The following is a 60,445-nucleotide window of genomic DNA, read 5'->3' as shown; positions in this document are numbered from 1 at the left end:
AAACATTTCTTATTATTATCAATGTTGAAAAAAGTTGTAAAAATGTAAAAGACTTTACTGTCACTATTGATCAATTCAATGCATCCTTGCTGAATAAACATATTTGGAAAAAAAAAACCTTTTAAACGGTACTATACTACCGGTACTCTTCCTATTTTCAATTTTACTACTTCATTGCCAAGACAATGTAACACCTAAAACCCTGAAACGACATTAGAAATGATTTAAAAAGCTGTAATAATACACAATTTGTAACACAAGGATTAATGCAAAATGATACGCTTCACATTTCTACTTTTAAAGAAAATACTCCATTCCCATTGTAAGTGCCTCACTGTAACCTTTATCTGTACTGTTTTTTAAAGAAAACGAGGGAAGAGTCAAAAATCAACTTTGTAGTAAAAAATATCTTTGTGGTAATCAACATTACACCACAAATGCTGTGGATTGATCTTACCTTGTATTGAACCCAGAGCATTCCTTTCATTTCACTGATTGATCGGAAACAATGACACTTGGTGAATGGGAAAGGACGTGCATGATTTTAATTTGATTCTTTTGTACTCAGAAGCAGTGTTTTATTAGTCTGCTACTGACAGGGCACAGTGGAAGTGTTACGCCATGTGTCTATTGCTCTTTCCCGTGTGTAGAATGTAAACTGCTACCCGCCTAATTCCACAACTCAGTACAACCTTGCTAGTATTGCTGTAGCTTACATTTACAGTACTTCTGTATTTTGTCAAGACAAATGGAGATAACTATACTATCTAAACTTGTTCTGAATGTGACAAGCCAGTGAAGTCCTTTTACATAGGAAACTGAGCACACAAAGTCTGTAGTTCAAGTGGAATATGGCTTGGGTCTTTTTAAAACAATAATTTCTCAATAAAACAGAAAAATATTCCTTGCCGTTTGACGGTGTGATGCTTTGTGCTAGCTTGATTTGAATTGTAATTTTAGTTTTGGTGTATAATCTCAAATGTGATATTTTTCATTTCACAATAGCTTTCTGATTTCTATGGAAGCCCATTTCTGCCACATAAAAAAATGGTGCTTTGGTAAATCCTAATTATGACATTAAAAGTTGTTAATATGACACTTAGTCATAGTTATGAAATAAAAAGTCAAAATGATGACACACTAAGTCATGAGATAAATGAGTAATTGACATACTAAGTCATAATTATGAGATAAAAAGGGTTAAATTAATGACATACTAAGTCATAATTATGAGATAAAAGGGTTAAATTAATGACATGCTAAGCCATAATTATGAGATAAAAAGTTGAAAGTGACATATACTAAGTAATAAGATTAAAAGATAAACATAAGACTATTACTAAGCCATTATTATGAGATAAAAAGTCTATACTAATCAATAATTATGTGATAAAAAGTCAAAATTATGACATACCAAGTCATGAGATAAAAGAAAGTTGAAATTTGAAGTTGACATTCTAGATCATAATCATAATAATTATTAGTTCATAATTTGGACATTACATCCATTACGTCTTTTTAATGTCATAATTTTAATTTAGCAAGTTATCATTTTGATTTAGGGTATCATAATGTGTACCTTTTATGCCATATTTACGACTTTTCATCATGATTATGACATTAAAAAGTCAAAATTGTGACTTTCTATATCATAATTGATTATGACTTTTTATGTCATAATATCAAATTAGTATGTGATCATTTCGACTTTTTTTATTATGACTCTTCATATCTTAGTATGTCATTGACTGTTTGTCATAATTATGAATTTTCATCATATAATTATGACTTAGTATATCATAATTTCGACGTTTATGTCATAATTTCAACTTTTTATGTCATGATTATATACAAACGCATGATTTTTCCTTATGTGGCAGGAATGGCCTTCTGTACTGTCGATTCCTTTCATTCAGCACAATGTGTCATTTGGACAAATAAAATCTGCTTTGTAACGAGTGGCATCATTCATATTTTTGATAAGAGAATTCTTGTCTCCCCCGTCACACAGGCTTGTTAATTAAAGATCCGGGTGTGTACTGTGTGTCTATGTAACACAGGCACATGATATAATTCAGTGTAAACCCAACAGCACACTGTCTCTCAAAGGTCAGGCTGTCATTATATAGAGTGAACATGGTCTAGCGCACAAAACAGACGCAAGTCACTTCAAACATTGGACTTCTTCCTTTCTGGTCAATCATATTTCAGCTCAAAATAATACATTTACAAGAACAAGAAACTTGTTTAAGATGATTTTGGCATTGTCATTCTTTTCAGGACAATTCCCTTCAACAGTCCTGAGGCTGAAGTACCATCACCATTTTTTATGAAAATTTAAATAAATTGAATTCAATACTTTGACAATGTATGAATACTTTTCTACACTAAAGTTATAAGAAGAGAGAAAGCAGGAATGTGATTAACTGGATTGAAAATAATGTCTGCTTTTCATGCTATAATTGTAACATTCAGTTAAATGATAATATTATTTTTCTTTTAGGTTTAGGGCAGTGTTATTTTAGTATAATATGCTAATATAGTTTTTGTTAATATTTTGTTAGATTACATTTTTTCAAATTTCTAGTTCTAGTCAAAGTTCTAGTAATTTTGATGGTTGTTTTGTCTCTTTTTGAAAAATATCTATGTTTATGTGTATTTTTAATTAAGTTTTAGTATTTAGTTAATTTTAGTACTTCGACAAAGTTAATGAAAATTAGTAATGTTGCTTTGGCAGTTTTTATATTGTATTTTATTTTAGTTGATGTTTTAGTTGGTTTTAGTTTTAGTTAACAATAATAACGTTGGTTTGGGGTGAAAAAATCTGGTATGCCAAATTTTATTTAAAATTGTATTTTATTTATTTAAAAAAAAATTTATTTAAAAGTGCGACAATTTTTTAAATAATAACATTAACAACACGATTAAAAGTACGTCAAAGGTAAAATTTAGGAATTCACAATTTATAGACAACTAAAATTAGCAAATTTGACCATGTGAACTCCTTTAAACAAAAGGTCAGATTTTCAGTTCAGTTTTTTGCCTTAACATTATGCTGACTATATTATATTATATATTTTAAGAAAAAAAAATAATTATATATATATATATATATATATATATATATATATATATATATATATATATATATATATATATGTATACACTCACCTAAAGGATTATTAGGAACACCTGTTCAATTTCTCATTAATGCAATTATCTAATCAACCAATCACATGGCAGTTGCTTCAATGCATTTAGGGGTGTGGTCCTGGTCAAGACAATCTCCTGAACTCCAAACTGAATGTCAGAATGGGAAAGAAAGGTGATTTAAGCAATTTTGAGCGTGGCATGGTTGTTGGTGCCAGACGGGCCGGTCTGAGTATTTCACAATCTGCTCAGTTACTGGGATTTTCACGCACAGCCATTTCTAGGGTTTACAAAGAATGGTGTGAAAAGGGAAAAACATCCAGTATGCGGCAGTCCTGTGGGCGAAAATGCCTTGTTGATGCTAGAGGTCAGAGGAGAATGGGCCGACTGATTCAAGCTGATAGAAGAGCAACTTTGACTGAAATAACCACTCGTTACAACCGAACCGAGGTATGCAGCAAAGCATTTGTGAAGCCACAACACGCACAACCTTGAGGCGGATGGGCTACAACAGCAGAAGACCCCACCGGGTACCACTCATCTCCACTACAAATAGGAAAAAGAGGCTACAATTTGCACGAGCTCACCAAAATTGGACAGTTGAAGACTGGAAAAATGTTGCCTGGTCTGATGAGTCCTGAATTCTGTTGAGACATTCAGATGGTAGAGTCAAAATTTGGCGTAAACAGAATGAGAACATGGATCCATCATGCCTTGTTACCACTGTGCAGGCTGGTGGTGGTGGTGTAATGGTGTGGGGGATGTTTTTTCTTGGCACACTTTAGGCCCCTTAGTGCCAATTGGGCATCGTTTAAATGCCACGGCCTACCTGAGCATTGTTTCTGACCATGTCCATCCCTTTATGACCACCATGTACCCATCCTCCGAATTGCTACTTCCAGCAGGATAATGCACCATGTCACAAAGCTCGAATCATTTCAAATTGGTTTCTTGAACATGACAATGAGTTCACTGTACTAAAATGGCCCCCACAGTCACCAGATCTCAACCCAATAGAGCATCTTTGGGATGTGGTGGAACGGGAGCTTCGTGCCCTGGATGTGCATCCCACAAATCTCCATCAACTGCAAGATGCTATCCTATCAATATGGGCCAACATTTCTAAAGAATGCTTTCAGCACCTTGTTGAATCAATGCCACGTAGAATTAAGGCAGTTCTGAAGGCGAAAGGGGGTCAAACACAGTATTAGTATGGTGTTCCTAATAATCCTTTAGGTGAGTGTATATTGTAAGCGTTTTGAATAGGGGTCTCAGACTATTGGACCACACTGTTTTTTTTTTTAGTTTTTTTTTTTTTATTGCTTGTCAATACAAAATGACCAATTTTGGAGCACAAGATCATGAAATCCTGAGCCTTTCCATCCACTGGATGGCAGTGTTGACTCTTAAGAGATGGATGCAATGAGTCATAAAAGGACTCAATGAGTCATCTGGCTCTGGGAAATAGTCTAGCACAATCAGTGCTCTCTCTCTCTCTCAGAGGACCAAAAAGAGCTTTCATACGCTGCCGCTATCTGGAAGCTCCATATGATTACATGTAGAAAAATCCCAAGAACGATTAAATAAAATACAAACCAGTGCATCAGCTTAGAAACTTTATTAACCACTTGATACTACCTTCACTTGGCAAAACTTAAGACGAAAATTGTGGTTGATCACATTGATTTCATATTTTTATTCAAAGCTGACAAACTACATAAGAACCGTCCGTGTCAGAGAGTCCGTGTGTTCATGAACAGTGACATCACTACGTGAGGAGACGGACAGACTGACAGCACACATCACTGTACTGTCACGCCACAGATGAAAACACAGCTTATGCAACTCTGATGGGATTGGAGTGCTATCATAAATACAAAGATCTCATTGCTTTATTTGATATCTACAGTTTACAGTACACTACTCATATAGAGCTAATAATGTAACAACATGGAAAGCAAGTGCTAGTCACTATGACTATACAGCAAATATGAATGCAAGTGCTCACTTCCTGATGACAGTCTTGGCAAGTCAAACTAATCTTAGTTGTTGTTGAGGACCCACCATGACGCTGTAAAAAAAAAAAAAAAAAAAAAATTGTATTATATTATATTTTATATGATATTATATTATATTAAGAGATCATTTGTATGTAATTCACCTGGAACCAGCATAGTCGTCATCATTTCTGGCGTCTCTAAGAAATCCACATTGCCTCTCTGAAAGGTTTTACTGTAATTGGTTTGCAGATGACTATAAATAGAAAACAAAAACACTGTTGAATATTTTTTACTATTGATTGCATTAAGGACTTTTTAGGATTGTATTATGAAAAGTGGCTTGAATCAGTGAAAATGAGAGAGTGACTTACTTCTTCCACACGTTGCTTTGCTCCCAGAACTCGTACAGTATGAATCGGGATTCATTGGCAAGCCGCTGAACTGCAACGCTGCCAAGAGAGCGGAGCCAGTGTAGGATTACTATCACTGGTCATTTCATAAACTTCTACTGTTTTTGAAATCTGGTTAAAGTGTACTGCCGAATGTACTGACAAGCATTTATGTACTTTTAATATGTAAATTTTCTTGGTATGTTGTGTGTTTAAATATGTTTGTCATTACATATTTGTGATCATAAAGTTGCAATTTAGTACATTTAAAATATATTAACTTTAAATGTAATATTGAATAACATACTGCAATAAAAAGTACTTTACATGTGCTTTAGTATGTTAGTCAACACATCAAAATAAGGGTACTTCTTTAAAGCAAGACAAAGATTATTCAAACATAATGATTTAAAAGTTTTTGGTAAAAATGTTACATTATTTCAAAGTGCACTTTAAATGTGTTAATAGTGTCTTTAATTACACTTAAATGGCTTTTTATTTCAAAAAACATTTCCAAGTGCAGTTTTTTTTTTTTAAATACACTATTCATATTTGAAGGACACTACAAGTGCAAATTTAATACAATTGAAATTTGATATTTTCATGATGTTTTTTTAACCTAGCCCACATTCCCTTTCACTGAATGGAAAATAGCAGCTTGAACATTCTTCAAAACATCTCATTTTGTGTTCGACAGAAGGAAAAAGTTCATACGGGTTTAGAAAAAAATTAGAGTGATTAAATGATGACAGAATTATCATTTCTGGATGAACCGTTCCCTTCATTAAAAATAATGAGAATATTGGTAAGTCATCAAATCCTTCGTTCAATGTTCTTGGCGTGAAAGCTTGTCAGTGAGTCATTTGAACTGACGAGCTTGAAGCAAGTCAATTATCTAATAAGCTAAAGTAGAACTCTTCATCCAAGCCATTCCCACTAATTAGCCAATTAGGAAAAAACTCATGATTAAACCAGACAAGGGGTTCACTTTTTTGGGGGTGAGAATGTTCCAGAGAAATCTACTGCTACCTGACGTGATCACTGACATTTAGATAAAAGTCAAACCTGGACTGAGGGCTTATAAACACACGGCCACATGCTCGCAGCAAGCTGCAATTCATTCACGGACCGTAAGCTTGCTGATGTTACACAGGCTATGACACGTGAGAAACTGGATGTTGTAGCTTAAATATTTCAATTGGATTTTAATGGAAATAAATAAATAGTTCAGTCATGAAACTCTTCCACACAGCAAATTGATTCTCCTAAACCCAGCGGCATGACTATTCAATCTTTTTGTTCAATCAATGTAACCTATTTATTCCCGTCCCGAACTGGTTTAACTATAGGTGCAGCGTGCCATAGAAATTTCCTAGCCCCCCTCCTTCCCCAGCACCACCTGCCTAGATCTGATTCTCCCTACTATCCTATTCCCTATATGTATGTGCATGTTACGGAAACAGCAGCAGCAGCAGCATAGAAGATCTAGTCCACCAAAACAAAGCCTATATACATTTTATTCTTATCAATAAAATGTTGTTTAAGTCTCTTCTGAGAGTTGTCATGGTTGAATTACAGGTATCACGGTTTTCCTAGAAACCCATCATGGAGAAAACATCTAGATCCACAGTTCTCCACAAACTCAGAAACTGTAATATCTGATTCATCGAATTTAAACACATGGATATAAATACCAATTACTTGATTTGCCTAATGTGGAGAACTTGCCTAGACTGACTCACAAAGAAAGCTGTATAAATGCAACAGACATTAACAACAGATGCAGTGGCAGTGTGTACTCACTGGAGGCAGCCGGTCTGGGCGCTGGCACTTTCAGTGTACTGCCTGAGAGCCAGCCGAAACTCCTCCACGTCCTCCTCCAGCACGGACAGCTGCCTCTGCACGATCAGGATGTGCTGGGAGGAAGGTCACAGAAGAGAGCAGCCCATCAGAGAACAGCAGTCAGAAAAGATGCCTCATATAGGATTCAGACCATGGGTTATTTATAAAAGTGTGCGAAACTGCTCCTGGATCAGTTTTCTCTTGCAGTACATAGAAACCTGATTTAAGATGTTATTCTGACTGATTATTTATGAAACATTCCCTTTCAAACATAGAGATAATATGGGGAAAGTATTAAGCAAAAAAATAGTCCAAAAAGACAAAGTGATAGGGTTGAGAAGCACTGCAGGAGAAAAAAAAATATCAGTAAGGATGGATGAAAAAAAAAAAAAGTCTCTTATGCTCACTAAGGCTGCATTTATTGGATTCAAAACACAATAAAACCAGTGAAATATTAATGCAATTTAAAATAACTGTTTTAATATATTTTAAAATGTTTGAAATTGAATTACTGTGATGGCAAAGCTGGATTTTCAGCATCATTACTCCAGCCTTCAGTGTCACATGATCCTTCAGAAATCATTCCAATATTGCTGATGCTCAAGAAACATTTCTTATTATTGTTATCAATGTTCAAAAAAGTTTTTTGTTTTTTGGGGGTAATCATGATTTACATGGCTTTCTGAGTCCCAGACAAGAGATGTCAGATCAACAATATTCCAAAATTAGGGGGTCAAAAAACAGGAAGACTAAAATGTCCACCAATGGTGCTGTGACTCATTGAGCGTCAGGTAAAGCCATGAAGTCGTGCATCATAATAGCTGCTTTTTATAAAACAGGTTGTTGACAGGTGGCTGAAGGGAACAGTAAGTGAGAGTTCGCACCCTGCAGCAAACGGTGACCTCTTCACTGGCTCTGTGCTTTTGCTATTGCCATTTCCCATCTTTCACAAACTATCTTTATACGCAGAAATGGGGGAATAAACTATTCCCATATTTATCTGCAACAAATGAATGTTATGCCAAGTACGAAGTGTGTCCTTTATAAGTATCCTCAAATCAATGAGACCTTTGACCATATGAACATAAAAACAGCTGAAGTAAGACTTGAATGCTTAATGAGCATGAGCAAAGCGATGAAATGATACAGATGCATTAGCAATGCTGAAATTGTTATTCCATGCATAGTGAATGCCAGTCTGACAAATGACAAATAGATGAGAGGCTATTTAACTTTAACCATGAAATAGAGTTTCATAGATATTAGAGAGATAAATGATTTCTCATTTGGATGTATTAGAACGTGACTACTTGAAATATCGCTCATTATAAACCGACTGCTTGAAATCCCAGAAAGATCACCCATTTGCTTGTGAAAATGTCTGCGAGTTGCTCTTAAGAGTCATGTGAAATAGGATGGGAGTGTTTTTAAAAAAAAAGAAACTACGCACTTGTGTGTAATTTTATGCTTCAGCATGTCCAAAATAATGTTGTATTGTGCCTCTATCAGCAGTCACGCATTACTGTGTTTACAGCTAGTCTCCACAGGGGTCCGGGTGCCACTCTTTCACAAACAGAATCACACACAAACCACCTATTTAATGTCTGACAACAACATCTTGTGAGGCTGAGAGAAAAGCTCTCTGAAAATACTGCGCAAAAAAAAGATGGCAGAGCCAAATGAGAGAGGAAGAGTGACAGACAGAGAAAAGCAATAACTTGGAACTAGTTTTCAGATCCTCACTGTGTGAATGATTTTCTGGGAATATGGTAATAGACAGAGTGATCATAAATTACTTACTGATTTGGTGGTGCTCTCCAACACCTCTTCTTCCACTGGCTCCAAACGCAGTTCCTATTAATTTAGAAACAAGCTAGTTTTTCCACATGTTTTAAAATCTCATGACAACATGCTAAGATGAAATTAAAATTAAAATTAAAATTAAAATTAAAAAGAAATTGCATGACAAGGAAATTTCCCCCCAAAATGCTTGTCACTTGTCACTGTAATGCAAAAAAATCTCACACTGATCAAAGTAATGCGGCATAATCTCTCAAAATTCTCATTACTATTACAATGCAAAACAAAATAACCTTTTTATTATGTGTGTGTGTGTTTATTAATGCTTTCTCTTGCATTTTGAGTGAAATATTTGAGGGATTTTTGAGATTTAGCCTCAATAGAAGAATTAGGTGAAGGAGAGATGACAGATAGAGATTTAGCATTATACTGAGAGATCATGTGTGTAGCCTGTTGCCTTTTTCTCGAGACGGTCGATCAGCTTTTGCAGTCTGTTGATCTGAGTTATCCACTGGTTGTCCTCTTCATACAGACCTGCAGAAACACACATTTCATCACACAAATACAGCTCTCTTTCTCTCTTGCTTTTGCTTTTTTTCACTCCTATATGTCTATAGGAGGCATTTGCTCTGACTGAATGTAATTGAATTGGAATCAAATGAACTTATTACAACTTATTGGAATCAAATATCTCCTTATTAATCTTTTTGAGGGATTAGCACAGTTAAAGATGCTTTTCACCTTATATATACTCTTCTAAATTGTGTATTTGATCTGTCAAAATTAAAACATAAGCCCTACTAGAGAAAAATCCATAGAATATCCATATTACTATAATAATAATAATATAATAATTTGGTTCCCTTTAAAAGGTAGACTATAATCTATATTCTTTCTCTTGGGTCTCACTGATAGTCTTTCCTCACACTCCCTCCTACCTAAACTTCCTTCCAGATCTGCTCTCAGCTGGATGCCTGCCGGGTGTGTGTATGTGCCCTTTTCTTCCTCCAGAGCACTGAGGCTGAGAATAATCACCTGAATTGACAAGGTTCAGAAGTGGGTTGTTTGGAGACAAGCTGTTATTCCTTTGAAGTCTTCGATTAGATCTCCTTCCTGACCAATGAATGGGCAGAACCTCTGGCTTCACTGGCCCCTTTCTGTGATCAAGACAGCACACACAGAGACACGTGCAAAAGCAAACACAAACACACAATGAATATGTTTAACATGTTTTTTTTCCTCACACTCAAAAAAATGATTCAAGGCCTTCTTAGATATGACACATTTAAATTGTGTTCACTTTATTTTAATATATCTAATTAGGAATAATACGTATATATATTTAATAAGTCTAACGTAAAATGTATAAATAGTGTCATCTATGAGATTTTATTTAATTTGGTTAACTCAAATTAATTTGGCTTCGGAGCGCGCCATTTGCGCATGTGCAAGACAAGCTTAGAGAAGAACATGCTCAGAGTGTGGCCGCCATTTTATCGTCTGCCGCCGCAAGAAGGACTGCAACGTCGTATTCGTTATTGGTAAGTATTATCTTGTTTGAGTATTTGTAACAAAGAATTTTCCTCACTGTAAGAGGATGTGTAACTTATATCATAATTTTGAGTGAAATATGCATGCAACAGCAGTGAAAGTTATGCGAGGTGAATTGTTTTAAGTGTCCCTTCGATAGCTTAACTTACTCACACAACGTGCAAATTCTGTGTTAGACCAGTCTAACGATCCCGAATTTGACTGTAATTGTGCAAAATTGGTTCTTAACTTATTGGTTTGCTAGCTGGATTGATATATCCGTCATAAAATGAATTAGAGGCTTGCGATCGCCGCGATTGTTTCGGCGCCGAATCTATTTTTAGCTGCGTCACTCACTCACGCTGAATTGGCCACAGTGCGTTTTTCTTGATCAAATTTGACCTGCCTAACATGAAAAATAAGACATTTCAGCATAAAATCATGAAGTGAGGTGTTCCGTGTTTCACAATCACCATAATGACATTAAGCGCTGTGGGGGGGGGAAATACACGAAAACATCGTTTTTGTTCAAAGGCCTGTTTAAATAATTAACTAACTGTTATAAGGTAGAAGGTATATCTCAATATTAAGATTACTTTTATCATGTAAACTACCTATTTACAACATCGTAGCTGAGCTGCCCATGGTAAATCAGAGCAAGTGACAATGACATACAGGGGTTAACCTAAGTTAACGTTACATCAGAACACCTGAAAAATGTGACAGAATGGACGATATAGTCGTCTGTTTTTGCATTAAACAGACACACTATTTGATTAACGCTATAAAACGCATATTTGTTGAAATTATCAATCTATGTATTCTGTGAACTCCCATTCATTTCTCAAAAAAAATAATAATAGGCATCTAACATTATCTATCTATATACGCACTTTGATGGGGTATAATATGCACGTACCCCACACTACTAAACCTACCCAAGGGTTTACAGTGCGTAAATAGGCTATGCATGTAAAAAGTCATTTTTGCATATCAACTGCGCGATGAAACACAAAGCATGCTATAGATATGCATTTTCATGCGACTGGGTTAAATATTGCTGGTAGACAATTGTACCAAGTAAACATTTTAAATTATTTTAAAATCAATTTAATTACTTGAGAGAATTGTAAAGTGTCATATTAAGGGATTAGTTCACCTCAAAAAGCATATTTTCATATGAGTACTGGTTCCCACTCCTAATCAACATCTTCTCTTTCACAGATTTATTAATATGACCAGGTGAACAGCAACCTCCTAGTTATAGTAAGTCATATTCAAATATTCTGATTTAGGCTACTTGTGTCATTTGTTAAATATGGTATCTTATAATACTTTTTTATTCTTCTTTTTAGGATTGTGAATGTGGCAGTGCAAAGAATGTGTCCATCGAAACTACCTAGCAGGTATTTGTTGCTGCAGCATTTTATGCAGACTCATCTGTGCTTTAGGGGCAGTTTTCGCTATCCATGTCCATACACAGATTGCCCATGCACGTTTAGTATATGGAGTAAGCTTCTTAATCACACGTACAAAATACATGCTAAACAGGAAACTCCAAAGCCAGAAGAATTAACAACATTCCAGTGTCATGTGTGTTCATGCAAGGAGCTAGCAACAGAAAGATTATTTTCAACACATAAATGGACATCTCAGGCATAATGAAACAGTTCAGTGTATGTTTGTAGGATGTGCATTTGAAAGTAACATTTACAGGACATTTAACACCCACAGATACCGGAAACACAATCCACATTCCACATTCATTAATAGACTTCAAACCCATTGTCGTCAGCCAATGCCCATGATAGAGGTGTTCAAGAATCAATGGCCAGCTCTTTTTCAGCAGAGTGAAGTAAGTAAACATGTTATGTAGTGTTTTATTTTAGTCGTTATTAGGTTCTTTTCGTAGTAAGAAATTGTTTTTGTGTTGTTATTTTTTTTTCATTTTGAAGGTGAACACAGAGTTCATGCAGATCACTACGAAGCCACTGCAATCAATATGTTCCTACAGCTGGACCACTTTTCAGATAAACTGATGCAGATCTTCAAGAGCAAAGGAGGAGTGAAGGGGCAAAAGATCAAAAACGCCCTGGCGATCACAGACTCTGTTAGTATAAATGCATGCAATGTCTTCTGTTTTGTCTAGTTATTGTACAGCTTTCTGCATTTGGCTAATTTCAGTCTTGATTTCCCCCCTGCTGTAGTGTGACAACATAAACATCAGGAGAGAGTGCACCCTGAAAGGCCTGATGATCTACCCGACTGAAGATCCAGACTCTTTCTTCAAGGAGTATGTGGTAAGTGATTTTTTTTTTTATATATATAACAACAATTCTGTTAATACTTTCATGTTTTATAAAAGAAGATATGATTGATTATTATTAAATGCTCCATTTTCATTTCACAATAAAATATGTATTAGTGGAATAATAATATTTTGTTTTATTCATTTTAATAAAATAATATTTTTAATAGTAATAATTTTGCAGGGGTAATAACTTTTTTCATTTCATGTGTATGCCTTTCATTGTTCATCTGAACACAATAGAATTTTTAGAAGTTTTCAGATGTGTATGTCCATGTCCATAAAATGGAAGTAAATAGCAGCCAACAATGTAATAGTAAAAGTGAAAAGTAGCAATGCAATTTGCCGATTACTTTTAAAATATAAAGGGTCAAATTCACCTGGGCTTAACCAAAGTGTTTTGTGTTTTGTCCAGGCCACTGAGGATGCAGAAAATGAAATCCCAAACACAGTCAAGGAGATTGTACAGAAGACATCGGAGTTGTGATCGAGGGCATTAAGGTTTTGAGCGACCTAGACTGCGTGATCCTGGCATTCATCATGCTGTTCGATCTCATTTATGCTCTTGATCTTAATTTTCCTGACAACCTCAAGTACACCTTCAAGTTTATCCAGAAAATCCTAATGAACTTGGATGGACATAGGCTGAATGCAAAAATCCAGCAACTTAAAATCAAGCTGGTTGCATAAGATGTGCACTTTTTTTGAGAACACAATGAGAATTATTTGAGAAAATGTTGTATATTGAGTCATTAACATACTTATGCACGCACACACACCACACATTTTTTTTTTTTTTAAACACTCTTACATGCTTTTTCTTTCATGCTTTTTGTGTGTATTTCTACTTAGTCGTTCTTGTCTTTAGGGATAGTTCACCCAAAAATGAAAATTCTGTCATTTACTGATCCTAGGGTTGTTCCAAACCTGTATAAATGTATTTGTTCTGTTGAACACAAAGGAAGATGTGTTAAAGAATATGGGAAACTTAACAGTTCTGGGCCACCATTGACTTTCATAGCTGTTGTTTTTTCTTCCTACTATGGAAGTCAATGGTGGCCCAGAACTGTTCAGTTTCCCATATTCTTTAACATATCTTCCTTTGTGTTCAACAGAACAAAGACATTTGTACATGTTTGGATAAAGGCTTTAATGTGTACTTGCATTTTTCTAAGTACTTTTCACATTAAATAACTATTGCACTATTGAGTTTGAGTTTGTCTCTTGTCTCTATGGGGTACAAAATAAGGATTTCCTAATTGATTTTTCAATGAAATGTTCTAATTTAAGTTTAAGAAGCATAAAACTAATTGTATAAATGTATCCATTTCATCTAAACTATTTGATCAAAATTGAGTTGGACCAACTCATTTAAGTTGATCAAAATTGAGTTGGACCAACTCATTTAAGTTGGTCAAAATTGAGTTGGACCAACTCATTTAAGTTGGTCAAAATTGAGTTGGACCAACTCATTTAAGTTGCTCATAATTGAGTTGGACCAACTCATTTAAGTTGGTCAAAATTTAGTTGGACCAACTTAATTACATTTCATTGCATGAATGAGTTTTTTATAAGTTGGGGCTACACATATTTATTGGATGGAAATCCTGCCCTCAATTAAATTGAGTTTGTCCAATGAGTTATTTTTTTGAGTGCACTCGCTTGTTATCAGCTCCTCATTATTCTGCCCAGGGCATGGGAGGTCAAAAATAATTATAACATTAGTGTCACATATGCTTACCAACACGATCTCAGAGGAAAACGTAACTATTTTACTCCCTAAACATACCCGTCTCTGGGGTGTATGCAGATCGTATTAAAACATACGAATTAGCCACCAATTCGGTAAAATGGTTACAAATTGCCATAAGATTGTGTTGGGCTGACTGATAAATATACTTTGGGATTTTAACCCCTCTGAAATAATCATTTTGAACATGCAGCGGGACTTAGTCTCAGGAGGGAATTTTGAGGGGGGACAGGCTCTAATATAAAATCTGAACAGATACTGCTACTTTAACAGATCCCATAACAGAAACGTTGACATAGATAAAGCTGTTCGTACAGTATGTACATAAAATGATTCCGGTTAACTGCTAATTTCCCCTCATGCTTTGTTTAACATCGTCACCTAAGTACTGTGACAACACCTCTAAGGACCACTGAATGCCTATAGAAATACAATGTATAGCCTCTTTAGCTAGACTGGATGACTGCAGCTTTAAGCAGCATGTTCCAAATAAAGAATCTGATGAAGAGTGAGATTCCTGGGCTTCACTTCAGACATTTTCAACAGTTTTGGTGCCATGACCCGGAAAGAACTTCTCGCTTAACATCGCTTGAGTGTTCCTCTATGCAAAGAGAAGGGAAAAATGTTCTTTAGATAAAGAATGTTCTTATCAAACTCTTCGATAAACAAACTTGGTTAATGGAAAACATGGTAAAAAAAAAAAAATAGGTTTAATATGCTGAAAATATATCCAAGTCTCCTGGTCTTCACTTGAGTTTCCAATAAACCCCAGGTATCAACGTAAAATATCCTGAAGATAAAATTTGTACAAAACAATCTAATGCTTGTAGTATATGTTAATTGCTTGTAGTATACGGTATGTATATATTTATCTATTGCTTGAAGTATATGTAATATGTTGACATATTTTGAACAAAATGTGAGTGTAAAACACCCCACCATATGCTAGGGTGTTGTGGGTAGTTAGCGGGGTGTTATGCGATTCAGTTCCAAGAATATTGAGAAGGATTTTTTGTGAGTCCAAAGATGGTTTGCGTCCCTAATTAATAGTAAATCTATGGGATTATTTGACCTGTTTTATTGTCCATTATAGCACACCTCCCTTAAGCAAGTTGCATGATTTGAGGTATCATTCATGTCCATAGTATAAACTGTGTGGGATGCGTTACATGCCTAAATGTAAATGTATACGTTCCTTGAAATCCCAAACCCATAAGCAATAATAATAGTGATTCTTCCCTTTAAAAATCGTGTTATAATCCTACATTATCTAGGGCTTTTCGCTGCAGTAAAAGCTAAAATGCCTATGCTAATATCATTCATACATTGCATCTAATTGAATTGCATTAGCATAAACAGTGTATTCATATGCAAATGATGCTTCAGCGTTTTCATCCATCATCAAAACGCAGTTCTTCTTTAACATTACGACACTGATGCCTCTTTGATTGCACAAGACCTTTCTACCCTGCTCCTCATGCTACCAATTAAAATTAACAAAATAAGTCAGCTTGATTCTTCCACGCTTTCATCAAGAACAGGAAAGGGTTGCTTTGTAGATGGTTTATGCCAGTAGTATTTACAGTATCTATCTATCTATCTATCTATCTATCTATCTATCTATCTATCTATCTATCTATCTATCTATCTATCTATCTATCTATCTATCTATCTATCTATCTATCTATCTATCTATCTATCTATCTATCTATCTATCTATCTATCTATCCATCCAACCATCATCCATCCAGTAAGTATAGCCATAAGTGGAATGAGCAGTCAAAATAAACCCATATGGGTGATTCAAGACTTGATCCTGATAATCTGGTTAGAGTTTATTTTGCAGTAATGACCACCTGATTGTACATTACCCCTTAATTTATGATAAAGTAATCATGGCATATATTTTGTAACTGAATACCATTTTACTACTCGGTTGTGAGAGTGAAAAATACGAAATCTAATTATATCAGCTGTTCAGCTGTTCTCAGCAGCAGAGGAATGCTGTGCCTATTTTAACTCTGAGACAATGAAATAAATAGAGGCAGGCAGGTGTCAAAATTAAAGCTCGGTTGGCTGCTCATTATCCCTAAAGACACTGTTGCGCAACGCACATCCTGAGGGGAGCTTACCCTCCGTGGTTAAAAATGGCTCACAACTGCATCAGCACACCGAATTCAGCAGCAAATCTGCTTGAGCCACACAGGTGATTAAACTCAGCTGGAGTCACATCCACAGACCTGCATGAACCAACTGACAAACGCAAGGAATCGTTCTCTAGAGATCAGACACCTCTTATAAAGTGCATACACTCGGGGCTGTTTACACGACACCTTTTTCAACTAAAAACATAAAACTTTTTATGCGTTTTGGCGGTTCATTTACACAACAACAGTGTTTTGGGTGCCTGAAAACGCAACCTTTTGAAACCGGGTTTCAAAGTGCAAGTTTTTGAAACCGGTCTCTGTGTAAACATGTCACAGTTTTGGTTCATGTTCATGTCATTGTCATGTTTCTATGTCAGTAGCCGCGTTTCCATTACCCTTCAAATTGCACAGATTGAAATTGCGAATTGAAAATACGCCCAATGGAAACACGTCAATATCGCAAAAACTCCCATTTATCGCAAAAAAGTTTTTACGCTCGCATGGCCTCCAGGGCCAGATTAACATAAGGGCTAGGTGGGGCTGAAGCCCCAGGGCCCGCGGGATTAGGGGGCCCGTGATTGGCTGGAGGAAATGAGATTGTCAAGTCATAGGTGGTTGATTTGTGTATAATAAAATAACAAGAAGTTATTGGAAAATGTGCCTGACTGATATAATTCACCGCCCAATCAAATTAACTCTACAATTTGCGCCATGACGTTGGGAAACGCCTCTTTTCGTTATGCTTTCATGTAGAACATGGGTATAAATCGCTCGCTGGAGTTGAAAAATGATGAAAAAAAGTGATAGTGGTGCACAAAAAAAGGAAAAACAAACTCGAAAGGCAGAAAAGGGATGCAAAAATTCCTAAACTAACTAACTACTTTGGTTCACTTTCATCCGCGCCCGTGGAAGACCCCGAGTGCAGTGGCAGGCAGCAGCCCACAGCCCACAGTTAGCGTGTTTTATACGTCGAAGAAGGTAGGCAAGCAGCTGAAGTAAGTTAATGAGTTAAGCACTATTTGGATGCTAAGTTAATTGTTTCTCGTGGAGTCGTAAGGTATTTTCAATATTTATAGGGGCTATATAGTCGGTGATTTTATTGCAGTCTGAATCCAGAATGTCAGTGTTTTTTCTCCCATCACCCACCCGCGTAAAAATCCCCGGCCGAATTACTGTTTTTTTTGACGAACATCAAGGTCCAATATCCAAGGTACATGGGCATTTTTGCCCCGATAAGTTTTTGTCTTATTGTAATATTAATAGAAAATAAATATATCACACAAGTAAAAGCGCAGTTTTCCCCAAATATCAGCACAATTGCTAATGTGATATATATGTTATGCAACAATAAATGAGTTGACCAATAAGTTAACATTGAGAGTTACGTTTTGGTTTGTCGTCATTTCGCCGATGAAAATTCCAAAATGAAACCACAGCAGAAAAAATCTCTGAAACTGATAGTGGTGATTCGTTACTGAATAATCCGCGTTTTGAACGAATAGGATTTTATGAATTAATTTAATGATTCATTGACTCCTCATTTGGTTCGTCGTTGAATCAAACAGCCGTTTGAACAAATCGGTTGAATGAATGACTCGCTTATTAAGACAGTGACTTGCCGCCACCTACTGTTAGTTTTAGTTTCATAATTAAAGTACCCTTTAATTAAAAATTAAAAATTAAAAATTAAAAATAATTTTATATTTAATTATTAAATAAAATAACAATCATAGCATTTATGTAATTGTAAATTAATCATTTTTTTTACAGATATCCACATGAGAAACAATTACCATCTGAATAGGGGTTTAGAAAGCAAATGTTTTATTAATGCTTACTTTGTCCCTTTAGATAAAAATGAGAGAAATAGCCATAAATGCACTTATGGAAGAGGAGGGGGTAAAAAAATTTTATCAATAAAATGTTCCCAAAATGAACCAAGAAATTATGTGGAGTAATTTTTATCATGATGTTCCATCAAAATCTGTGCAGTAGAGGGTTAATGTGTTACAGTTTTTCTCAGTCGCTTTGGTGCATTTCTCACATCACTATTTACATTTGCACAACAGTTAGTTCAACCTCCACAACATTTAGTCATTTGTGCACATCATAGTAGCAGTTTCTCATTCCTTCCAGCAAATTACAAATGCTTTTGGACATGCATCAATTGCTTTCATACAACTCTCTGCTGTTTTATAACATTATCATTTGCTTATGTCATGTCAGTCAAAATTAACTATACTTGTGAATGCTGAATAGTCATTCCATATAAAACTAATAGTCCTCATTTCATTGCTTGAGTCATTACATACAAAAATGTTAAACTAGTTGTCAAAATCTGTCAAGCAAATTTTACCCTTTTTTTTAATATTTTTTTTTTCCTGAAAAAAGCAAGACCCTTTCTCTTTTTCTGATTGCAAGAGATGATATTCGCTGTGATGTAGATGTAAATTATGTGGCCAGACAGAGAGGAACGTCTGGATGTGCATGAATGATTACAGTACTATATATGTTGTATGTTCAGTTCCAATATGTACTGCAGTATTGTTTACAGTTGTGCACAGCTCTGCCCAAAGAGAGTTTATGTTTGTTGTAAATAAGGGGGTATTTTTTCTTTTGCACAATGCTGTGAACAAATTAGAATTGCAAGGAGCATATGCAGTAAAATGTGAAACATACATATTCAGTGTCTTGTACTCAGTTACCTCACTAAATACAGTAATGTGTAACTTTACTGTATTTTTCAGATGGCTGTGCAAATAGTATATAGTGCTGTCTTGAGCATTTTCAGGTAGTGTCACCAAGATCTGACTTTTTTGCATTGGAAAACATTTACAGAGTAAAGTGTCATAATGAAAACATGACAAAGCCATTTGACTATCTTGTTCATAACCGATGGTGTCAGGACTTTTCATCTTGATGACACTGACACTTTCACTGACATGAATACTTGCTTTTGAGGAATGAGCTATCCATTTTGAGCAAGTGACACGCTTTTGCAGGTTATCAACTAGGTTTTGCAGTTTGTACTAATTGTTTTGAGAACTGCATTAACTGTTGTGCAAATGTAAATAGTGATGTGAGAAATGCACCAAAGCGACTGAGAAAAACTGTAAATAGCCTGGACTATTTAGTGTGCAAAAATAATAATAATAAATAATGATAAAGAAAAACATTAATTAAATACATTGATTAATAACAATAAAAAAATATTTATTGCAGTAGAAGACTGTGGCGTGGCAATCAGATGAAAGGGGGCCCTTGGTGTTGCTATAGCCCCAGGGCCCAAAGTCCTCTTAATCCGGGCCTGCGCATGGGGTGCTTTTTCAGGCAATTCGAAAAAGGAATATTTCGCAAAACTGCAATGGAAACAGTTTTTGCTCATTTACAGGTCACCTGACTTAGATGACGTGGTGTGTTTGGACAGAAGTTCTTGATTAAATTCATAATAGAGAAAAGAATGACAGAAATACTGGATTCTAAACCTCAAATAAATGCCACAATCAAGACCTCGGAGCAGATATGAGGGAGAAACACCCAGAAACACCTCATAGGTGCCGCTCACAGTATAAGGGTCTTTCCTTGCCATTAATGATTGGATAACACGCCTACGTTTCCATTAATAATAATAATAATAATGTCTAGTGCGGTACGTGGCTGTGATATATATAAACTTACAACTGTGTGGGAGGAATTGTGTAGTCCACATGGGGAGGATATTGATAGTCTAACAGACTGTATTACGGACTACATTAACTTCTGTGTGGAGAATACTGTACCCACCAGGATTGTACGGTGTTTTCCCAACAATAAACCGTGGATTAACCGTGATATAAAGACTCTACTTAAAGAGAAGAAGAGGGTGTTTGGATCAGGAAACAAAGAAGAGCTGAAAACTGTCCAGAGAGAACTGAGAAAGAAGATAAGGGAGGGAAAAGCATGCTACAAGAGGAGGATGGAGGATCAGCTACAGCAGAACAATGTCATCGGTGTGTGGAAGGGGCTCAAAACCATCACGGGTCATAAGGAGTCCAGTTTCCAGGCTGAGGGTGACCAGAAGTGGGTGAATGATCTCAATCTATTTTTTAACAGATTCGATCAGCTACCCTCCCCTGCCCCCATCCAGTCCCCCCTGCTGCAATCACCACTATCTGCCTACACAGCAGGCAGCTCCAGCCCCACCTCTCTCTGCACAGCCATCAGCTCGCAGACAATACACAATACACCTAACTTCTCCCCCCTGTCGATTCCCTCCAGTCAACACTCCATCCAATACACACTGCCCCTTACAGAAGCTCAGGTGAGAATGGAGCTCAGGAAGATTAAGGCGAGGAAGGCTGCAGGCCCAGACGGTATCAGCTCCAGGCTCCTTAAGACCTGTGCAGACCAGCTGTGCGGCATATTGCTGTACATATTTGACCTTAGCCTGAAGCTGGGAAAAGTGCCACAGATATGGAAAACATCCTGTGTGGTGCCTGTTCCGAAGACGTCGCGCCCAAAAGACTTCGGAGACTATCGACCAGTAGCACTGACCTCTCATCTGATGAAAACATTGGAGAGGCTGGTGCTTACTCATCTCCGACCTCTGGTGAGTCCATCAATGGATCCACTTCAGTTTGCCTATCAGCCTGGCATTGGAGTGGAAGATGCAATTATCTTCCTTCTAAATCGGGCTATTTCACACCTGGAAAAGGCTGGGAGCACTGTGAGAGTCATGTTCTTTGACTTCTCTAGTGCTTTTAACACTATCCAACCTGCGCTCCTGAGGGATAAGATGGTGTGCATGGGAGTGGACCATCATCTGTCTGCCTGGATTCTGGACTACCTCACAGACCGACCACAGTATGTGAGGACTCGTGGCTGTGAGTCTGACATGATTGTCTGTAACACTGGAGCCCCGCAGGGTACGGTTCTTGCCCCGTTTCTCTTCACCATCTACACGGCAGACTTCATGTTCAGCTCAGCAACCTGTCATCTACAGAAGTTCTCTGATGACTCTGCCATCGTCGGTCTGATTACGGATGATGATGACAGGGAGTACAGAGGACTTGTTCAGAGCTTTGTGGACTGGTGCCAACGGAGTTGCCTCCAGATAAATGCGGGGAAAACGAAAGAACTGGTAGTGGATTTCCGTAGGCACAAACAAACTTTATCACCAGTGAACATTCAGGGAAAGGACATTGGGAGAGTGGACTCTTATAAATACCTGGGTGTTCACCTAAACAACAAATTGGACTGGACAAACAACACTGAGGCAATTTATAAAAAAGGGCAGAGCAGACTCTTTCTGTTGAGGAGATTAAGGTCTTTTGGAGTGCAAGGAGAGCTACTGAAGACTTTTTTTGACTCTGTAGTGGCCTCAGCCATATTCTATGGAGTGGTCTGCTGGGGCAGCAGCATCTCTACTGCAGACAGGAAGAGACTAGACAAGTTGATCAGGAAGGCCAGCTCAGTCCTGGGGATTCCCCTGGATACTGTACAGGAGGTGGGAGAAAGGAGGATGGTAGCAAAACTATCGTCATTGCTGCAGAATGCCTCTCACCCCCTGTATGTAACCGTTACATCACTGAGCAGCTCCTTCAGTCACAGACTGATACATCCTAAGTGTCTGAAGGAGCGGTACAGAAAGTCTTTTCTCCCTGCTGCTGTTAGATTCTACAACCAAAGCTGTTCCCAGTAGACCCACCCCCTTTTTGTATTTATACATTATACTGTGTATATACTGTATATACTGTTATTATTATAGTATGTGTATATTCTCTTTTTATTTATTTGTATTTATTTATTTTTATTTCTAAATTTTTGCTGCTGTAACACTGAAATTTCCCCACTGTGGGACGAATAAAGGATTATCTTATCTTATCTTATCTTATCTTACCAACGTCCGTTCCTATGTTTTTTGGAATGACTTATCGCGAGAGGAAAAAATGACGTTTTAGTCGCATAACATCGGTTAATGGAAACGCCGTCATTTCGCAATAGTTTTTTATCAATATTTAGAAAAATTCGCAAAAGTTTTGCGCAAATCTACTGTCATATGATTCCCTGTGTCATGTGAACCTGCCATGTGTCTTATCATTGGTTAATCGTCTGATCATTGTTCACTGGTGTTCCTTGTCTTGTAATTAGTCTGTGTATTTAAGCCCTCATGTTTGTCATGTGTGTCATGTGTCTTGGTCTTGTATTTTGTTTGTGTAACTGCTGTTGGTGAGTCTTATGTTTCATGGTTTGCCATACCACGCCTTTGTTTTGGATCTTTTGAATAAACTGCACTTGGGTTCTACAAACTTGCCTCCAGTGGATCCCTATGTCACAAAACAACAAAAACGTGAATCTCTGAAGACGATGACGTCATGCGCATGCGTGTTACGTGTTCAGTCTATAGTGTTTCATCGTCATCTAATGGCCTGGCAACAGAATACAGCTTTTTTTGTCATTTTTGCGGCTCTGTGTAAATGGTTCTTTATTGGCATCTGTGAATCAATGGAGAACCTTTTACATCCATGGAACATTTCCAATGCACAAAAGGTTATTTATAGTGGAAAAGGATTCTTAGGATTAAAAAGTTCTTTGCACTATGAAGAAAAAGTTTTTTTTAGGAACTGTTCACTAAAATTATCTTTGGGGAACCAAAATGGTGGTTCTTTATAGCACTGCTTTGAAAACCCCCTTTTGGAAATTTTATTTTTAAGAGTGTAAATCAAAATGATGCCCTGTGAAAAACAAAAATGAAGCCATATCAGCAGTACTGCTGCTTCCTAATAGCTGGTAATGGTCTTCTTTGCACACAGAATGCAGCACACCGGTGCTGTGAATGGGGTGAGTGCTCCTGTGAGGTGTGGATTCAGATTTGAGCTCATCTCCCTCGTTTCATCCCTGTGTGCGGTGCTGCTCCTCAGAGAGCCTGACTCAACGCTTCAGACAGAATAGAGAATGGACCACTCTATTTCAATTTGTTCTGGCCACTAGCCACTTTCAGCACATCTAACGCAGTGGGAATCAATCCCTCCTGACCAGCACACAATGAGAAGCCTTTAGGCTCAAAATGTGTGAACACTTCATACAAAACACCAATGTACAAAACTCAACACTGTCAACTGTGACACAAAAGCATGGTGACATAAGAGGTTACATGTGTGTTCTTTCCTTGGAAAAAAATTCCTTACGAAATTTCCTTATGAAAATGGAGTGTGCTTATTTGTATTGAATGTGCACTTGCAGTAAACTTCAAATATTAAAAGTATATTTAAAAAAAACCTGTACTTGCATGATATATAACATTAATGAAATAAAACATCACTTAAGTGTAAAGTACACTTAAGTACAAAAAGTGCACCTTGTAATAATGTCACATTAACAGGTTTACCTTAAAGCAGTGGTTCCCAATTCCAGTCCTCGTGACCCACTGCTCTGCACATTTTGTATGTCTCCCTTATTTAACACACCTGAACCAGATCATCAGCTCATTAGGAGAGACTCCATGAACTGAACTGAGTGTGTCAGATAAGAGAGACCTACAAAATGTGCAGAGCAGTGGGTCACGGGGACTGGAATTGGGAACCACTGCCTTAAAGTACCATTTAAATCATTATGTTTTAATAATATTTTGTCCTGCTTTAAAGAAGAACACTTATTTTGATGTGTAGACTAATGTAGCCTACTAAAGAACATGTACGTTTCAATACAAATGGCAAATTAATAAAGTATGTTTTAGTTTACATGTAATGCATGTCAGTACATCCGGCAGTACACTTAAACCATGTTTCAAATTACTTAATTACTAGAAATTACTGAAGTGAGCAAAATAATAAGGTAATAAGGTCTCTTTTTAAAAGTATGCTAAAGTGTACTTCTTTTTCACAAGGTTTGTACCCTTTTGGATCTTGCCAGCCCCTGGTCACTTTCATTGTATGGAAAAGAGCAGCGTGATCATTCTGCCAAACATCTCCTTTTGTGTTCTAAGGAAGAAAGATAAAAAGGATTTGTGATGACGAGGGGGAGTAAATTATGTTTTCATTCCGGTTGAACTATCCCTTTAAATGCCTAAATATGTGCTCTGTCAAAAATCATCCAACCAAGAAAAAGGTCAGAGGGGACTTGGCATGCCAGTGCAGTGGAGATATTTTGAGTGTGCCCATGGGATTGTGAGTGAGGCTGTAGACTTGGTACAGTTGTGGTATCATTTACATTTACATTTATTCATTTAGCAGACGCTTACAAATGAGAACAATAGAAGCAGTTAAACTAACAATAGGACAACAACACGCAAGTGCTATGACCCTTCCCAGTTTATTTTTTATTTTTTTAATAAAGATAATAGATATAGAATAGAAGATAAAGTGTTAGTATTAATGGATCAAGTGTTGCCGAAAAAGATGCGTCTTCAGCCGTTTCTTGAAAATGGCCACGGACTCAGCAGCTCTGGTTGAGTTGGGCAGGGCATTCCACCAGCATGGAACAGACCAGAAAAAGGTCAGAGAAAGAGATTTTGTGCCTCTTTGAGAAGGCACCACAAGACGGCGTTCACTTGCATAGCACAAGTTTCTGGATGGCACGTAAGTCTGAAGTAATGAGTTTAGGTAGGAGGGAGCAGAGCCAGTGGTTGTTCTGTAGGCAAAAGTCAGTGACTTGCTGCAACTGGCAACCAGTGCAATTTTGTGAGGAGAGGAGTGGCGTGTGCTCTCTTCGGCTCGTTAAAGACCACTCTAGCTGCAGCATTTTCGATCACTTGCAGAGGTCTGACAGTGCAAGCTGGAAGACCTGCTAAGAGAGCATTACAATAGTCCAGTCTGGATAGAACAAGTGCTTGGACAAGGAGTTGTGTAGCATGCTCTTATAGGAAGGGCCTGATCCTCCTAATGTTGTATAAGGCAAATCTGCAGGACCGGGCAGTTCTAGCAATGTGATCTGTAAAGTTCAATTGATCATCAATCACAACTCCAAGGTTCCTAGCTGACCTTGATGGAGTTATGGATGACAAACCTAGCTGAATGGAGAAGTTGTGGAGTAGTGTCGGGTTGCCCGGGACCACAAGCAACTCTGTCTTCGCAAGGTTTAGTTGAAGGTGGTGGTCCTTCATCCAGCCAGAAATGTCTGTCAGGCAGGCTGAGATGCGAGCAGCAACCGTCAGATCATCAGGCTGGAATGAGAGGTAGAGTTGTGTGTCATCAGCTTAGCAGTGATAGGAAAAGCCATGTTTCGTAATCCCAGATCCTAGTGATGTCATGTAGATGGAGAAGAGAAGTGGTCCAAGCACTGAGCCCTGAGGCACCCCAGTAGTTAGATGTTGGGTCTTGGCCACCTCACCCCTCCACGACACCCTGAAGGACCTACCTGAGAGATAAGACTTGAACCATTGTAGTGCGGTTCCCGAGATGCCCTTCGTCTTTAAACTTGACAGGAGGATCTGGTGGTTAACTGTGTCAAAGGCAGCAGACAGATCCAGCAGGATGAGAACTGAGGATTCCATGACTTGAATTATGTGCTGCTCTCATGCTGCTCAGCTATTCAGTCTCCTCCAAACAGAGCTCACCCTCTACAGTATATCAGAAAGACTATTCTGTCAACTGACTCTACCACTGTACTCTATTGGCTCATGTCTGACTCTTGCCGTTACAAAGTTATCGTTGGAACCAGGGTAGCTGAGATTCAGGAGCTCACTAAAGGCCAAGAGTGGTGTTATGTGGATTCTCAGAACAATCCAGCGGACGACCTAACTAGAGGAAAGCTCCTCCTCCCTTCAGGTGGAACCAAGGACCTCCATCCCTGACCCCAGTCAATTTGCCACCCTCCAATATCTCCTTGACTGCATGGCTGCATCCCTTCATGGGGCAGAAAAGCATCCATCAGCAGAAAACTACTGTGATTCAGAGACAGCCATCCTAAGACAAGCCCAGGTGGATTCCTTCAGGGATGATTTAGCTGCCTTCAAACCCAAAAGCTTCTACCTTCAAGCCGTTTACTCTCCCTTTCCCCAGAGTTAGACCCAGCATAAGGGCTCATTCGAGTAGGCGGAAGGTTATGGCAAAGCAGTGATCTACCCCCTGATGCCGTTCATCCAGTAGTCCTAGACCCTACCCATCCAATCACAACGCTTATAATTAAGGATTGTGATGACCACTTACAACATCCTGGGCCAGAAAGGTTTTTCGCTGAGTTAAGGAGGCGGTACTGGATCCTGAGGGGTCGTGAGGTAGTCAGAAAATATCAGCATAAGTGCCCGAAATGCCAACAGTTCAGAGCACATCCTATTATTCCCCGAATGGCAGATCTCCCTCCCGCTCGCCTTCGCCTTCACAAACCTCCGTTCTATTCCATTGGGATGTACTGTTTTGGGCCCTACACAGTAAAGATTGGTACTTACCCTGTGACCCCTAACTTGCTGCTGATGGGGCGGCATGATGCTTCCCTTCCTCTGGTTAAATATCCAGACTCTGAGCTGCACAGTCGCTGTCAATGGCGTCACAGTCAGATCCTTTCTGATCATTTTTGGGCCCATTTCCTTAGAAATTACTTTCCCTCTCTTCAGTCCAGACAGATGTGGTGCACAGACCATCCTAACCTGCAACCTAACACTGTTGTTCTGATTCTAGATCCTCAACTTCCCAGATCCCAATGGTCAGTGGGTAAGGTCATCTCCCTTCATCCCAGCAAGTATGGTCTTGTAGGGTTGCTGATGTCCAAGTCAAGGAGAGGACATATACATGGCCCGTTGCCCGCCTCATCCCTCTTCCGGCCCTACCTGATGTCCCCTGATTGATCAAATTTGCTATACAAAGAAGTTGAGAAGTTTTTGTGTCCCTAAGCTGATTTTCAGAAAAAATGGATGCTTCGTGAATTGCTGGATGCTGGAGTCTTCTCTTTTTCTACCAGTTTCTACCAGTGAGGCTTATTCAACTTCCCGTGCCTACTACCTGCGCAGATATCTAAACAGATCATTGCGCAAACATTATATATATATATTAAATAAAGAATATGGGTGAAAGGATGGATGAAAATGAATTTTTTTTTTTTTTTTTTTTTTTTTTTTACCGCCAATTTTGTCCCGCTGTCCATTTTCAAATAGACAATGCGCCATTGGAATGCGCCATTTCCCATTCCACTTCTTGCGCATGTTTTCGTGACAAAATGTGGTTTTGGGACCGGATAGAGTCGTTGGGTGACAGAGTTGTTGTCAGCTCGTGTAGTGTGTGTAACCCCCTGTTGCAGATCATTTACGTAGTGTCACATAGTGTGAACACCACAACGACTTCAAGACTCCAGAGCAAGTCATCTAGTCTAAACAGCACAGCGATCTGCCGACGTTTAAAGTTGTGTAGTGTGAACTAGGCATAAACTAAATTTTGGTGGTTTGTTCTCTTGTATGAAGCCCTGGGTGAGAAATTTGGGCATGGTGTTTGATGAATGTCTGAAATTTGATAGGCAGATACATTTAGTAGTGGAATCCTGCTTTTTCCAGCTCTGACTGCTATCAAAAGTAAAGACATTTCTTACTTTTAAAAATTTAGAAAAAGTAATCCATGCATTTATTTCTTCATGGCTGGATTACTGCAATTCTCTTTACGTTGGGATTAGTCATTAAGCTATGTCACGATTACAATTAGTCCAAAATGCAGCAGCTAGACTTCTGACAGGTGCACAAAAACGGGATCATATCACTCCTATCTTACGTTCCTTACAGTGGTTACCAGTGAGTGGATTTTAATTTAAACTTGTAAACTTACTTCTCGTGTACAAATATTTAAATGGTATGGCTCCACCCTACCTGTCTGTCCTATTGACTGATCACCATCCAATTAGATCACTCCAGTCGTCCAATCAGAGACTCTCTGATAGAGTCTATCCCTAAGTCAAGACAGAAGTGTAGGGGGACCGTGCCTTTTCTGTAGTTGCCCCCAGACTCTGGAATGACTTGCCCATTTCGATTAGACTGGCCTCATCTTTATCTGTTTTTAAATCTAAGTTAAAAACATTTTTGTTTGATAAAGCATTTAATACATGTTGAAGCACCCTTCCATTGTTCTTCATTTAAAATGTTGAAGCACTTATTTTATGGTATTTTACTTACATTTTTATTTGTACTGTGTTGTATTGTTGTTAGTTTTTGTGTTTTTAGTTATTGTAATGCACATTGGACAATGTGGGTTGTATTTAATTGTGCTATATAAATAAATTGCCATTGCCATATCAGAGCCAGAGTGTTTTTAAGAACAGACAAAAAAAAAAGAAAAGGAAGCACTTCCTTTTAAAACCCAACCTCAGCATCCATAATTTCTTTATGCCAGCTGCTCCAGCTAATTTTCGTGAGATCGTAAGGTGAGTGGAACAGCACAGCTGCTGCATACTGAGAGGGAGGGGATGTAGTGGGCACATTAACACACACACACACACACACACACACACACAGGCACGCAGCCCTGTAGCATGCAATCATCCAGGTGCTGGAACAAAACAGCTAATTTTACATTCGAAATTCTGCGCTCTACTGACCCCCACGGTGGGCCATGCAGCAGACCCTCATCTGCACGTAAACGCAGTGAGTCAGAGACACTGTGAGCTTAAAATGAGCTGCTAATCAACCGCAACACACAAACACACGCAAAGGTTCTGTTGATTCGGTGACAGTTTAAACTGGCATTTGTCCCCTTTCTGCACAAAAACAAAAGCCTGGGTCATCAGTCTGCTGCTTACCTGGTCTATTAACAATTTATGCCGTTGATGCTCGAGAAATTCAGTCCCAAGGATGACTGTGCACAGAATCCTTTTTGCTTGAGTCAGTGCACAAGGGCTGTCTACATGAATGTTGCAAAGTGAAATGGTGTGTTCAAATCTAAGGGGACTCTGCATGTCCACTGGTGCAGAAGAAATCCACTCAATACTACTAAAAATGCTAGGGTCTGATGATTTTGGAGTGTGTGATTGCTTTCAGTACATGGTCAATAAAGTCATGATATGTATGAGTACAGTCGTAAGAATGCATATCTTACATCCTGCAACAGTTTAGCCTCAATGGAAGCACTCAATTGGCATTTTAATTCTGAAAAAAATAAATACTGTAATATTGGTTTTGCATAAAGTTGAACATTTCTCAGTGTTATAATGCTTTCAGCGTGTGTTCCGCAGTGCTTGTAACGCTATCTCACACAATCCCTAGTGCAAGCATGACATTCAGCTTCCAAATAGAATGATTGAAAATATCCACTCAACTCCTTGTTTGGTACTGTCACATTCACCGTCTGTCATCGTCCTGTCTGCACTACAGTTCCCAGAATCCTCCTTGTTTCCACACCTGTTCTCACTCCCTTCATTACCCGCCTGTTCGTCATCATCATCATCTGCATCACCTGTCTTGTGTTCATCTGTCTGTGTATTTAAGTTCCTTCTGTTCACTCATCACTTGTCGGTCAATGTTTAATGTTAGGTTCCTGTTCTGAGCACACGCTCCCTGTTTTTTGTGTATCTGTTATACTTGAGAATTAAAACCTTGGAATACTTCATCTTCGAGTTCGCCTCCTACTTCATCCCACCCAAGAAGCCTGACAGATTGACCGACCTAAAAAATAAAGAGAATATGGGGAGATTGATTGCGGGGATCCTCTGGCCCCGAGCTCGTAAGCTGGTGTCGAACAGTGCAGACCTGGCTTTGAAGATGTTCGACCCAGCCTTCATGTCAGTCAGAAAAGCCATTGAACACGCCGGTCCAGCCGAGCCTGCACTTCACGCCAGTCCAGCCGAGCCTGCACTTCACGCCAGTCCAGCCGAGCCTGCACTTCACGCCAGTCCAGCCGAGCCTGCACTTCACGCCAGTCCAGCCGAGCCTGCACTTTACGCCAGTCCAGCCGAGCCTGCACTTCACGCCAGTCCAGCCGAGCCTGCACTTCACGCCAGTCCAGCCGAACCTGCACTTCACGCCAGTCCAGCCGAACCTGCACTTCACGCCAGTCCAGCCGAGCCTGCACTTCACGCCAGTCCAGCCGAGCCTGCACTTCACGCCAGATCTGCCGAAGCCAAGGCAGTATGCGTCATGCCCGCCGCCCCTGAGACTGTGAGCGTTATGCCCGCTGCACCTGTGACTGACAGCGTCGTGCCCGTCAAGCCAGAGACTTTCCGCCCAGTATCTCCTGTTCCTGTCCTCAGCCAGAGTCCGGACGAGAAGGACTTAATTGACCTTTTTTCAGAGCTTCCTTCGCCGCTGGTCCCATCCAGCTCAGAGCCCTCTTCATCGCTGGTTCCGTCCAGTTCAGAGCCCTCTTCGCCGCTGGTTCCGCCCAGCTCCGAGCCTTCTTCGCCGCTGGTCCCGCCCAGCTCAGAGCCCCCTTGTGTTCATCTGTCTGTGTATTTAAGTTCCTTCTGTTCACTCATCACTTGTCGGTCAATGTTTAATGTTAGGTTCCTGTTCTGAGCACACGCTCCCTGTTTTTTGTGTATCTGTTATACTTGAGAATTAAAACCTTGGAATACTTCATCTTCGAGTTCGCCTCCTACTTCATCCCACCCAGGAAGCCTGACAGGTACATTCTTGGCAGCAGTTGTATGTTTAATAAAATGTAAAAATGTTTTCTGTGTCACTTGCCTCTCCTGCCGGGTCTGCTCAGCAGTGGTCTCCATGGCACACTCCAGAGAGCTCTGGAGAGACTGCAGCTGACTGGTGGTCTCCTTCAACAGGAAACGGGTCACAAACTGCTCCAGATGCGTGGCTTCCTGGTAGTCCTGCAGATTAAATACACAGTTTTCATTGTCACTGCTGCTGTAGAATGGGCTTTAAACATTCACTGGCCTTTTAGGCAGAATGTTAATTTTAGTATATAATGTATAATTTATATATAACACCATTCAAATAGTAAGATTGTTTACTGTTTTTTATTATCTTATATTCACCTGCATTTTTTCAAAAGTGATATTCAGAATTATTATTACAATTTCAAATAACTGTTGTCTATATTAATATATTTTCAAATGTAATTTATTCCTATGATGGCAAAACTGAATTTTCAGCATCACTACTCTTATTATCATCAATGTTGAAAACAGTTGTGCTGCTTAATATTTTTGTGGTAACCATCAGAGATCATTCTAATATGCTGCTTTGCTGCTCAACAAACATTTCAAATTTTTATCAATGCTGAAAACCATGGAAACCATGATACGTAAATAAAAGACCATTCATTTGAAATACAAATCTTTTGTAACTTTATAAATGTCTTTACTGTCACTTTTGATCAATTTAATGCATCCTTGATTCCTTGCTGACTAAAAGTATTAACTTTGAACGGATATAATGCATAATTAATATATAAATCTTTATTATCAAAATAACATTTATTCACAGTGACAGCCCCAAAGAAATGAAAAAGGATAACAATAAAAAGCTCAGTGTAGGTTTCTGCATTTAGACAGCTGAATGAATGCATATGAGCCAAGCTCATAATACTCCCTAAACCAGAACATTTCGCTCTACCTTAAGTTCTTTGCAGATACTTGCAATCAGGTACATAAATGAAACAGTTCATGCATCATGAACGGTTTCATTTATGTGCATTATGTAACTTCAAAATTAACAAAATTTCAATAAAAGTCAATAAATCATCAACCTTCTTCCAAAACTGATTCACTATGGTGAGCTTATTATAAGTGTTTATAGTTTAGACCTGTCTGGATGGTTTTCACGCGAAATTGCGAACAGAGATGGTGTTTTTATTACTCAACAGGTGATAAATTGCAATATGTAGCTCTCTAACAGTTCACTGTAAAGCATTATATATTGTGTAGGGTTATATTAATCAGCACCGTCACGCAGAACCAAAGCACAATGTTCTTCTGCAAAATGCATGCAATTTTGTTTTTTAAGAATACCAAGAATTTGTCAATTTAAGAATTGTTTTTTACGTTTTTTAATGCACCTTTAAGAATATAACTAGGCTATCTCAAACCGAAGTGCCAGAATTTTTGAATGTGACTGTCTCACATCTGCAGACTCAAAGGCAGTGCTGCAGGGGTATGTTATTTGCGGGTGGTACATCAGTTTTTCAACGATAGGAATCAACAGCCGCCTGTATAATTATGTTGCGCGCCTGAGCAACCGTGTTCTGTCACTATAAGAAAAGCCATTATTAAAGCTGTGAACATCCCTCAGCTAACAGGACACATAATTCTTCTGAGCATCCAATAATGAAACAGGTGCTGCACATCTATTATGAACTACAACATCTATTATGATGTTGACATTCATGAGATAGGGAAATCCAACACATCAACCACCAACACACATGTATTTACAAAGCAGGATATATCGACAGACCTTCAGAATCACCAGCAGCATGATTCACAGCTCTATAACCTGTAGATGTTTAACAAGCAGCACACATAACTAATCTTTCCTTCCAGTGCCAGTGCTTGTGGCTGACATTTTCATCAGTTTACACAACAGCCAATCTTGTAACGGTATATACACAAGCAATCAATGTTAAAAAGATGTCATGCTTATGAAAACGTCTGGACATCTGGAGATAAAATCATAAAAAATAAAAGCAATTTTTTAAAAAAATATTTGAGCTATTAATCTGCCTTAACTCTACCTGCAAACTGAAGGTAAGAGAAATTGTCTGGATGATACGAGCACCCACAGTATGACATTCAGAAGTGTGGTTGCTGTTTATAGAGGTGGCCCGAGGGCAGAGACCACACGAATCACAGCAGCTGGTTTGCGCACCCACTCATGGCCCTATTCAATAAACACAACACTATCTGTTGTCATACAGCATAACTATCTGTCGATGCTCATGAATAATGGAGCTCATGCATTAGATGTACAGATTATCAAGTGGTGTGAACTGAAAGATCAAAGAAATGTGGCTCCTGATGGTTTTTTTATTCCACTATATATATATATATACAGACCCTTTCCAGTTTCCAAAAAAATAGAATATCATGGAAAAGTTTATTTATTTCCATAATTCCATTCAAAACGTTAAACTTCCATAGATTATAGATTCAGGGTCACTGAATCTGGTTTTGGTTATTTTGGCAGTGTGGGCAGGTGCAAATCCTGCTGGAAAATGAAGGAAGCATGAAGTGCTCTGAAAATGTCCTGGTAGACGGCTGCGTTGACTCTGGATTTAATAAAGCACAGTGGACCAAAGTCCTCTTTTCTGATGAGAGCAAATTTTGCATCTCATTTGGAAACCAAGGTCCCAGAGTCTGGAGGAAGAATGGAGAGGCACACAATCCAAGACGCTTGAAGTCCAGTGTGAAGTTTCCACAGTCTGTGTTGGTTTGGGGAGCCATGTCATCGGCTGGTGTTGGTCCACTGTGCTGTCCACTCAACGCAGCCGTCTACCAGGACATTTTCAGAGCACTTCATGCTTCCTTCAGCAGACAAGCTTTATGGAGATGCTGACTTCATTTTCCAGCAGGATTTGCACCTGCCCACACTGCCAAAATAACCAAAACCTGGTTCAATGACCATGGTATCACTGTGTAATTACTGTGTGATTTCATGTAATATTCAAATTTTTTTAAATCCTGTTTTCGTGGGTTTTATGAGCTGGAAGCCCAAATTATGTACAAATACACAACTAAATACTTGAAATCATTTAAGTTGTGGGCCCTGAATCTATAATCTATGGAAGTTTAACGTTTTGAATGGTATTATGGAAATAAATAAACTTTTCCATGATATTCTAATTTTTTGGAAAGGGTCTGTATATATATATATCTATATGCTTCAAAGCCATTAGACACAAACTTGAAAATCACAATTTTGATTTAACAGGATCTTCAAGTGATTTTATTGTTCATATAATGTTAGCATCTCGTATTTCACTGGACAGTAGTTCCTGTTTTAATGCTTAGAAATGCATTTTCGTTCAAGTTTTGTTCAAGTGTTTAAATATTTTAAGCACTGCAAACGGAGACATTCAAATGATCTTCTCTCACTTTTTGTTTCTCAGAGGTTTAATACTGTGAATTCAGCTTTTGCCTCTAAATGAGAAGTGTGTTATTCCTCATGCTCTCTGAACATTGCAAAACAGCACCAGACTGAAATGAAATTCTGGCAGCACAAAGCAGCACCTGTCAGTGTACCTAAACCTTTAAAATTATGCAGTGATAAAACAATCAGGCATGTTTTTACCTCTCTCTGATTGTTTTTCGCTGGTGGTTTAAAGATTTACGATAAAAAAAGTCCCGTTGAACTCATTAATCGTGTTTCACTTCCTCTGTCTGCCTCACTAATCAAAGAGGCATAATGAAATGACACAGCACTGCCCTTCATGCCGACGACACAATTTCTGAGACGCTCACGTGCATTAAGAGCCATGTCTGCTGGGCCTGGAGTCAGTGCTTGGATAATTCATTATCTGTGCGAGGCAGCAGAAAGTGTCCGTTAAATGGCTCAGCGGGAACTGAAGCACGCATCTCATACCTGTGCGTTCTTCTAACGGTCAGTGTGACTGGACTGTGCTGATAACTAATATCAGATGCTCAGACTGTTCAGACCAGAACGTCAGTGCTGATAACCACCACCAATATTGGACATCTATACAAGTAAGACAGCAGCCAATAACTCAACTAATACATTTGTGAGTGTGGACCATCATGCATGTCACATGAGAGATGCAGTGTTGTAAAATATGTGGAGTTCAGCTAAGCCTAAACTGTTTTGAAGGTAATAATTACTGTGGTGCAATAACCAAGCTCATATAGTAATTTATTGAAGTTAATGACTGTGACAATCAAGCATTAAGTAATTATTGTACATAAATCCTAGCTTAAATATACAAAAACTTTATTAAATCTTTGCATATGAACATTTGATGGAATTTGAGGCCAGTGTTGGAAAGTTACAACCCAAAACTATCAACATTACTAACTACATTTCTCAGTATGTGAGAGTATTTAGTAGCAAAATAGTGTAGTTTTTCTTATAACAAGTTACAAGTAGCAATATAGTGTGATAAAAATGGGTCACTTTGTTTCCATCCTATCTGTGGATATGGAAGTAAGATATTTCCTATGAATATACAAGAGTTCAGATTCATTAGCCGCTATGGGTAAATAACTAGAATTACAAAGTACACAAAAGTTTGTTGCACGGTTGTTCAATGACAATAAAAGTATTCTTTTCTATTCTGTTGCACTACAAACCAGCGTGTTTATGATAAAGATAATAAATTAAAATAATATGATAAGAAATACCAGTTTGCAACATCAAGCAGCATAACAGACTGTTTTTGTACAGCTAAAAATTTATTTGAGTTTTTAGTGTTTTGTTGTCTTATAATTTATTGTTGTCAATATATTTTTTTAAGTTTTAGTTTTAGTTAATTTTTTTTTTTAGTTTTTTGGACTTAATCTTTAAATAAATGAAAATAAGAAATGTTGTCTTGGCAACAGCTGAAATAAAATAAGTGTAAGTTTTTTTTTTTCAATAAATAGTTAATAGTTTTAGTTCACAATATTATACATGATTTATCCTAATTAAAATTGTTGTTTTTGTTTCAAATAGTGAAGAACAAGATCTACACCGTATTTTGTAATTTCCTCAAAGATTGATTTGATTTTGAGATTTAAGTCAGATTTTTGGTTAGATTTATTATATATTATCTTGAAAAATAAAACTCAATTTAGCTGGTACTGTACCAAAAACCAGAAAAATAATAGTGAAAAATTAATAAAGCATGTTATCTTATTGAGATCAAACACCATCATAATCATGTTGAGGACACAGAGGCTGTGAGCAGCACGGTTGTTTGTGTCAGACAAATGTGAGTCTGAGCTAGTGCAGATCCATCTTCATCAACTCTAAAAGTTCCCACAGCTTTATTACGAAAATTACACATCTAACGGCTGCATTAGGGGCCAGGGAACATGCTGTGAGTGATTATGATAAGACGCTGAAAGCCTCCAGGATACCCACATAAATACACAAAGCCTAAGTTCAAGTACACGTAACTAACACCATTTTCAATCAGAGGAAGATGAGACGAACATTAGACAAGAAAACAATTTTCCTTCTTTTCCCCTAGTAGTTTCAGTCAACTATGTAATTGAGATCATGTCCATTTGTTGAATATATGCAAAGGAGGTAAGAAGGCAACCCACCTTCTTGGTTTTGTCCATGGCTTTCAGTATGGATACGTTCAGGTCTTCCAAGGCAGCAAGGACATTTTCATATTCTCCAAGATGCTGAGAGAAGTATTCTAAGAGAAAAGAAAACCCATTTCAAATACATATGACAATGTTTTCAAAAAAGCATCAGCAAAAACATCCACAAATTCTAGAACATCAATTAAAATAATGTCATATTTTGTTATTGTTTTACATTTATGCATTAGCATTTTTTTTTTTTTTAATTTCTCTAAATATATTTTCACTGTTCAAAGCAAATTAGCATTTGAGATCTACTGTAATATTTGTGTATACATTGCATATACCCCATGCAAAATGTACATATAAACCTAATGTTTACTTCATTAGTTACTTTCTTCCCTTCACTTAATTTTAAAATTGTATTATACACTACCTTTCAAAAGTTTGGGGTAATATGTTTTTGAAAAAATACTCTTAATGTCAGATTAATGTTGAGTTTCATTGTTATTTCGTTCATGTGTCTGTTTTTTGTGTTTCCTTTCGTTTTCAGTTTTCCAAGTCATACCTGCGTCAAGCAACTTGAATTGGATTACCACTAAACGTTACAATATGTCACCATGGCTGCATTCATTCGATGAAAAATACAATAAAAACTGAAATATTGTGAAATAATCAAATTTTAAATAGCTGTATTCTATTTGAATATTTTTATTAAAATGTATAAATGTGATGGCAAAGCTGAATTTTCCGCATCATTACTCCAGTCTTCAGTCATATGATGATTCTTCAGAAATCATTCTAATATGTTGATTTGGTGCTCATCAATCTTATTATCATCAATGTTGAGCTTTTTTTTCAGGATTCTTTGAAGAATAGAAGTGTAAAACAAAAAAAATCAGCATCCACTTGAAATTGAAATCGTTTTAACATTACAAATATTACAGTAACTTTTGATCAATTTAATGCATTGCAGAATAAAAGTACTAATTTATTTTTCTTTTCGTTTTTTTTATCTTACTGACCCCAAACTTTTCATATGTAAATGATTATATACAAATGATATTAGACATTTTTATATAAAAAAGTATATTACTTTACAAGCCAAACATAATTTTAATAGAAAATATAAAAAAGAAAAGATACCTAAGACAGAACCCTCTGGATAGCCAGTCTATAAATGTGTCTCAAATATCCTATCGTTAACTTCAGTATTTGTGAGTGTCTCAAATTTCCTTTATAACAGGGTTACTGGAAGAACTGTTGACAGTCTTTTTTCGAGTTCTTGCAGGATCTTGTGGGTTCCTCAGTGGACTGCCATTTTTGAACCTGTCTTAAGAACCCCAAATGGTGCCTCAAGTATCATATCAGCTGTAATAATGTCAATAAAAGTGTTAACTCTTACCACACAGCTCATCCGTGTCCACATTCCTGTAAGCAGACCATAAACAGACATGTTAATTTCATTTCCAGTTAAAAGACATGTGACTTGCGTCTAAATGTGACCTAATGTTCTGTGCTGATTTTTAAGATGCAGACAGCATCTTGCTCAAAGGCAGGTCCTTTGGGACAGCGATGTTTGCCTAATGAGAGCGGGTCATCTTAAGACAAGACTCTAACACTACAAAACAGCCACCAGGCAAACACTGACAACTCCATGTGTCAACCCTGCTCTGATTAGAGGCTCAATGCCATGAGGTAAAGTCATCATCTTAGAGGCTGAGAATAAAAAAGTCATGTAGTTCAGACTTTGAAGCCAGTAATGTATAAGGGTCATTCACACTAAACAGTGAACATATAATATTTTTAGATTTATTAAAAAATAAAAATCACTATGTTTATATAAATCTAAATTATAGGTAACCAAAATGTAGTGATAAATGTGAACATGCAAATTGGTTGAAAGGTAAAATTTGTGTTTTATTTTACTTTCACACTAAACATCAAACAGCATTTTTATCAAGAGAAATATGCCAAATTTAAAAGCAATTTCTTTTAGCTTCACACAGTGATAGTGATTAGCACAGCACGGAGGCTGAAAGATTTTCAGCATTTGGCAGTTGTAGAAGCAATGACTGGATTCTTTGGGTTTCTGCAGTCTAGAGCAGTGCATGGTTCCCCAACCTTTTTTTCCAGGAGACCCCTAATTTAACAATCAAAATTCTTAAAATGGCTCTAGAGGATACTAGAGGAAAAAATAACTATTGCTAGACTTGGATAAAACACAGAGGGCTTGGCGTCAAAGCTGAACTGTTAACTGACTGAGCTAGACCTCATAGCGGGAGGTAAAGTCATCGATAAACATACAAAGACTACCACCAGCTGTACACTGTCAATAATTTTCATATTTCATCTCATTCTTCTCTCCCCCAAGACATTAGAGTAAAAAGCATTATGAGCTACAGGGATTGAAATGATCTTTAAAATGGGATAAAATCCCTATAATTTAGTTTCTACCTTTTGACATTTACATAAAACCCTGAGCTCTTTTCACATCTAAAGATTAGACTTTAATACTGGATAATAATGAATAATGAATTCTGCTGAGAAAATGTTTTCAAGGAATTCTCCTTCCAGGTTCCTCTGACTATGACCAATGAATTGCGATAATCCATATCCATGAGAGAATAATGCAGGACCCCTAATCTTACTCGATTTCATATAATTGTCACTTTCCTGAGAAAAAAATAATTAGGTTTATACTTTATACACTTCTGATCACTATCTTTCATAATGAATAATTGATGCTTGGCCAAAAACAATTGTGCTAAGGGGAAGAGCCAACCATAATGTTGGCACAGGAAAGTGATTTTTCCTTTGAAATACTACATCAAACCAAATCTGCCCCGGTCACACAATGAATAGAAAATAAAATCAGAAGCACATTCTCATCAAACACCTACTACAAAGGGAGCATGTACCAGCCAGGAGAGCTGCTGCTATGGAAACCAAGATGACTTTAAGTGACATGGAATCATTCCGCAAGGAGGTGAATGTAAGATAATAATCTGCTCCTTATAACATATGCTATAGACTTGCTATAGTTGCACTATATTAATCACTTCATAGACATATCTCTAAATATTGGGCTAATATACCATTTTTATTTTGGGGTGAACTATTCCTTTAAATGTAGATTTATTATTTCTCCTCTCACAAAAAAAACAAAAACAAAAAAAATTGGCATGTCATGCATTATTTCTCCACAAGTTAAAACCCTTTCATTTTCATTCAAGATAATCTGACTATGAGGAGGAAACTAAACTGCTTTATCTCTCTCAGACAAACACACACATCAACAGGGACCATTGACGTGGTTGTGTCTAACAAGCCAGAAGCACGATAAGAATCAGTCTGACAAGAGTCTGTCGTGTTTGAGAGACAGCGCACCCTTGCCCTCAGTAAATGTTACTCACAGCAGACGCTGTAATGACATCATCAGGACAGAGTTGCTGCTGGGTGGAAGTCTATATGCTTGGAGGTCTATGACTCTTGTCGGTTTGCTAATGCATAGTCATGACTGTTTTTTGTGACAAAATCACACAGCAAGAAAAATGGCAAGAATACTGTAAAAAATACTTGAAGTGCCATTTAGTGTTCTAATCTCTATATTTGCGGTTATTCAAATGTATACTGTAGCTGGGAGTTGACTCCAAAAAGATTCAATTCTTTGACTCAGGGGCATTGAGTGGACTTCAATGCTTCGAATCAGTTTCTTTCAGGTAAACTGACTCAGTTGAAGGGCATTAATCCTGAGTGTGTTCATTAATTACGATTCATTCACTGATTCGTTCATTACACCAGTAGGAGGCAATCAGTTAATTTCTTTGAATCATTCATTTACTTGAACACATTCTTTTTCTTACCAATCAATAAAATTAGTCTGGAATCAAGTCTTGAAATTGATTCTAAAAACTTGGAATTCAGAGACTGATCATACGTAAAAGTGTGGTTCTAGCTAGCGCTGTAGTACTCTTGAGTCCAAGTCTAAGACTATATTTTTGTGGTCTTGGGCTTGTCATGGACTCGGTTTTGACTCAAGACTCAATCCAGTTCAAGTTAGGGTTTCACCAGCCATTCAGAGTTAGAATAAACTAAGTTCATACTTAAATTGGAATGTAAAGTCCACACTAGAGACTTAGAAACTACTAGCTAGTTTGTCACTAACTTACTTAATTTGGTTGCACCATTAGATCTTAAGGCATATATCATAATATGACATTTATCTTCAATAATCCAATAGCAGCCTTCAAATTCATGAGCAGAAGCTATGTAAAAACAGCACAAATATGTAACGTCTGAGAGGCGAGGAAAAGTGGATCTATTTGCAGCATTTTACTATAATAAACAAATCAAAATGAAAATACAAGAAGGTGATAATCCATAGAACTCCCAAAACACCTAAAAATGTGTGCTACTAAACACAAGCAACATTGAAGAACAGAACAAACTGAGGGCAATATACAGCCAAACTGATCATCTAAACAAGGAGCAGGTAGATGTAATCAACCAAACATTGAGTAACTATAACAACAAATGAAACGAAGGAAGAAATACAAAAAAATAAAACTGAAACCAAAACTGAACTGAATGTGACATTACCCCCTCTCCTGGTAGGCACCATGAGAGGAACAACATAAGCGGAGGGAGGGTGGGTGTCTTGGTGGAGTAAGTGGCGAGGCCAGCAACAGAAGAGACCAAGGGAGAGCCGCCACTGGAAGAGACCATGGGGGAGCCGCCGGGGTACAAGACCACGGGGACCATGGGGGCACTAGTGGAGTAAGAGTACTTAGAGCTAGCCAGATAGGAGCCAGGAGGAGGATGACACATGGTGGAACCGATGGAGGGAGGAATGGCCAGAGAACAGGCGACACTGGAAGACCAGAAGGCCAAACGGAGCCGCAGTGACGAGTGGCCGTGGTGGAGCCAGGGTGCCAGAGGACTGAGGCGGAGCAAGTGCGAGTGCGGACTGAGGAGGAGCCGGAGGGAAGGAGGAGCTCGACCAAAACCAAAGGGGTGGAGGGACGAGGCACAGCCGGTGGCCCAGAAGTCCGTGGTGGAGGCTGAGCGACTGACCAAGGCGTAACCAAAGGGACGAGGGAGCCTTAGTGGAGCCGACATGCTGATGGGCCGTGGTGGAGTAATGAGCTCGGAGACCCGAGGCAGAGCCAGGGAATCTGTGCACCAAGGTGGAGCTGGGGGCCGGGATGTCCCAGGCGGAGCCATATCGCTGGGCAATCAGAGGAAGGGGAGCCGAGGAGCTGGACGATACAAGTGGAGGACTGGCAGAGACGAGGACGACTAGGGACTGGGTTGAACCAGCAGAGACAAAGGCGACTTGGGACTAAGTATCAACATCATACATGTCTAAAGAATGGAAGTTTTTAAAACAAGAGCTTATATTCATGCAATTCACTCAATTTACTGTTTTATTCCAAACATTATTTCTTGGTCAGAGGCATCTTTAAACATTTAGTTAACACGTAGAGTTACATTAAACTAAGTTTAATGGTGCGACACAAACATATTTAGTAATGCATAAGTTGTAACTTAGTGCCCCTTTACATCGTAACTAGGCTAAGTTGTTACACACAGCAGGTAAACCATGTCTTCGCCTGGACTCTGACTCAAATGAGCTGGTCTCAACTACAACACGGTCCTAGCACACATGTATTTTTATAGTCAAAACAATTAGATTCCTGCTATATGATTGTCTGAGACATGTGGCAGTACCCACACAACAGTTCCAGCAATTAGATTTATTGTCAGGTGTATGTGAATAACAAACAGCAATACTTACTCTGTGTTATGAGTGTCAATTGTATGGAAAAGCTCCTTTAATTCATCTCCTGACAGAACACCATCTGAGAAATAAGCCTTGAACTCGTCAAAGGACAGCTTCCCATCATCTTTTGAGAGGAAAATGTGGTTAAAAATGTGCCTTGAAAAACAAAGTATAACTCATAAAGCATTTCAGATTTAATAAAGACAGAGTTGAATCTATAAATTAGAAAGAAAGTAAAGTTCATCATCCTTCAGAATATGACAATTTAGCTCATGGACATCAGATCGCAGGTGTTTGGGGAAAAACATGCACACAGACGCCACAAGATAATGTTTGCGACAGAACTGAGGGGTCGTGTTAGTTGGTACAGACGCCCAGAGGTTTTTAAACAAACAGTGACAGGTGAGTCACGGCAGGCTATACTCAAAATAGAATAAATGTACTGCTGCACATGTGGTGTGTGCTATACACCTACTAGTATACACAATATAAAATGCAGTAAAGGAACCTCAAAACGAACACAGTATGAGGAAGAGGGAAAAAGATCAGCAAAAATCCTTGTGACTGACATATTGTGCATTAAAATTACATTGACTGACATGATAGAATCCAAGTATGTGTTGTAACAGAGACAGATTTCTCAAACATAATTTACAATTCTCATACATAAACTTACAATAATGGTTTCTTTTAAGAACATTTTAATATCATGCAGTTATCTTTAAATGAACAAAATATTAGTTGGATCACCAAAGTGTTTCACAAAATATTAAGGCAACCAGATTACTTACTTAAGTTAAACCAGCAAATATTTTTTTACAGTGATGCTAAAGAAAAGTAACTGAGTTGAATTATTCCAATGCTAAACTGAACTTCAGAAAAGTATCAATCTGAACTATAGGAGGGGAGGAGCACAGTGACATTTGTTTGGTATTGCTCTACTAAAATAATGACTATCATTAGGAAATGTATGGACAGTCTAGTGTTTCCATGACAACAGAGCAACAGCATAGGCTGGGAATGGACAACCACTCAAACATATGGAGGCATGGGGTAATGTAGTCTATAATAAACAGTTTATTATGCAGGTGAACAACAAAAGAAAGAAAGGGCAATGCCTTACCATTTTTGTCAGCTCTTCTCAGTATCTGAAAGTAAACAGGGCATTATCAGTTCACAGCCAGGAGAAATCATGCTGCGTTGCGTTGATCATATAAAGGGACTCTAGCACTGTAAATTATTTAGGTCGAGTCCTAAAAAGAGCAGAGATGAAAGAAAAAGTGATGATGGCTATGTTGAATTTGAACACCCAGGCGCACTGTAGCAGTCTGTTAAATAAAGTCCCAATTCACAGCAAGAATATTCACACTCTAAATATGGTCCTCTGCTATAGGCATGCCAAGACGATGCTGAATTTAGCTTCCTCCTTAGAGGAGTGATAAAACTATGCCACCAATTTGTCAGGGACCGGTGCTTCCTTATTCCAGAATGATAATTAACAAAACACACCTCACGTCCCTGGGGAAGCTCTTTAGACAGCATACTACAATTTAATTAGCAACTCAAAGTGTGCTACATGTCTTTGTGGTTAAAGAAGATCTACATTATAGAGCAGAAAAGAGACTATTTAATAACTAAATGTTCATGTGAATAAACAAATTAACAATATGCATAATAACTGTAAATATCAAAAATACAATGAGTAATGAGTGCTCTGAGCACAGTGCATCACATAAGCCTATGAATATCTATATCTATCTATGAAGGATGCCAGTCTCACATGACCTGGACACTTCAGAATCAGTTTATACTAACTCAAATCCGAAACAGTTTAGAATTGCACCTTGCTAGCCTATATATATATTGACATGAACGCATCACGCAGTTGCCGCAGATTTGTCAATTTCACATCCATGATGTGAATCTCCCCGTTCCACCGGTTCCCAAAGGTGCTCTATTGGATTGAGATCTGGTGACTGTGGAGGTCATTTGAGTGTAGTGAAGTCATTTTCATGTTCAAGAAACCAAGATGATTTGAGCTTTGTGACATGGCACATTATCCTACTGGAAGTAGCCATCAGAAGATGGGTACACTGTGGTCATATAGGGATGAGTGGTCAGCTCAGGCAGGCTGTGGTGTACTAAGGTGTGGTAAAAAGTGTGGCAAGAAAATATCCTCCATGCCATTACACCACCAGCACTAGCCTGAACCGTTGATACCAGGCAGGATGGATCCATGCTTTCATGTTGTTTACGCCAAAATCGGACCCTACCATATGATTGATGCAGCAATCGAGACTCAACACTCAAGTACTGAAGAAAATTTAACTTATCCATGTAACAATCGATTAATTTATGTTATTAACTAATATTAAGCAGATAAACAAAAACTGGGGAACCTTTAGTAGGTAAATTAAGTCTGCTAAAATGAAAGGTCAATCAATCTGCGAGTGGACTCAACACAAACCCCTGGCACTGTGGATCCATCAACAGGTTATTTTACGTCTCCGTTTTCATTTTATCGTTCAGCACATTAATTCCGTATTACAATCAGACAATATTTAAAAAAAATACTCACATCCAAAAATATTGACATTCCTTTCTTTAACTCGATGGGAGTGCTGGCTTCATCTGACAGTGACTGCACCTCTTCAGAGCAATCCATAGTGACTCCTCGTGATAAATAATTATCTAACTTTCAGCTACAATAACGCTTAATTAATCCAAACAAGTGCGCGTGCAGAGAGAAGAATCGCGCGTTCCGCAGTGTGTACTGTAATGCGCGTGAAAGGAATCTCCCGCTGTACTCCAGTGATGAGCCACAGGTCTCCTGATGCTGTGACACACGCACCAATGAATGACATTCGCTTTGTGGTGTGTTATCACGCTAGTCATTACTCTCTACCTGTCTCAGCGGGCATAAACTATTTTATTACTCTCTCACCATGCATTTTTACGATGCATTTTTTCATGTTTGTTGTGATGCAAATAGATATAATATAATGGAAAACTACGCGATCAAGTTCATACGTGTTATTAGTGTTACAGGAGAATTACATTTAAAGGCATTTAGTTTACAGCGACAATGAACATTTTGTCATCATTTATCCCCTCATGTCGTTTCAAATCTTTAAGACTTACTTTACTCAGGAATGCAAGTAGAGAAATTCTGAACAAATGTTCTTGTTCTTTTCTGTGGAATGAAATGAATAGTGTTGGAAGATTTCAAAACAAAAAAATTAATAAAAGTAAGAAACGTTATTACTTCCCCAGTTATTACATAATGTTATCATTTTATATTTGTGAACTATTCCTTTAAGTGATCGGAGCACAGTAATTTCAAATACATTTTGGCATTAAAGAGTTAGTCCACCTCAAAATGAGAATTCTGTCATTAATTACTCGCCCTCAAGTCGTTCCAAACCCATAAGTCCTTTTGGAACCTTTCTGTCCCTCCATTGACAGCTACGCATTTACTTGCTTCAAAAAGTTCATAAAGAGATCATAAAACTAATTCATATGAATTGAGCGGTTTAGTCAAAAATTTACAGAAGATACATGATTGCTGATGAACAGATTGAATTTAGGCTTTTATTCACATAAACATTCATCACCTCACACATCAGTTATGATAAACGGAAGCTCAAGCATGTTTGACGTGTGAGAACCAATGAGGTTCATTCTCGTGTTACGCAGCACGTTTGAGCTTCCGCAAGAACCAATGAGGTTTGTTCTCAAGCAGGTTCTGTTGAGCTTCTGTTTATGTTCGCTGATCAATATTTATATGTGAATAAAAGTCTAAATTCAATCTGTTGATCATCGAGTCTCTTCAAAAATTTGGACCAAACCGCTCAATTCATGGATTAGTTTTACAATCTCTTCATGAGCTTTTTGAAGCATCAAAGTAGTAGTTGCGTTCCTGTCAATGGAGGGATAGAAAGCTCTCAGATTTCATCAAAAAGATCTTCATTTGTGTTCCGAAGATGAACGAAAGTCTTACGGGTCTGGAACAACATGAGGGCAAGTAATTAAAGACAGAATTTTCATTTCTGGGTGAACTATCCCTTTAAGGATAATGTTCACACCATGCACACTATTCACTTTTAATCATTTGAGAAGTTCTCCATACCTTCCCATCTAAAAATCATGTAAAAACGATTTCTGTGAGAATACAACAGTTCAAACTTTGTAAAATTCACTTTTAGCCAAGATAACAGATGGCAGCTCCTTGCCATGAGACACACACATCTAGTGAATTTTAGTGAATTGAAGGTGAAACAGCAGCGACATCTTGTGGTAAAACATGCCAAAATCGGAAACGTCATGTTAAAAGAAGTTTAACCTATTTAGATAAAAATAAACCGATTCTTGAGACACTGGACAAAACATGTCGCAAGCTTTTAGCTGACATTGTTTTTTTTTGTTTTTGTTTTTAATAGCAACCTTTACATTTTTAAATGCATCAGAGATGATCACTGATAATACTCTTTAAAAAAAAGGTCCCAAGACTAGTCCTTTTTTTTTTTTTCATAGCGATGCCATATAATAAACATTTTGGGGTAAACCATTTTTTTCATAGTGTGAAGAACATTTTAAAAATCGAATTATCTAAAGAACCATATCTACATATCTTTAGAAACATATCTAAATAACCTTCTATTCAGTGGAAAGGATCCATGGATGTTAGAAGTTCTTCAGGGAAAATGGCAATAAATATCCTTTATTTTTAAGTGCATTAAAAATTCAATAAATGTTAAATGACATTAGTTTGGTAGCAATAACTAGTTTAAGCTCACTAATGGGACAACTGCTAAATCACACAAAAACACACCCACAAAAAAAAAACTATACCGAATTAAATAAACTCAGTGACCCATGCAGCCACATTAAAGGACAATGTGGTTTAGAACTAAGCTGCCATTAAGAAACCCCTTGACCAAGGCCATTGTATCCATGATCTGTTGTAAAGGGAACAATTCATTACCCTTGAGCAGAGTGTGCATGAATGTAGTGTGGCCGGATGAGTCAGTTTACAACATTTATCTGTTTAGTTACGGACAAAGCCAAATGTTACCTTCAATGTCTAAAATCACAAAGGATCCATGACATGGAAGACAGGTCTGATGATTCCTCAATGTGGTAATACCTGAATTAATGGCTATGATGCAAACCCTACTCTCAAGTCATTCTCATACTCCAGACCAGTCTGATAATATTCCCATAAATTCAAAATTGATTTCCTGAAAATCAGTTTAAAGTCCAATGCCTTCATAACCTTCCACTCACAAAATCTATTCGTCTTTGTACTGTCATGGTCCATACAAAAGAGGCACCACCTTTATTTGGCAGAGATCCAGACACTTATCGTCATAATTGTGAAATATACAAAGCTACGGGCTTGTGTGACAGAATTCCAAGAAGGGCAGAGTCTGTTCTAAAGGTAAAGTGTGTCAAATATCACTCATCTGCAATGATAAGACCGGAGGCCTTTAACTAGCTATTTTAGGGGCAATTATTACATTTTACCATCTTACCAAAGTCAGATTTGTCAAACTATTATTATATTGTGCTTCAGTGGATTTACAAACCACACTAGATTTGTATTTGCCGAAGGAAAAGTAGTGGTAGGCAGAATTGAAATTTAAAAAGCTTTGACTTTGATTATGCAAATGTAATGTTACATCAGAGCAGCTTTGCTGTTGTCATGAGAATCGGTTGAGCACGAGAATCAACACGTACTGCGGCTTTGTGAAGGCTGAATATTCTATCAATGAATGTCAATGGGAGATTCTCAAACTTTAATTTCTTAAAAAGTTTCTTAAAAAGTGTAACATTTATAAAAGCTAGAAACTAATTATGCCAACATACCAAAACAAATGCTGTAATTATATGCAAAATAATGTTTGAGTTAAGCCGGTTTGGACTAAATTTATGATATGATCAAATTCATCAATAAATAAAGATATATAGCCTATATAGATAGATAGATAGATAGATAGATAGATAGATAGATAGATAGATAGATAGATACACACACATATATATACACCATATAGCCTACACACAGAGAGAGAGAGAGATAGAGAGAGAGAGAGAGAGAGAGAGAGAGAGACTTAGTAATGAAATTATCTGCAAATTAAAGTTTGAATGAAATTTGTGTGTTAAGTCAAGTCAGTTTGTACTGAACTTACTCCACCACATAATAATAGATATGACATGCAAAGTCATCATTTTGAGATAAAAAGTATAAATGATGAAGTCAAAATTAGATATGTCGAAATTAGATGTCATCAAATTAGTTGAGATTATTTACATTTTTATTTTCATTATGAAAAGTAGAATTTTATAGATAAAAAATAAAAAGCAGCATGTAATAATTCTGACTTTTCATGTCAAATTGAATATCTCAGTATTTCATAATTATTATTTTTTTATGAGGCAGAAATTGGCTTCCACACAGCTGGGAAGTGAAATCGGAGGGGGATCCACCCAAAAAAAAAAAAAATTCCCGGGCTCTAAGAACAATAAAAACAGAGACATATAACAGAATAGAAACTGTGCAAGGTGTGTTTTACTCGTCAACACTCAAAAGCGGTGCTTTTACTAGACTAGTAAATTTATGTATATTGGATTTAACCATAGACAGTGGATTTAACGATCATCTGACCTATATATTCCCATTAGTTAATGTACACCAGCACTGATTTTCAGGGCAATCGGAGAGCTGTTTGTTATCGCGATACTTACAGTGACGGGCAGATAATATCACGTGACGACCTCGCACAGAATACTGGGAAACAAACAGTGGCATGAATAACGCTCGGCGTAAACATCCGTTGCTGAGGTGGGCAAGAGCTCGCAGAACACAAGTAATAAAACAACTCGTCTGGCAAACGCAACGACCGTCTATCCGCGACTTTTATAATCGGTGTTATTCGGGCCAAGAGATGTGACATGTTGAGCTGGGTGAGCGGCGGGACTTTGGACCGGAGCCTGGTTGGGAGTAACGTTGCTGCAGACTGCAGTGAGCTGTGCCTGGAGTCGGGAAAGTTGAGCGACGCGTGTGTGTGATTTATCCGTCAGACGCGATGACAGCAGCGATCTGAACACGCCTGGAGGGATTTCATTCCTCTGATGTTGGGAAGGAGAGTATGGCGTTCATAAGTGAACGACAGCATACACATTTGCATCTTGAGTCCTTGAAGTGGTACAACTCCACATCAGTTTTCCCCAGATAAATTACTATATACACTACTGGACTTTTCGGGACAATTCCTCACTATCAAGGGAATTGATTGCTGATCCCTTTGTCTGAGGATCCCCGGGATTTGGCAACGTGTAAATCCAAGGGTCAATATTTTGGACTGGACGTCCAATCAATCAATCGAGTGAAGTCATATGAAGAAGGCATGAATATGTGGAGCTCAGGGTCAGTGCAGGGTGTGCTGAAAGCCCTGAAGCACGCCGCGGGTAAAGGACACATTCAGCTCAGCCGCTGGCTGCAAAAGACCCCTGACTCACTGGACTGCGACAAGATCGACATCTTGATCTGTAACGTCTTTGACGAGAGAGCCAACGGCGGGAAATCGGAGGCAGAGCCCGCGGGACTGGCCGAGACCGGTGCGCCCTTCACCCCCGAGTTCAGGCATCCGTGTTGCATTACCACCTGTTGCTTTAAAAGTGCCCTGTTGGCGTGCATCCTGACAGCTGTGTGCTTCTCATCGGTAGCGCTCGTGCGCCAGTACCTGAAGGATGTCTTGCTGTGGGTGGAGAGTTTGGACAGTTTTGTGGGAGCCTTGCTGTTCATTATCGGCTTGATCACGGTGTCTTTCCCCTGCGGCTGGGGTTATATCGTGCTGAACGTGGCCGCGGGGTATTTATATGGGTTTGTGTTGGGGATGGGACTGGTGATGGTTGGGGTTTTGATCGGGACTTTCATAGCTCATGTGGTGTGCAAGCGATTGCTGACGAACTGGGTTCTGAGTAAGATCGGGAGCAGTGAACAGCTGAGTGCTGTTATTCGGGTGGTGGAGGGGGGAAGTGGACTCAAAGTTGTGGCCTTAGCGAGACTCACTCCGATTCCTTTCGGTCTCCAGAACGCGGTCTTCTCGGTAAGTCTGTTTTTGACATTCTTGCTAATAATGTTATTAAGCTAATTTTTTAACAAGGCATTAACAAATGTTTTCATTTGAGCAATATCTCACCAGTGTTAGGCTATTTATTATATTATCATTGATATTCTGTTGTAGTAGCCTATTTATTCATATTTTAATTAGATTTTGTTCACTTCAATTTGAAAGTCATTTTTTAAAAAAGATGTCTTTATAGTTTTTTTTATTTATTCATTATTATTATTAAGGTTGTTTTATTTTAAGTTAAACTAAACGAAAATTAGATGTTGCCTTGGCAACTAGCTGGAATAAAATATGCTTAAGGTTTCTCATTTTATGTCAGGTCATGCTTATTTTGTTCCAAGTAACAAATTTGTTTATGGTTTTAAGTTTTAGTTGACGATAATAACCCAGTATTGCACGAGTGCATCAGGATTACAGTCTTGCTAAATTGCAAGAGATCATAAATCTATAATTATGAAACATGCATTGAGCGGTTTAGTCCAAATTTTCTAAAGAGACTTGGTCACTTTATATGATGAACAGATTGAATTTAGACTTTTATTCACATAAACATTGATCAGCGAACATAAACAGAAGCTCAACAGAGCGATGTGCGAGAACAAACCTCATTGGTTGTTGCAGAAGCTCAAACGTGCTGCGTAACACGAGAATGAACCTCATTGGTTCTCACACATCAAGAGAACATGCTTGAGCTTCTGATGTGTGAGTTGATGGATGTGAGTTCAATCTGTTCATCATATAATGCGATTGTGTCTCTTCAAACAGTTTGGACTAAACCGCTCAATACAAATGGATTAGTTTAACAATCTCCTTATGAACTTTTTGAAGCGTCAAAATGTCAGTTGCGTAGCTGTCAATAAAGGGACAGAAAGCTCTCGGATTTCATCAAAAATGTCTTTATTTGTGTTCCGAAGATGAACGAAAGTATTACGGGTTTGAACGACATGAGGGCGAGTAATTAATGACGGAATTTTAATTTTTGCGTGAACTATCCCTTTAAAAAGCTGGTCTGTATCAGCATATATGAGTAGTGTGATAGATGGTTCCCCTCTCCTCTCAAATAATTCCGTAATCATTCCGCTTGAAATCCATTCTGGGATTTACATTACATTATATGAAGCAAAAAAAGCGCAAAACATAGACTTTCAGGCCGGAGCAAAACATACAACTTTCCCAACATCCGTGCTCACAAAGTCTGTATGCCACGAACACAGACAAGCCAAAAGAAACAAAGAGTGAAATAATATTCATATCAGTCTCATGACGGTCACTCAATATTGAGGACATAACTGTTACATATACATTAGTACCTGTACATTTTATTGTTATGAGGTTTTTTTATTAGTAAAACTGTTTATACAACATGGAGGTCTCTGAATAATTGCATTGAGGTGGCTGTTAATCTTTAAGGAGCATCCAGGTGGCTTTATCCAGCTTTGCCGGAATTAAACAATTAAGACCTCCTGCTCTGAGCCGGATTTAAATCAAACATAGCTGCTCTTCACGCGGGATCAAGGGTAAAAACAGGACTCTGTGTACGTTGAAATATGTTACCTTTAGACGCTCTGCACTACCAATATAATACACTTTTAATTAGCTGACATATGAGAAAGAATCTGCAACCTTTAACAATGACAGAGGACCGTAAAGAACAGTGATGCACAACTTCTGCAGTGTCTAGCAGCATTTTTTCAGCCTTACTCAGAATTGAATTATTACACCCAGTTTCTTGAACCCTTTTGTTAAATACATAATGACACAAAAATGTACAGTCAGCAACATTTAAATAAATAATTTACAAAAAATAAAATTACACATGGGCTCTTAAATGGGATTTTAATGACAATCGTGTTTTATGTAAGGTATTTAAATCATATTTAGTGTAGTCCCATAAAATATGCTCATGCTTGGACTTTTCAAAGAGCTGTATCTTGTTCTGTTTACCCATACGTTTCATTTTAATACAAAGAAAGATTACAATTGCTCAAATTAGATTTGAGATGTACTTAGATTTTCTCAGGCATTAAGGCTGGTTTGGTTTGTGATATGAACGTGGACCAGCAGCCTGCCATTGTGTAACATGTTTGACTATTATTTGTACTGTTTGCATAATTTATTCACTGGATGATTCATAGGTCAATGTTTTGCTCCTTTGACGTTTTTTTTTTATGATTATGAGCAGATGTCTTTACAAGATTGATTGATTTACACCCCTTCTGCTTGAAAGTCTGACAGTGATTGACTGATTATATCTTGGTTTCTTGGAAATGAACATTGAACACCTGCTTACAGTTGGAGTTTGCATCATTTTAGCAAGCACAATGTTAAACAGAGCTGGGGGGTTTTCTATTTACAAGTATAGGGCTGCACAATTAATTGAAAATAATCTAAATTAGTTACAACTACAATTAAAGAATTGTAAATTTTGTCAGTTACAATATTCAATTTACGTCTGCTCTTGTTGCATCAAAATAGTCTAGTATTGTGCTGTCTGCTTACTGTGTATAATTACAAGTTTGATTTCATGCAGCTCCACTTTTAAGGCCAATTCACACCGCACAGACAGTCACCAGTTTACAGCACGTCACTTCTCAGACATTCTAACTCCTATTCAGCATGTTCAATCGGCGGAAAAAAATTGGACTATAAAAATAATGGTTCAAAAGGGGGGGTCATAGAAGAACCATTATTGTTTGTTTCCCCAAAGAACCTTTCAGCGATCAGTTCTTTATAATAACCATTTTTCCTTAGTGTGAAGAACATTTTAATAATCTGATTCTGAATAACTGTTTTCCATTATAAAGAACCTTTTAGGTTCAATGGATGTCTAAGGTTCTTCATAGAACCATCAATGCCAATTAAGAACTGTTATTTTTTAGCGCTTAAGAGGACGAGGACAAAGTTGATTTACCGATGTAAAAACCCCCAATAAATTCATAAACACACTTCTCAGCTTGTTTTAGATAAGGGCAGGGTTATTATTAACTAAAACTGAAACCATAAAATGTGTACACCATAAAAAAACCCATGTTAACTATAAAAACTTGTTCATATAACATTGTTTTAGATGCATACATAAAGATTATATACATGCAATTGCCCTGTACGAAAAAGAAAAAGATTTGTCATAATCGCGCAGCCCTATTTAGACATTACATCTGAGTCAGAAGTAACCTACATTACGCTAGTAGAGTGTCATTGCTCTTGAAGCAAACACAAGTCTCTGTTCTTTTTAAAGGACACTGTAATGATCAAGCACTCATCTTAATCGCTGTTTAGTTCTGGGTTTGCTTTTACTTAGAATTGAACCTGATAACGTGAGTCAGTACTCTTGCTCCAGTAGCCTGCCTTTACCCATTGTCCTCCTTTGTAAAATCAGTGAGGATGATATTCAATTTGCACCAGTTGGAAAGCGAGTGAACATCAGGCTCTCTATAAGTGCCAGTGACTCTAATTGTGTTAGGCTAATTGGTTTTATTTCGCCTTTATTTTTTTACGTAACAGAGGGATCACAGCCCAAGGGTATGATGTATGTCGGTACCAAACAGGTCACACTGGAATTATGTTTCGCACACACTCAGTAAGCACGTCCTATAGAAGACGGGGCTATATTTCAATGTGCCCTGCATTTTCTGCTGAAGCAGAATGTGATGTGTTATGTAGGTAACCCAACACAATGCATGCGTCTGCATAGTGCATACTTAAAATGTTGCCTCATGGCCATTTATAATGAAGTCACTTCTAAGAACAGGAATGCATCATTTTACCTTGTTCATGAATATTCATAGGTTGACGCAACCCAAATCCAACACTGCCTGCATCTTCTGCAGTCTATTTATGAACAAAAATGCATGGGTTTGATGTCATGTTTAATAGTTTAGGACTGGAGATACAGGTTTGTGCCTTCTTTAATAACTCGCACACAGCAGGTGATGCAATTCAGTTACGCTAACCTTTAATGTGTTTATGTGGGGTGTGTTTGCATAGAGACTATCAGATTTGGAACAGGGCAGAAGCGCTGCTTAAATATTTGTTTTTTTGCTCTTTCTTCAAAGCATTAGAGCAATGTAGTACAACCAGTAAAATGTCCTACTGGTGTTGCTGTGAAAATCTGTGCATTACATTGTGTTTATTAAAGGAGTTTAAAATTGAATGAACAATTGCTAGCATATTAACATATCAGGGATGTACCGATATGAACGTTTTGGCAGATACCGATTCTTTATATTTGAAAGCTGATAACCGATATATTGGCCGATAAATCTAAATCCAAATTTTTATATAATTATTGAAAGCCCTACTTAAGCCCTATTTAAAAAGCCCTATTTAAAAACAATTTTAAATTGTTATTGAAACAAATGGCTCACCATTAAAAGCCCTGTCCTAAGCACACAATTAAAATGTTCTCATTATAATTTTATGTAGCCTATATGACAGACTTGTGCTGTGCATGTTGCACTTAACCATATTTCCCTTTTTTTTTATTGATTCCAATCATATTTCAAGCAATTCAAAACCATCATGGCAAACTGCACATCTGAAGTGTCTCAGCTGAAGGAAATAATCCTTTTAGGCCGGTAACGATAACATTAAAAACGAACATATATCGGCCAATACCGATATGGTGGCCGATATATCATGCATCCCTACAATACATGATTATATAGAAAACAATATCGATTTTTTTGTTTAAAGTGATCTAAACAGCAGAAAAACGTTTTTTTTATTTTTTATTATTGCTTTAGAGATTGCTGAAAAAGTCCAGTTAAAGGAACACGCAGACTTTTTGGGACTTTAGTTTATTCGCCGTATCCCCCAGAATTAGATAAGTCCATACATACCATTTTCATCTCCGTGCGTGCCGTAACTCTGTCTGACCCGCTGCTAGCCTAGCTTAGCACAAAGACTGGAAGTAAATGGCTCCAGCTAGCATACTGCTCCCAATAAGTGACAAAATTAGGCCAACATTTTGAATAAAGGCGAAGCACTGCTACTTCTGCGGAGTGATTTGATCGCAGCACCTGAGAAGCCCGTGGTGAGGAGCAGAGAGTTCGCTCAGAGTTGGAGTAAATCACTCCGCAGAAGTTGCAGTGTTTCGCCTTCTGAGAATATAGTTCCCAGTATGTATACGATTAGAAGATGGCTGTCTCATGTGACCTTGTTATTTGTACACGCTGTGACTATACAAATCACAACATGTAAATAGGAAAACGTTGGTGTTATTTTGTCACTTATTGGGAACAGTATGCTAGCTGGAGCCGTTTACCTCCAGTCTTTGTGCTAAGCTAGGCTAGCGGTGGGTGCGTCAGACAGAGTTACGACACGCACGGAGATGAAAAGGGTATGTATGGACTTACCTAACTCTGGGGGATACAGTGAATAAGCTAAAGTCCCAAAAAGTCGGCGTGTTCCTTTAACCTGTGAAGAACGGGGCTAAACAAGGCTGATGACACATTCTTGCAGGCAGTGAAAACACTGTGATTAATCTTGACCAACACCATGACCAAATATAGTTGTCGCTCTCTTTGACAGATCACAGATGTGTCCTTGCCAAATTATTTAGTGGCTTCCTCAGTGGGACTTCTCCCAACACAACTCCTTAACTCCTATCTGGGCACCACCCTGCGCACAATGGAGGACGTGATCGCAGAACAGAGCGTCAGTGGATACTTTGTGTTCAGTCTACAGGTAAGCCTTCAAAAACAACTGTTTGAAATAAAATCAGCAAAGACCCTGGATATACAGTTGGGCTCATATGTTTACATACTACTTGCAGAATATTCAGCATATTATTAAAGTTTATATGTGTTAAAAGTAAAAGTAATTTTTTGCACTGCCTCGAATTGTTCCACATGACAAAACATTAACTGAATAATCTTTGTACATTATTTTAACACGTTTTATCTATTTTTATAGCTTACATAGCCTTGCACCTACACAGTAGTCTGTAGTCTTCACAGGACGCGAGTAGCGTGACACGACATGGCAAAAGACAATAGTGATACTGTCAACACTGGATGCAGATTCTTATTTACATTTTATTTATTTAACAGGCATGTTTATTCAAAGTGACTTGCAAATGAGGAGCATCACAAGCGATTTTTCAGCCACGTTTATTTATATTGCACTTACAATGCAGGTTGCGACACTGACATTCTTCCTGTTTATTAATGTAAAAGAGGCAACAATATCCATAGCACACAGTCGAAGCTGCCCATGTTCTTTAGTTTCCCATCATGCTCTGCATTTTGTAAATCTCAGAATTCACTGGTATGAGCAGTGATGTTTAGTTTCAGATTTTCAGTTGAGGAACTAATGGACAACTATCACAAAAGACTACAAACAGTCATTGATGCTTGAGAATGTAACAATATTAGGATTATTCAAGTGTGTGCACATACTTTCCGTTTCATTTAAATTATATCATGTTGTAGAACATACTTGTTGTCTGTCTTCTCCTGGACTAAAATTATATTTTTTTTAATATTTTAATAGATATATTTTTTAAATGCTAAACATTTTACAGATTCTGCAATGGATATATAAACTCATAAGCAAATGAAATATTTATGTCTAGTCTAGATTGTAGGGATCATTCTTGTGGAACCTGTAGTAAACCATAATTATATATGGTCATTGGCAGAGCTTTAGCCAAAAATGTGTACGCATTTTGCATTTGCTCTTGTGTGTAGTAAAGTTAGATGCCAATAATGGATTCTTGACCGAAACAGACTGTTCTGATATATCAGCCAAGGACATTTGGCTTAAATTTACAACCGCACTGAATAAGTCACATCATCTGGATCTTTGTATCAACCGTCATCCAGCTCAGTCAGCAGATCCTCCCGGTGACTCACTCTCTCTGTTCCTCTCATCAGATCTTCATCAGCATAGGCCTGATGTTTTACGTTGTACATCGAGCACAAGTGGAACTGAATGCCGCCATCGCCGCCTGCCAGATGGAGCTGAAGACGTCGTACATGAATGGCGGAGCGACCAACCACAGCGGCTCGACCTATTGCAGCAAACGGGCTGTGGCGGGCGGGGGGATCAACGTTGTCTGATCAACCTTTTTATTGATGATGAACATTTTAACCCTCCATCCAGTTGCATTGCCCTGACTGGACGAGAGGAGATCCGTCAGAGGGGAATTCCCTGGCTGCGTCAGGGAGTCTTGGGAGCTGCTACCGTCCCAGACAGCTGTTCTAGTGATGATGAAGGTGGTCTGACTGCGGAGCGGTACCGGACCATCAAACAGAGATGAGAAGAGCTGACCATCAGATCTGATGGAAACGTTGCCCAAAGATTGGGACCCTGGGCCAGTATTAACTGAGAAGTTTATGAAATTGACTTGAGATGTTTTTGAGGTACGTTTTCTTTTTAAAGTTCTTTTTTTTAATGCTAATAGAAATTATAACTTTATAGGAGGTCTAAAGCATGAAATGGGTTAATTAATTAAAGAGAATGTTATAGAATTGTAGTTAGATATTACAGAGGGCCCAACTAATATATCAGGTTAATATGCTTCAGATGTTTGCTCTTTTGTTTTTATAAATATATACCGTTATTTGGTAAAAATGAAGAATTGTTGAATTTCTTTATATACTTTTCTGAGTTAATCTAAAGGTATTGCTTAATGGATTGTTTGTTTTTTTTCCATGTTATGTGTAGAGTAAGAAAAAAAAAATTAGTCCGTTAGTACCACCTGGATAAAATTGTGGCTTTTGCCAACTGGGAAGACTTTTTTGCTACACTGCAGTTTTGTAAGGAACAGATGGAAGGACCGGAAATTTTCTTAGCTGGATATTTAAGGCTGTCCTGCCAAGAACCTTTAGTACAGCATGATTAGCTCAGCAGTATATGTTCGATTTCTTATTCTCATATTGAGAGGACTGAAATGATTTGCCTTCTTTCTTGTATGATTTAACCAAATGCTTTATTATAGGGCTGTTGGCATTTTATGACATCACTTTTGTTAATTTATTCATTGTTAGAATCATATAATTCCAAAAGTTTGCACATATGGGATTCTACACAACTAAATATGTAAGAGACAAAATGCTGAAAAGCTGGAAAAAGCAATTTTATTAATATATTCTATATACTGAAAGTATAATGTATTTGTATAATTATATAAATGTTTATGTGTGTGTATATACACATATATATACATATTTATATAATAATCGCGATCTAACAAGTTTTTGTTTACATAATGTCTTACATAATATATATGTCTGTGTGTGTATACACATGCACACACACACACACACACACACACACACACACACACACATATATATAAAAAATACATTTATAGATTTATATAACTGCTGTTAAATTGATTAATCGCATCTAAACAAAAGTTTTTGTTTACATAATATATATAAATATTATATATATCTGTGTGTGTATATATATGTATATACACACACTCACATACAAATATATATATATAAATATATATCCCATATTACGTAAACAAACACTTGTTAGATGCGTTTAATTGCGATTAATCGATTTGACAGCACTAATATATAAAGGGAAGCATTTTTCATATGTTCATTATTATTCTTATGTAATGAATGCTAAAGTTGAAGCTGAAGAACATGGGTCACATCGGTCTGATGGGTTGCCAAAATGGCTCACAGTTGCCTACAATGCATCTTTTTGCCGTTTTTCTTGTTTCTCAAAAATGCTCACCAGTGAAAATTCAGCTCAAACCCTCTGTGTTGTGAGTGCAAGGCGAACGGCTACAAATATCTGACAAAAGTGCAAACTACAACCAAAATATTATTACGTGAGTGAGTATTGTCTGTCGTTCCCTCCTTAGAGGTTCACCTAATTAGAAACAAGACTCCTGAGCACCGACTGACGTATTTGGCTCACAGCTTCCACGCTGGGAACATGAAATCCCTCAATGCAGGGAATTTCACGGAATCCTGGTGCTTAGTTTGTTTTTGTCTTTTCACCTACATTCACTCATTCTCAATAGTCTGCGATACTGTTGAGCTGTTTAACATGAAATGATACTGTAAATACAGCCGTTCATGCTGTAAACCAGTATTGACATGGAAAAGACTTTGATTTAGCTTGATTTTTGTCATTGTGAGCTTTTATTTGTGTCGAAAAGAAACATGCTCTCAATGATGGATTTCTTAGTAACTGAAATTTACACTCAGTTGGTAGTGACTTCATTCTCAGTGTCATTTGAGACTCACCGTTTGGTTTACAGCATCAACACTAGAGCGTCACCATAATCTGACAATCAGTGGAACGCTGGCGCGCTGCTCATTCCGAAGGCTGATCTCATCTTGTTACTCTGTGTTTATGTCTCCAGTCATAGTTTTGCTGCTACTTAGACTGTAGGGTCTGAGTGAGATGCTGACAAGGGCTCGAATTAATATTGCAATTTTATTACAATGTGATCAACACCATCTTGTTTTTTTCTTATATAGAGTGTGTGCAAATTAATAGATTTTCTAACAAGTTGTTACATTTACTTTGAAAAGTGCTGGTGTAAT

General features: G+C 37.8%; 2 protein-coding genes across 2 annotated transcripts; one reads left to right on the top strand and one right to left on the bottom strand.

Moving 5' to 3' along the window:
- Nucleotides 1-4,471: 4,471 nt before the first annotated feature.
- necab1 (N-terminal EF-hand calcium binding protein 1) lies at nt 4,472-45,659 on the bottom strand. Its single transcript, XM_084424704.1, has 13 exons — nt 45,365-45,659; nt 43,910-43,934; nt 42,802-42,910; nt 38,407-38,432; nt 37,017-37,114; nt 31,489-31,625; nt 10,217-10,338; nt 9,639-9,715; nt 9,182-9,235; nt 7,343-7,455; nt 5,522-5,599; nt 5,312-5,403; nt 4,472-5,221 (listed from the first exon to the last, which is right to left on the bottom strand). Exons 1-13 carry the CDS (start codon nt 45,449-45,451, stop codon nt 5,193-5,195), a joined length of 1,047 nt encoding a protein of 348 aa, XP_084280830.1. The 5' UTR covers nt 45,452-45,659; the 3' UTR covers nt 4,472-5,192.
- Nucleotides 45,660-49,578: 3,919 nt separating this feature from the next.
- tmem64 (transmembrane protein 64) lies at nt 49,579-58,494 on the top strand. The gene is made up of 3 exons (XM_084423688.1): nt 49,579-50,897; nt 56,454-56,609; nt 57,800-58,494. Exons 1-3 carry the CDS (start codon nt 50,196-50,198, stop codon nt 57,983-57,985), a joined length of 1,044 nt encoding a protein of 347 aa, XP_084279814.1. The 5' UTR covers nt 49,579-50,195; the 3' UTR covers nt 57,986-58,494.
- Nucleotides 58,495-60,445: the final 1,951 nt, after the last annotated feature.

This window comes from Rutilus rutilus, assembly GCF_951802725.1.
Source record: "Rutilus rutilus genome assembly, chromosome: 11".
Lineage (NCBI taxonomy): Eukaryota > Metazoa > Chordata > Actinopteri > Cypriniformes > Leuciscidae > Rutilus > Rutilus rutilus.
The sequence above is the reverse complement of the archived record's forward strand: the minus strand, read 5'-3'. Positions and strand labels throughout refer to the sequence as shown.

Bases quoted from the DNA above. Each gene is read 5' to 3' on its own strand.
- necab1 (XM_084424704.1), bottom strand. From the start codon at position 45,451: ATGGATTGCTCTGAAGAGGTGCAGTCACTGTCAGATGAAGCCAGCACT. The intron at 43,935-45,364 runs GTGAGTATTTTT...GTTTACTTTCAG, and splicing joins GAATGTCAATATTTTTGGAT to ATACTGAGAAGAGCTGACAA. The intron at 7,456-9,181 runs GTAAGTAATTTA...CCTTCCTCCCAG, and splicing joins TGGAGAGCACCACCAAATCA to CACATCCTGATCGTGCAGAG.
- tmem64 (XM_084423688.1), top strand. From the start codon at position 50,196: ATGAATATGTGGAGCTCAGGGTCAGTGCAGGGTGTGCTGAAAGCCCTG. The intron at 50,898-56,453 runs GTAAGTCTGTTT...TCTCTTTGACAG, and splicing joins TCCAGAACGCGGTCTTCTCG to ATCACAGATGTGTCCTTGCC. The intron at 56,610-57,799 runs GTAAGCCTTCAA...TCCTCTCATCAG, and splicing joins ACTTTGTGTTCAGTCTACAG to ATCTTCATCAGCATAGGCCT.